The sequence below is a fragment of the Salvelinus namaycush genome, chromosome 18 (genome assembly GCF_016432855.1).
Source record: "Salvelinus namaycush isolate Seneca chromosome 18, SaNama_1.0, whole genome shotgun sequence".
Classification (NCBI taxonomy): Eukaryota; Metazoa; Chordata; class Actinopteri; order Salmoniformes; family Salmonidae; genus Salvelinus; species Salvelinus namaycush.
In genome coordinates, this window is record NC_052324.1 from 42,317,409 (window position 1) to 42,389,497 (window position 72,089).

Genomic DNA, 72,089 nt, shown 5'->3' on the forward strand with positions numbered 1-72,089 from the left:
GCGCAGAATAACTGAGGAATTTACAAACGCACAACAGCCGTTGAATATGACCGGTGTCAGTAAACGTCGGCAAAAAAAACGTTATTAAATTGTTGTTAGCAGTATGGTTACAGTCACCAACGCTCTAAATCAAATAATTTTATTGGTCACATACACGTTTTTAGCAGATGTTATTAGCAAAATGCTTGTGTTTCTAGCTCCGACAGTGCAGTAATATCTAACAAGTAATATCTAACAGTTTCACAACCATATACCCAAAATACACGTCAATCTAAGTAAGGAATGGATTATGAATATATATATATACATATACACTTTAGTTCAAAAGTTTGGGGTCACTTAGAAATGTCCATGTTTTTGAAAGACAAGCACATTTTTTTGTCCATTAAAATAACATAACATTTATCAGAAATACAGTGTAGACATTGTTAATGTTGTAAATGACTATTGTAGCTGGAAACGGCAGATTTTTTTATGGAATATCTACATAGGCGTACAGAGGCCCATTATCAGCAACCATCACTTCTGTGTTCCAATGGTACGCTGCGTTAGCTAATCCAAGTTTATCATTTTTAAAGGCTAATTGATCATTAGAAAACCCTTTTGAAATTATGTTAGCACAGCTGAAAACTGTTGTCCTGATTAAAGAAGCAATAACATTTGCCTTCTTTAGACTAGTTGAGTATCTGGAGCATCAGCATTTGTGGGGCGGCAGGTTAGCCTAGTGGTTAGAGTGTTGGACTAGTAACCGGAAGGTTGCAAGTTCAAATCCCCGAGCTGACAGGGTACAAATCTGTCGTTCTGCCCCTGAACAAGGCACTGTTCCTAGGCTGTCATTGAAAATAAGAATTTGTTCTTAACTGACTTGCCTAGTTAAAAAAAATATATATACTGTATGTAACTAGTATTGAAATATGATGTAACTACACTGAAATATGTAAGAAAGTGAAACGCTGTGAAAATCTCAATGCTATCCAATTTGTAAGTTGCTCTGGATAAGAGCGTCATGTAAATGTGGGTTCAATTACAGGTTCAAAATGGCCAGAAACAAAGAACTTCTTCAGAAACTCGTCAGTCTATTCTTGTTCTGAGAAATGAAGGCTATTCCATGTGAGAAATTGCCCAGAAACTGAAGATCTTGTACAACGCTGTGTACTGCTCCCTTCACAGAACAGGACTATTTGAAGAATCTCATAATTTAAAATATATTTGGATTTGTTTAACACTTTTTTGGGTTACGACATGATTCCATTTGTGTCATTTCATAGTTTTGATGTCTTCACTATTATTATACAATGTAGAAAATAGTGTAAATAAATAAAACCTTGAAAGAGTAGGTGTTCTAACATAGTATATGACATAGTATACATTTTTGGCGAGCCGTTTTGTCTCCTGGGCGCTACTTTCAGAACTACTCACTAAAAAGTAAGCACATCTTCCGGGAAAGTCTCTTTACATAGCTCTCAATAATAAAAAATGGCCTCCAACATTTTATGAATATTGGTATGAATGACAACTTTCCCACAAACGTGTGTGTGCAAGATTACATAGAGAAAGATTCTGTCATCTTAACGACGGATGCCGACTAGAACAGTGGTTTGGCTTTCATTCTGTTGTTTGTGCGCCTGTAAAAATACAAAACAAATGACAAATTACAAAACAGAGTAGCCTACCACGCTGTTAAACGTTAAATCACATTAAAAACACATTGTTCTCACCTTCCAATCAAGAATTAATTTAAAAAACAATTATCACACATGATAGTATAGATTATTGAATTCTAATGGAGAAAGACTTACACATACAGTGAGCAAACAATCACAACTCACCGAACTATGTGGCCTTTGCTGGTGGAGACAGCTTTCAGGATCTTCTTACTCAAACAGTTGGAAATTGCATTATGACTTAGACTAAAACAAAGAGTGAGAGAGAGAGAATGAAAGAGAGAAAGAAAGAGAGAATATGAAAGAGAGAGAATGAAAGAGAGAGAGAGAATGAAAGAGAGAGAAAGAGAGAAAGAGAGGGGGGGATAATTTCATTAAGTACAGGGAATATATTGTATAATAATTTCTTTAGTCTAGCACTAGTAAGCAACAGAACATGTCTTCATTAGGGAAGGAAAACTAAAACTACTAAGCCCTAGCAGCATGTGCATAGCGAATTAGCAACAGGGCCTTTTTGGAAGCGTCACATTATGCTTGACTGGAGCAAATAACATTTTCTTTAACAAGCAGTGAGTGAAACGTTGTGTTTTTATAAAATGTTAAACCACATTCGCATTGTAATCTTTATATACCCAACATCACAATCTATTCACGTTCCCAAATATATGCTTATTTTTTAACTAGTAATATGTATTTCTTGTATTTGATTTTCATCATGATCTTTAAAACACTCACTCCAGGACTTGGACTTTGTGCAGGTGTGTGATCAGAGGCTGTAGGTGGTGGTCTGTGAGTTGGCAGCGGCTGAGGTCCAGTTCTGACAGACCCTTTGAATGCTCGAGAACCAGGGCCAGAGATCTACAGGCCTTCTGATCCAGCTTGGTCTCACTGAGGTCCATCTCCCCACCCAGGGCTCTGACCAGGGATCCTGCATGATGCACTGCATTATTCTTGTTACAAGTTTGTACAAGTTGAACCAATATGGCTTTACTGGGGCTGAGTCAGAGAGAAACGAGAGAGACAAGGTCACCCAGTTTAGATGGAGAGATGCAACGTTTTTGAAAAGGCAAAATGTCATTCATAACCAAGCCTGTAAAGCTAAAGTCTGGGATTCTAAAAACAACAAATTAGCCTGGACTGATCTATTGAACAGATGTGTCTCTAACCTGAGATTAACTCTGCGTGGGATTTTCAGCAGCAGCTTCCTGAGTGCTCTGTCTGAAATCTCACAATCGCGTAGGATCAGCTCTGTGACGCAACGGCTCTGCTTCAGGACTCTGGCGAGGACCTTGCAGTCAGCAGAGCACAGACACAGAGGCTTGCCCGGGTCCTTTGTTGACAGGCCCACAGAGGAGGAGAAATCCAGCCTGTGCTGCAGAGCCCCAAGCAGGGCTGTTGCCCCTGGCTGGAACTTTGAGGCAGAGTAGCAGTGGAGGAAGAGCAGCAGCAGATTCCTCTCAACACTGCATCATGGGAAACAAGTCACTGCTCTTTTAAAATGACGGTTCTTAACACGAAAACCAATGTATTTAGTTTCTTAAGATTAAACTATGATTTTAAAAGTGGCAAGCAGAAAAACCCATACCTCTTTAAAATAAGCCTGCCCAGAAAGGGACGAAGATCTTTGATGTTTCTCTCTGAAAGCCTGTTCTCTCTGAGATTCACAGTGATGTTGTGGGTTGAATGCTGCAGCAGAGAAAGAAGCACTTCCCAGTCCAGCCTGCAAGAGGTCAGGTCTCCACCAACCTTCTTTAAGAATGAATGAGTCAGGTCCTTGTCCTGAGCTTCATGCACAACTACAGCCAGCTGCTGCAGAGTGTCTGGACAAAGTCTGTCAGGTGAGAACATACATTTTATGTATTTTTTAAAATTTTACTAGGCAAGTCAGTTAAGAACAAATTCTTATTTACAATGATTGCCTAGGAACAGTGGGGTTAAACTGCCTTGTCCAGGGGCAGAACGATAGACTTTTACCTTGTCAGCTCGGGGATTCGATCTAGAAACCTTTCGGTTACAGGCCCAACGCTCTAAACCACTAGGCTACCTGCCGCCCCACATACATAAGAGCATGCATACATTTAAATCGTAAAACATAAATCTTTCACCAGACTATAGCAATAACTGTCTTGTGCAGACTCACTTGAGTTTCAGAGGGCCCTGGTGACCCAGCAGCAGGATGAGAGAGTGACCGTGGATAGTGCACTCCGTCAGGTCCAGACACTGCACAGTCCAGAGTCTCAGCAGGGACGCCACACTACTCAGGACCTTAGAAAGCACATCCTCCGATAGCTGTGAGTTCTCAAAAACCAGCGAAAGCTCCTCAATCCCCATTGGAGCACTGACTCTACCAGTCGCAAGCAGTCTGGTCAGTTTCACGGTCATGATCTCATTTAGTCTGAAAATTGTAATACAAAAAAAACTGTGATTATCAATGAAAACTTCAGAGGGAAAATCAATTAAATGTATAGATTTATGTTTGTTGAAGTATTGATACGTTTGCATACATGAGGTTGTGTAGCATCAACGGATGTCTGAAGAGAATCGAAGCTCCTCTGAGAGAAATCTTGCTGGGTGTGAGACCGAGTTTCACTCCTGAGGTACAGAGGGCCAAGATTCTCCCCACAGAAGTGCAGGTTTGCCTGGGTAACTCTCCTCCCAATGACAGGGTAAAGCCATGAGCTTGGAAGAGAGCGGCAAAATGCTGGGCCTGCTCTCTATTTTTATGTAGGAAGTCTACAAGATTGTTGTCGTTAAAACTGAAAAACAAAATAAAATAAACAATATTAAAACATGTTGAAAGCTGGAAGCAAAATGTCTATCTTCCATAGCTTTAGTTAAAGTTTTGTTGTACACAATAGACATTTTGTACTTTGGGTGAATCCAAATGATCACTCTTGCAGCAAAAGAATGATTATGTGTATTGCTACAGACATTCCTAGGCACTACTTTTCATTAAACATTCCTAAGCACTACTTTTCATTAAACATTCCTAGGCACTACTTTTCATTAAACATTCCTAAGCACTACTTTTCATTAAACATTCCTGGGCACTACTTTTCATTAAACATTCCTGGGCACTACTTTTCATTAAACATTCCTGGGCACTACTTTTCATTAAACATTCCTGGGCACTACTTTTCATTAAACATTCCTAGGCACTACTTTTCATTAAACATTCCTGGGCACTACTTTTCATTAAACATTCCTGGGCACTACTTTTCATTAAACATTCCTGGGCACTACTTTTCATTAAACATTCCTGGGCACTACTTTTCATTAAACATTCCTGGGCACTACTTTTCATTAAACATTCCTGGGCACTACTTTTCATTAAACATTCCTGGGCACTACTTTTCATTAAACATTCCTGGGCACTACTTTTCATTAAACATTCCTGGGCACTACTTTTCATTAAACATTCCTAAGCACTACTTTTCATTAAACATTCCTGGGCACTACTTTTCATTAAACATTCATGGGCACTACTTTTCATTAAACATTCCTGGGCACTACTTTTCATTAAACATTCCTAAGCACTACTTTTCATTAAACATTCCTGGGCACTACTTTTCATTAAACATTCCTGGGCACTACTTTTCATTAAACATTCATGGGCACTACTTTTCATTAAACATTCCTGGGCACTATTTTTCATTAAACATTCCTAGGCACTACTTTTCATTAAACATTCCTGGGCACTACTTTTCATTAAACATTCCTGGGCACTACTTTTCATTAAACATTCCTGGGCACTACTTTTCATTAAACATTCCTGGGCACTACTTTTCATTAAACATTCATGGGCACTACTTTTCATTAAACATTCCTGGGCACTACTTTTCATTAAACATTCCTGGGCACTACTTTTCATTAAACATTCCTGGGCACTACTTTTCATTAAACATTCCTGGGCACTACTTTTCATTAAACATTCCTAAGCACTACTTTTCATTAAACATTCCTGGGCACTACTTTTCATTAAACATTCCTGGGCACTACTTTTCATTAAACATTCCTGGGCACTACTTTTCATTAAACATTCCTAGGCACTACTTTTCATTAAACATTCCTAGGCACTACTTTTCATTAAATATTCCTGGGCACTACTTTTCATTAAACATTCCTGGGCACTACTTTTCATTAAACATTCCTGGGCACTACTTTTCATTAAACATTCCTGGGCACTACTTTTCATTAAACAATCCTGGGCACTACTTTTCATTAAACATTCCTGGGCACTACTTTTCATTAAACATTTCTAGGCACTACTTTTCATTAAACATTCCTAGGCACTACTTTTCATTAAACATTCCTGGGCACTACTTTTCATTAAACATTCCTGGGCACTACTTTTCATTAAACATTCCTAGGCACTACTTTTCATTAAACATTCCTGGGCACTACTTTTCATTAAACATTTCTAGGCACTACTTTTCATTAAACATTCCTAGGCACTACTTTTCATTAAACATTCCTGGGCACTACTTTTCATTAAACATTCCTGGGCACTACTTTTCATTAAACATTCCTGGGCACTACTTTTCATTAAACATTCCTGGGCACTACTTTTCATTAAACATTCCTGGGCACTACTTTTCATTAAACATTCCTGGGCACTACTTTTCATTAAACATTCCTAGGCACTACTTTTCATTAAACATTCCTGGGCACTACTTTTCATTAAACATTCCTGGGCACTACTTTTCATTAAACATTCCTGGGCACTACTTTTCATTAAACATTCCTGGGCACTACTTTTCATTAAACATTCCTGGGCACTACTTTTCATTAAACATTCCTGGGCACTACTTTTCATTAAACATTCCTGGGCACTACTTTTCATTAAACATTCCTGGGCACTACTTTTCATTAAACATTCCTGGGCACTACTTTTCATTAAACATTCCTGGGCACTACTTTCATTAAACATTCCTAAGCACTACTTTTCATTAAACATTCCTGGGCACTACTTTTCATTAAACATTCATGGGCACTACTTTTCATTAAACATTCCTGGGCACTACTTTTCATTAAACATTCCTAAGCACTACTTTTCATTAAACATTCCTGGGCACTACTTTTCATTAAACATTCCTGGGCACTACTTTTCATTAAACATTCATGGGCACTACTTTTCATTAAACATTCCTGGGCACTATTTTTCATTAAACATTCCTAGGCACTACTTTTCATTAAACATTCCTGGGCACTACTTTTCATTAAACATTCCTGGGCACTACTTTTCATTAAACATTCCTGGGCACTACTTTTCATTAAACATTCCTGGGCACTACTTTTCATTAAACATTCATGGGCACTACTTTTCATTAAACATTCCTGGGCACTACTTTTCATTAAACATTCCTGGGCACTACTTTTCATTAAACATTCCTGGGCAATACTTTTCATTAAACATTCCTGGGCACTACTTTTCATTAAACATTCCTAAGCACTACTTTTCATTAAACATTCCTGGGCACTACTTTTCATTAAACATTCCTGGGCACTACTTTTCATTAAACATTCCTGGGCACTACTTTTCATTAAACATTCCTAGGCACTACTTTTCATTAAACATTCCTAGGCACTACTTTTCATTAAACATTCCTGGGCACTACTTTTCATTAAACATTCCTGGGCACTACTTTTCATTAAACATTCCTGGGCACTACTTTTCATTAAACATTCCTGGGCACTACTTTTCATTAAACAATCCTGGGCACTACTTTTCATTAAACATTCCTGGGCACTACTTTTCATTAAACATTTCTAGGCACTACTTTTCATTAAACATTCCTAGGCACTACTTTTCATTAAACATTCCTGGGCACTACTTTTCATTAAACATTCCTGGGCACTACTTTTCATTAAACATTCCTAGGCACTACTTTTCATTAAACATTCCTGGGCACTACTTTTCATTAAACATTTCTAGGCACTACTTTTCATTAAACATTCCTAGGCACTACTTTTCATTAAACATTCCTGGGCACTACTTTTCATTAAACATTCCTGGGCACTACATTTCATTAAACATTCCTAGGCACTACTTTTCATTAAACATTCCTGGGCACTACTTTTCATTAAACATTCCTGGACACTACTTTTCATTAAACATTCCTGGGCACTACTTTTCATTAAACATTCCTGGGCACTACTTTTCATTAAACATTCCTAAGCACTACTTTTCATTAAACATTCCTAGGCACTACTTTTCATTAAACATTCCTGGGCACTACTTTTCATTAAACATTTCTGGGCACTACTTTTCATTAAACATTCCTGGGCACTACTTTTCATTAAACATTTCTAGGCACTACTTTTCATTAAACATTTCTAGGCACTACTTTTCATTAAACATTTCTAGGCACTACTTTTCATTAAACATTCCTAGGCACTACTTTTCATTAAACATTCCTGGGCACTACTTTTCATTAAACATTCATGGGCACTACTTTTCATTAAACATTCCTAGGCACTACTTTTCATTAAACATTCCTAGGCACTACTTTTCATTAAACATTCCTGGGCACTACTTTTCATGTTTTTTTGTAGATACCAGTGTTTGTTTGACGTACTGTAGACAACTCACCTCAGCTGTGAGACGTAAGGCAGACACTGAAGGAAACTCTTCACTTCACTCTCTTCATCTGACCAGCATTTCACCTGCATTGGCCTTTTCACTGGTTGGAGTTTCAGAACTTCGAGGAAGACGGAGGCCTTTCTTCTAGCAAGACTCACATACCAGACTGCTGGAGCTGACTGGTAAACTGGCCGAAGTAATGGAATGAGACTCCTGCCCTTTAAAGTCCCAGAGGCCATTGCACACGAGTAAAGATCCAGAAGGAAGACACATTGATCTGAAGGATGGACATCTTCATTGAATGGGAAGGAGCTGTAGTTCCATACCAGAGAGAGGAACTTCGACCAACTCCATCCTGTCCCTGCATCACGGTCTGCTGCTGCGACACTCAGATTGAGCACAAACTGGATAACGCCTGCATTGTTGTTGTTGTTCACAAACCTCATTTTAAACAAAGAAACCATTTTGTATATCATTACCCACTGTTAAAACCCCCCAGATTCAATCAATGTTGTTCCCACGTCATTTTAACCAACAAAAATCTATGTGATGTGATTAAATCAACATGGAAAACTGATTGGATTTGCAGAAAGTCATCTACGTAAGGGGGAACATTTAAAAAAAAATCCAAATCCAATGACATTGTGACATTTGTTGTTGATTTCACATTGAATTCACAGTTAGTTGACAACTCAACCAAATGTAAATCAAAACGAGATGTTGTACTGTGATTTATTGGCTAATTTTTATTAGGCCATTTAAAAAGAGACACTGATAAACATTTTATCACTAAATAAATCCATAACTCATTAACACATTCTTACATCGTGGGGAACAAATATACATTTTATGATTCTGAGAAATTTCGTCAGGTAAGGCATTTGAGATGTATACTACTTGTTAGTCAAAAACTATTTCTAATCAGGAGAAACCTGGCGCTCTCCCAGAAGCTTGGCTGGTGCGTAAAACACGCAAATTCATTCAAACAAAGGGGAGTAATGGGTTTGCACTCAAAAAGATGTTGCATAATGCTTAAATCAAATCAAATCAAATTGTATTTGTCACATGCGCTGAATACAACAGGTGTAAACCTTACCATGAAATGCTTTTTTAGAAGCCCTGAACCAACAATGCAGTTTTAAGAAAATAGAGTTAAGAAAATATTTACTAAATAAACTAAAGTTAAATAAAGTAACACAATAAATATCAATAACGAGGCTATACAGGGTATTACGGTACAGAGTCAATGTGGAGGCTATATACAGGGTATTACGGTACAGAGTCAATGTGGAGGCTATATACAGGGTATTACGGTACAGAGTCAATGTGGAGGCTATATACAGGGTATTACGGTACAGAGTCAATGTGGAGGCTATATACAGGGGTTACCGGTACAGATTCAATGTGGAGGCTATATACAGGGGGTACCGGTACAGATTCAATGTGGAGGCTATATACAGGGGGTACCGGTACAGAGTCAATGTGGAGGCTATATACAGGGGGTACCGGTACAGATTCAATGTGGAGGCTATATACAGGGGGTACCGGTACAGATTCAATGTGGAGGCTATATACAGGGGGTACCGGTACAGATTCAATGTGGAGGCTATATACAGGGGGTACCGGTACAGAGTCAATGTGGAGGCTATATACAGGGGGTACCGGTACAGAGTCAATGTGGAGACTATATACAGGGGGTACCGGTACAGAGTCAATGTGGAGGCTATATACAGGGGGTACCGGTACAGAGTCAATGTGGAGGCTATATACAGGGGGTACCGGTACAGAGTCAATGTGGAGGCTATATACAGGGGGTACCGGTACAGAGTCAATGTGGAGGCTATATACAGGGGGTACTGGTACAGAGTCAATGTGGAGGCTATATACAGGGGGTACTGGTACAGAGTCAATGTGGAGACTATATACAGGGTATTACGGTACAGAGTCAATGTGGAGGCTATATACAGGGGGTACCGGTACAGAGTCAATGTGGAGGCTATATACAGGGGGTACCGGTACTGAGTCAATGTGGAGGCTATATACAGGGGGTACCGGTACAGAGTCAATGTGGAGGCTATATACAGGGGGTACCGGTACAGAGTCAATGTGGAGGCTATATACAGGGGGTACCGGTACAGTGTCAATGTGGAGGCTATATACAGGGGGTACCGGTACAGAGTCAATGTGGAGGCTATATACAGGGGGTACCGGTACAGAGTCAATGTGGAGGCTATATACAGGGGGTACCGGTACAGAGTCAATGTGGAGGCTATATACAGGGGGTACCGGTACAGAGTCAATGTGGAGGCTATATACAGGGGGTACCGGTATAGATTCAATGTGGAGGCTATATACAGGGGGTACCGGTACAGATTCAATGTGGAGGCTATATACAGGGGGTACCGGTACAGAGTCAATGTGGAGGCTATATACAGGGGGTACCGGTACAGAGTCAATGTGGAGACTATATACAGGGGGTACCGGTACAGAGTCAATGTGGAGGCTATATACAGGGGGTACCGGTACAGAGTCAATGTGGAGGCTATATACAGGGGGTACCGGTACAGAGTCAATGTGGAGGCTATATACAGGGGGTACCGGTACAGAGTCAATGTGGAGGCTATATACAGGGGGTACCGGTACAGAGTCAATGTGGAGGCTATATACAGGGGGTACTGGTACAGAGTCAATGTGGAGACTATATACAGGGGGTACCGGTACAGAGTTAATGTGGAGGCTATATACAGGGGGTACCGGTACAGAGTCAATGTGGAGGCTATATACAGGGGGTACTGGTACAGAGTCAATGTGGAGGCTATATACAGGGTGTACCGGTACAGAGTCAATGTGGAGGCTATATACAGGGGGTACCGGTACAGAGTCAATGTGGAGGCTATATACAGGGGGTACCGGTACAGAGTCAATGTGGAGGCTATATACAGGGGGTACTGGTACAGAGTCAATGTGGAGACTATATACAGGGGGTACCGGTACAGAGTTAATGTGGAGGCTATATACAGGGGGTACCGGTACAGAGTCAATGTGGAGGCTATATACAGGGGGTACTGGTACAGAGTCAATGTGGAGACTATATACAGGGGGTACCGGTACAGAGTTAATGTGGAGGCTATATACAGGGGGTACCGGTACAGAGTCAATGTGGAGGCTATATACAGGGGGTACTGGTACAGAGTCAATGTGGAGGCTATATACAGGGTGTACCGGTACAGAGTCAATGTGGAGGCTATATACAGGGGGTACCGGTACAGAGTCAATGTGGAGGCTATATACAGGGGGTACCGGTACAGAGTCAATGTGGAGGCTATATACAGGGGGTACTGGTAGAGAGTCAATGTGGAGACTATATACAGGGGGTACCGATACAGAGTTAATGTGGAGGCTATATACAGGGGGTACCGGTACAGAGTCAATGTGGAGGCTATATACAGGGGGTACTGGTACAGAGTCAATGTGGAGGCTATATACAGGGTGTACCGGTACAGAGTCAATGTGGAGGCTATATACAGGGGGTACCGGTACAGAGTCAATGTGGAGGCTATATACAGGGGGTACCGGTACAGAGTCAATGTGGAGGCTATATACAGGGGGTACTGGTACAGAGTCAATGTGGAGGCTATATACAGGGTGTACCGGTACAGAGTCAATGTGGAGGCTATATACAGGGGGTACCGGTACAGAGTCAATGTGGAGGCTATATACAGGGGGTACCGGTACAGAGTCAATGTGGAGGCTATATACAGGGGGTACTGGTACAGAGTCAGTGTGGAGACTATATACAGGGGGTACCGGTACAGAGTCAATGTGGAGGCTATGTACAGGGGGTACCGGTACAGTGTCAATGTGGAGGCTATATACAGGGGGTACTGGTACAGAGTCAATGTGGAGGCTATATACAGGGGATACCGGTACAGAGTCAATGTGGAGGCTATATACAGGGGATACCGGTACAGAGTCAATGAGGAGTCTATATACAGGGGGTACCGGTACAGATTCAATGTGGAGGCTATATACAGGGGATACCGGTACAGAGTCAATGTGGAGGCTATATACAGGGGGTACCGGTACAGTGTCAATGTGCGGGGGCACTGGTTAGTCCAGGTAATTGTACATATAGGTAGGTCCTGAATGGCAGGAAGCTTGGCACCAGTAATGTACTGGGCCGTATGCATTACCCTCTGTAGTGGCTTATGGTCGGATGCCGAGCAGTTGCCATACCAGGCGGTGTTGCAACCGGTCAGGATGTTCTCGATGGTGCAGCTGTAGAACTTTTTGAGGATCTGGGGACCCATGCCAAATCTTTTCAGTCTCCTGAGGGGGAATAGGTTTTGTCGTGCCCTCTTCACAACTGTCTTGGTTTGCTTGGACCATGATAGTTTGTTGGTGATGTGGACACCAAGGAACTTGAAACTCTCGACCCGCTCCACTACGGCCCTGTCAATGAGAATGGGAAGCCCGTCCAGGATCCAGCTGCAGAGGGAGGTGTTTAGTCCCAGGGTCCTTAGCTTAGCGATGTGCTGAACGCTGAGCTGTAGTCAATGAACAACATTCTCACATGGTCACCTCCACGGGGTGGATTAACCTTTTTCGATCCCAACGCGACGCAATTCATGAATACAATTATTTTGTTCTATAAAGTGTCTCGCAATTTGGTGAGGTGATATCTTGACTTCCAATAGTGGATTTATGACTATGACCATAAATTACTCCAAAGCCATGTGGATATAAATGGAATTCTGTATCTCCACACGATTTAAACAAAGAATTCGATTTCACCTCCTTCCTATAAGCCACATTTAGACTGTTATACAAGAACACTGTGCATATCAGATTTTTAATATCGTTTATGAGTTTGCCCCACATATTTAAGAATGGATTTGCCTGATGTTCTTTGTGGTGGGCTATCTCATGAATTGATGTGATGTATTTAGGTGAGCAGACACCTGGGACGGTTGATTTGTGAATTGGCCTTCGTGCCTGCTTCCATACCCTATAATTCTGTATTTCTTTGTAACTAATTTGTACACAGGTAGACCGGAAAAGCCACATCCCTGAGTGGCAGATGAGTGACAACCCTGATTAGAATCACCTGCTGCTTATCTGCTGTTCTTCACAAATGCTGTTTTAAATTAAAATACAAACTGTACCTACACACTGAAGAAGGCTGTATAAAGCCAAAACGTCTGTGTACACTATCCCCGAAGCATTGAAAACGTATTTAAAACACAAAATAATCAAGAAAGTTTTATGCAATGTCTTTTTTTGAGTGCAAACCCGTTACACCCCTTTTTGTGTGTCAAAAAATTACTTCCCAGAGCTTCTCAAATGAATGTCGTATGTGAGTAATTCTGAGTCAGAAATGGTTAAGCCAATGACTAGCTCTTAGAGGGAGATTTTATATGCAGGAACACGAAAGGAAGAGTCGCTCACTCGCAAAGCAATGATGTTCTTCTAGCTGCAGGGGAAAAAACACTCACCTCAGCTGTGAGATGTAGGGCAGACACTGAAGGAAACTCCTCACTTCACTCTCGTCATCTGACCAGCCCTTCAGCTCTACTGGTTTCTTCTCCGGTTGGACTTTCAGAACATCTCGGAGGAAGGAGGCTTTCCTTTGTGAGAGGTCTATGGACCAGACTGAAAAAAGAGAAATCAATATTGTATGGACTTAAATCGCTTCAATATGATGCATGGAGAATGTTTGCCAGATGGTTAATGCTACTGATTATAGTCATGCATTTTCGAGAATAGTCACGTCTTATGAATCAATGACAAATATTCACTTATAAAATCCACAGTGATTACTCACCATTTACAGGGACGTCTGTTTCTGTGCTGGGTTTACTTGTGTCCCCCTCTCCATAGACTGCAGAGACTCTGACTCGGTAGCAAGTACCGGAGGTCTGAGATATAGTGCACGTACGTTCAGGCCCTGTTGTTGACACACTGGACCAGCCTTCAAGCCCCACCTCTCTAAACTCCACGGCATAACGTAGCACGGGACCGCCACCTTCCTCTTCCGCTATCCGCCATGTGACTCTGACATTTTCTCCGTCCACCAGTTTCACACAGGGTTGTCCGGGTGTGGACCTCGGGTTTGTCTTTACCATGGTGACCATGCTGAAGTCACTCATACTAGAGCTGTCCACAGCACTGTATCTAACCTGGTATTTAGTGTCAGGTTTCAAACCAGGCAACTTACAAGTGTTGCGGTGGTCAGGACCCGGTCCCACAGATCCAGGATCAGATGGTAAATATCTAACAGTCCATTGAACATCACTTTCTGCGGTATACTCTATTCTGTACTTCACAGGACTCGTGACCTTTGACTGAGGAAATTTGAGTATGAAGCTGTTCTGTTGTATCTCTGTTACTTCGGCTGGATTTGGCTTTGATCCAAGCTTGAAATTGCGGCCGATAAGACGACCATTTTGATACAGACCAATGCGGGATCCAGGAAAGGTGACATCTGGTATAGCTGCAACAATAAAATTGAATTTCTCTCCATCTCTTCTGTCTTCATTGGATGTGGTGAACAAGTGGAGGTCAGACTGTATTTTTCCTGTTAAATCTGGAGGCTTGAAGGCATGCTGTGTCTGCTGCTGTCCGGTGATCCCTGATTGGTTTGTGGTGGTCTCTAGTGCAGAATGTATATATTGCTTCATGGTGGAAAGGTATAGATCTTCACCCACCAGTGAGGTGAGCGTGAAGCACAGCGTCCTGTTTGGGGTCGGCACCTCCTTCCCTGTGGTGATGTTGTTTGCTTTGTTCTGGACCTCCTTCCCTGTGGCGATGTTGTTTGCTTTGTCCTGGACCTCCTGTCCTGTGGTGATGTTTCTTGCTTTGTCCTGGACCTCCTGTCCTGTGGTGATGTTTCTTGCTTTGTTCTGGACCTCCTTCCCTGTGGTGATGTTTCTTGCTTTGTCCTGGACCTCCTTCCCTGTGGTGATGTTTCTTGCTTTGTTCTGGACCTCCTGTCCTGTGGTGATGTTTCTTGCTTTGTCCTGGACCTCCTTCCCTGTGGCGATGTTTCTTGCTTTGTCCTGGACCTCCTTCCCTGTGGTGATGTTTCTTGCTTTGTTCTGGACCTCCTGTCCTGTGGTGATGTTTCTTGCTTTGTCCTGGACCTCCTTCCCTGTGGCGATGTTGTTTGCTTTGTTTTGGACCTCCTGTCCTGTGGTGATGTTTCTTGCTTTGTCCTGGACCTCCTTCCCTGTGGTGATGTTTCTTGCTTTGTCCTGGACCTCCTGTCCTGTGGTGATGTTGTTTGCTTTGTTCTGGACCTCCTTCCCTGTGGCGATGTTGTTTGCTTTGTCCTGGACCTCCTGTCCTGTGGTGATGTTTCTTGCTTTGTCCTGGACCTCCTTCCCTGTGGTGATGTTTCTTGCTTTGTCCTGGACCTCCTGTCCTGTGGTGATGTTTCTTGCTTTGTCCTGGACCTCCTGTCCTGTGGTGATGTTTCTTGCTTTGTCCTGGACCTCCTGTCCTGTGGTGATGTTTCTTGCTTTGTTCTGGACCTCCTTCCCTGTGTGGATGTGTTTAGCTTTTTTCTGGACCTTCTTCCCTCTGGCGATGTTTCTTGGTTGGTTATAGACCTCCTCCCATATGTCGATGGTTTTTACTTTCTCCTGGACCTCCTTTACAATGGGGATGGTTTTTGCTTTCTCCTGGACCTCCTTTACAATGGGGATGTTTTTTGCTTTGCAGATAAGCAGAGCCTTTATCTCCTCCTCTTTGTTGTTAAGCCACTGATGTGTGTGCTGAGAACAGAATGGTGATTGGTCATGGTTCTGGAGAATGTCTCTCAGCCTCTTTCCATCCATCTCTTCATTCTCTCTCACGGTCTTTACTGCCATAGCCAGCCCTCTCTTAAACTCGGACTGGTACTTCTGCAGCAGCTCAGAAAATTCTGCAAGTTTTCCCTTCACACTGGGGAACCATTTCATCACATCATCGTTGATGTGTAATAATGTCATCATGTCCTGGCATCTCATGGTGACCTGCCTCAGATGCTCCACCACGTCCTCGGCCTCGGAGAGAAAGCCTTGAGTGATCTGAACTGAAGTGTCCAGATTCTTCAGAGGATAGAGCCAGGCGTACAGAGGCACTGCTTTCTCTCCCTGTTGTCCAAGGTGCTTCGGGAGAGATTCAAGAGCTTGTACTGCTTGGCCATAAGTCATGGAGCCATTGATATGGTCTACATCACTGTGGAGTGTACACTGATACAACAAACTGTTTATTTTCTCATTGTCACTCAAGCTGGATAACATATGATCTGCACTGAAGGAGGGCGCCATCTTCTTGATAACACTGCGCATATCGGCTTCTCCTCCACCAGCCCTTTTCTCTCCACTGACGCACGTGTCATCAAAGATAAAGAATGCTTGAGCTCCATAGAGAACAGCCATCACCACGTGTGTTGCCTTTGAATCCCTTTTGACGGTTTCTTCAAATACCCTGTGACTGAGCATGTCCAGCCTGGTAGTGGTTGTGTACTGTAGAGTGACCCGGTCCTTGTTTTTGGACTGGGCAGGATGATTCAAGTATCCAGCAGCACCACCGACCTCCACCAGCCCAGACAAGACACTGGCCCTTAGAGAAGTGGTCACATCCAGAGCCCTGAATCTGTCCTGTAGGGAGTCTCCTTCAATACACTTCACCTGTGTGTGAGGCCGAGGCAGAGACTGACGCATGTCGGCTATAGTGCTCTCATCCCATAGACCGACATCTTAGGAGATAAAAGGATGTTAATTTCACAGTAGAATTGACAGAATTTCAGTTTTCTTTATTATCTGGGTCAATGTTCTTAAATAATTCAATTTATTTCCCTTCTCTTCAAAATAAAACCCCACAACCCAACAATTAAATCAAGGCCAGAGAAAAGTCACAGAGAAAATCAGCAAATCCAGATGTCTGTAAAGGCTTGCCAACCTTTTCTTTATTACTAAACATATTATTTCAGATATATGCACTCAAAAACACAATAACTGTACCTGCGCAAAGACAATCATTGCAGCAGTCATACATCATCCCAAGGTCTAGGGGACGACCAAGGGCAGCCAGCACAAAACTGTCGGTTGCCCAATCTGAGAATCACATGAGAGAGAAACACACACTACAGTATAGCGCTATTGCAGGAAATAGAAATCACTGTACTATCATTCAACAGCAGAACTGTGGACTACAGGTAAAGGAGGACCGAGCACGCCCACATTCTCATCGACGGGGCTGTAGTGGAGCAGGTTGAGAGCTTCAAGTTCCTTGGTGTCCACATCACCAACAAACTAACATGGTCCAAGCACACCAAGACAGTCGTGAAGAGGGGACAACAAAACCTATTCCCCCTCAGGAGACTGAAAATATTTGGCATGGGTCCTCATATCCTCAAAATGTTCTACAGCTGCACCATCGAGAGCATCCTGACTGGTTGCATCACCACCTGGTATGGCAACTGCTCAGCCTCCGACCGCAAAGCACTACAGAGGGTAGTGCTTACGGCCCAGTACATCACTGGGGCCAAGCTTCCTGCCATCCAAGACCTCTATACCAGGCTGTGTCAGAGGAAAGCCCTACAAATTGAATGACTCCAGTCACCCTAGTCATAGACTGTTCTCTCTGCTACTGCACAGCAAGCGGTACCGGAGCGCCAAGTCTAGGTCCAAGAAGCTTCTAAACAGCTTCTACCCCCAAGCCATAAGACTCCTGAACATTTAGTCAAATGGCTACCCAGACTATTTGCATTGCCCCCCGCTTTTACGTGGTTGCTACTCTCTGTTATGATCTATGCATAGTCACTTTAAGAACTCTACCTACATTTACATATTACCTCAATTACCTCGACTAACTGGTGCCCCCACACATCGACTCTGTACTGGTACCTCCCTGTATATAGTCTCGCTATTGTTATTTTACTGCTGCTCTTTAATTACTTGTTCCTTTTATTTCTTATTCTTATTCGTATTTTTTAAACTGCATTGTTAGTTAGGGGCTTGTAAGTAAGCATTTCAATGTAAAGTCTACACCTGTTGTATTCGGCGCATGTGACTAATAAAAGTTTGATTTGAAATGTATCTTACCTTTCGATGACCTCTTTGCATAACAGGTTAACTCAGTGATTGGATTCTTTACATTCTGGGGAACAAATCAAATCATAATCACGACTGTACTGTATAAGAAGGGATACTGATTATCTAGTTAATCCAGCCTAGTACAGAGAGGAAATACTATTAGTTATTAGTTTCCTCTTGTTAATACAGAAAAACGTAAAGTGTTGATAAAATACTGTACCTGCGTCAGTTTGTTTTTTTGTGTTTTTTCCTCAGCAAACTCTGTATTCATCTGTTCCAATTTAGCTTCCAGCCTTAAAGCAGTCTGTCGTTCTTCGTTGCAGAGTTTCTGATCCAGGTTTCCAGTCACCTCCATCAGTGTGTGTCTCTGCAGTGCCGCTACGGTGTAGTGCTGCCTAATGTGGCTCTCACAGTAAGAGGCAGCGCAGGTCAGACAGAACTTCACAGCTTTGAGCTGTTTCTCAGTGCAGAGATCACAGGCCACATCTCCGGGTCCAGCGTAGCGGTGAGGGGGAAGTGCAGGGACCTTGAATCCTGTCTGCTGGAGTTTCCGGATCACCTTATCCAAGGTTGAATTTGTGAAGAGAACGGGACATGTTATGTATCTCCGTTGGCACCCGGGACAGTCGTATACTTTTTTCTTCGCTGGCTTGTTCCAATAGGTCTCAATACATTGCCTGCAGAAACTGTGTCCACAGGGGAAGGAGACTGGCTCGTTGAGAACACCTGTGCACACTGAGCATCTGAAGTGGTCCTCTGCCAGCAGACTGGCTGTCAGTGCACTGCACAAAGGGTAGAGATTATGTTAGCTGGTAGCAATAGCATATATAACACGTACTTCCCCAACTTTAAAACTTTGTGCAGCAACATTCAAGACTGGGAAAAGTACCTGAATACCCCTTAACTTTGTCTTTTTTTTCCTTCTCCCCAATGTCGTGGTATCCAATTGGTAGTCATTACAGTCTTGTCTCATCGCTGCAACTCCCGTACGGACTCGGGAGAGGCGAAGGTCGAGAGCCATGCGTCCCCCGAAACACAACCCAACCAAGCCGCACTGCTTCTTGACACAACGCGCATCCAACCCGGAAGCCAGCCGCACCAATGTGTCGGAGGAAACACCGTACACCTAGCGACCTGGTCAGTGCGCACTGCGCCTGGCCCGCCACAGGAGTCGCTAGTGCGCGATGAGACAAGGATATCCCTGCCGGCCAAACTCTCTCTAACCCGGAAGACGCTGAGCCAATTGCACGTCGCCCCATGGACCTCCCGGTCACGGCCGGCTGCAGCAGAGCCTGGGCTCGAACCCAGAATCTCTGGTGGCACAGCCTTAGACCACTGCGCCACCCGGGAGGCCTAGCTTTATGACTTAAAGGGTACCTTGATATATGAGTAAGAGGTTTCCTAGCAAGTCACAGATCTTGTCCCTAGTCACGTGACACGAAGTCCACTTCAAGCTACCTTCACCAATTTAACAGTACTCAACTTCTTTTCTACTCAGCCTGAGACTACATATGGATCAGCCAAAAGGCAGGGATCCAATTTCTCAATTTTTTTTCACTCCCACTGTGCCCGAATCATCCTTTGCATGACCATTGGGGCAGTTTCGCAGTGAGAACGTGCAGGGAGGTATTTTGCCTAAATCTATTTAGGCATATTAAAACCCTTTTGTTTTTCCGATCACGAGTATCATCCGATGCGATCCGACTATCAACTGTCAATTTACGGATACGACTGCGTATATGAGTATGGCCATGTCGGCACATCCCTAATAGCGAGTCATGCTACAAGACAGGTCCTGAGAGAATGCTCGCAAATACATTTTGAATTTTTGAATATTGGTAGTTGGGACATCGTGTGCGCATCTTCTCAATGGTAATTTTGGCAAAAACACTTGCAGACTCGAGTGATCACTATCAAACATATGAGCAAGTGGCCACTCGATAAAGGGCTGAGGGGCCTAGAGTTCAGTTTGATATTCAACCATAGACACAGCCTGCCAATGTTGAGGACTTACCAGTGATATGGCCTTCCACTGAAGGTACATGGGTGATCCGTTATACTCTCACTCTTCACGGAGAGGTGTGAGGTGGAGGCAGACATTTTCCTCTGCTTAGCCCTTGTATTCGAAAAGAGGAAATAGGGATGTCTTATCTACTGTAGGTGAAATATATATACACTGTTCTATATGTCCTGCTGTTTCCTAATGGCTTGCCATCATAATTAAAACAAATGTATCATGGCCATGTGTTAAGATATTTTATCAAGGTTTAAGATAAATTATTAAATAATTCTACTCAGAAACTTAACCATTAGGATTAGAAGTTATGTAGCATGGACAAGGGGTAATTAAAAATTATAACCATTGGGGAAGAAAGGAATGTATGTGTGTGCCGAAAGAAAGCAAAGAGACTCCTTAACCTATGTTTGAACCGACCCAGCTATAACTCTGTGGATCATTAACCTATGTTTGAACCGACCCAGCTATAACTCTGTGGATCATTAACCTATGTTTGAACCGACCCAGCTATAACTCTGTGGATCATTAACCTATGTTTGAACTGACCCAGCTATAACTCTGTGGATCATTAACCTATGTTTGAACCGACCCAGCTATAACTCTGTGGATCATTAACCTATGTTTGAACCGACCCAGCTATAACTCTGTGGATCATTAACCTATGTTTGAACCGACCCAGCTATAACTCTGTGGATCATTAACCTATGTTTGAACCGACCCAGCTATAACTCTGTGGATCATTAACCTATGTTTGAACCGACCCAGCTATAACTCTGTGGATCATTAACCTATGTTTGAACCGACCCAGCTATAACTCTGTGGATCATTAACCTATGTTTGAACCGACCCAGCTATAACTCTGTGGAGATAAGATAAGACAGGGAGAGCCCCTCCAGGTTTCCCGTATCTGGGGGGGACTGGAACTGTCAGCTGAGTGGTAAGGAACTGTGGCAGACAACTTGTGACCACTGTGAAACTGATAACAGGGATGGAAGTCTCCCCACCCAGGGAGGGGAGAGACCTTGGGCTGGTAGTAGATTGTATAACAGGTGGCGGACAATGTATGTGAAGAAGACTTGTGAACTATGTTGCCATTGAATCTGAGAGGAGGGACGTTTATGACGAAATGTGAGGTATATAAACCAATGTACCGGAAATGATAAACAGAGCTCTCTCGAGAATAAAGCTATTGATTAATTTGGAGACTGGTCTTTGTCTATTTTATGCAAATGAGAACCTTACAAATTCTTAGAAACAGACAGAGTGTTTGCTTTGTTATAATTGAATTGGTTAACGAACACACAGGAATCAAATTCCTCTATCACCATGTAAAGCAGAACTTTTTGAAATCAGATTCCTGTTGTTTGGTGAATTTACACTACAGTCATATAACATGAATGCAAAATCAAAAAAAGATGGGGCAAAGCCTCTTGGAATGTGATTGGACGATCCATTTTCACTGTGAGTTCTGAGGAAGCAGGCGATGCTACTCCTAGCAGCCTTTGTATGGACAGAAAACAAGCAACAGTTCTTTAACAAATCGAGAGCTTGAAATGATAAGGTTCTATCTGCATTTTTGTCCAAATTTAGTTGATATAGCTTTGTTCTGTACAATGTTCTCTACCTAATGTGGTGCTCACACTATTCAAACCAATGAGGGGTTGGACCTTTAAAGTCAATTTATTTCAGAGTCATCTTTTTGTAGATATAACCTTATAATTCTCGGTCATGAAATCACTTTGAACTAAACTGTATTCACATCTTCTATTACCACTTCCCTGTGCAAAATGTTAAACTCACCTAAACGCTCCATCCAAAACTCCATCTCTGAAATTAATGGGCCGACCCATTGAATGGTCACTCTTCATGGACAGATAGCTGGTTGCTGGAGATGCTGCGGACTGCACAGACTGGGGGCTGTAATATAAATTGCATCAATGAAAACATGAATCTGGTGAACACAGTCATTGTAAATATAAAGAAGTGAAGAAGAAACCTCATGTTTCTCAGGAACAGTCAATACTATCTAATGTGGGTAACTTTCACATTAAAGTTCACCTACAATTATTTATAAAAGGTTTAGAATGTAACTAGGCTTAGGACTCAATTTGACCTGGGTTTGTCGACAATGCGTCTTTTAAAAGTAATTTCTGATTGAGCCGACATACAGTGCATTCGGAAAGTATCCAGACCACTTCCCTTTTTCCACATTTTGTCACGTAAAAAAATCCCATAATGACAAAGCGAAAACAGGTTTATAGAAATTTTTGCAAATATATTAAAAATAAAAACTGAAATATCACATTTACATAAGTATTCAGACCCTTTGCTATGAGACTCGAAATTGAGCTCAGGTACATCCTGTTTCCAATGATCATCCTTGATGTTTCTAGAACTTGATTGGAGTCCACCTGTGGTAAATTCAATTGATTGGACATGATTTGGAAAGGCACACACCTGTCTATATAAGGTCCCTCAGTTGACAGTGCATGTCAGAGCAAAAACCAACCCATGAGGTTGAAGGAATTGTCCGTAGAGCTCCGAGACAGGAATGTGTCGAGGCACAGATCTGGGGAAGGTTACCAAAACATTTCTGCAGCATTGAAGGTCCCCAAGAACACAGTGGCCTCCATCATTCTTAAATGGAAGAAGTTTGGAACCACCAAGACTCTTCCTAGAGCTGGCCATCCGGCCAAATTGAGCAATTGGGAAAGAAGGGCCTTGGTCGGGGAGGTGATCAAGAACCCGACGGTCACTCTGACAGAGCTCCAGAGTTCCTATGTGGAGATGGGAGAACCTTCCAGAAGGACAACCATCTCTGCAGCACTCCACCAATCAGACATTTATGGTAGAGTGGCCAGACAGTTATGTAAACAATATTATTATTGACTGCAACTGTGAAACATAGCAAATGATGCTCCTCCTAACAGCCTTTGTATTGAGAGGTAAAGCAATATTCTATTGAACAAATCTTCCCGTTTTGCATTTTCAGTTGAAACTAAACAGTATCCAGACCTTTCTATTACCACTTTCCTTGTGCAAAATGTTAAACTCACCTAAACGCTCCATCCAAAACTCCATCTCTGAAATTAATGGGCTGACCCATTGACTGGTCACTCTTCATGGACAGATAGCTGGGTGCTGGAGATGCTGCTGACTGCTCAGACTGGGGGCTGTAATATAAATTGCATCAATGAAAACATGAATCTGGTGAACAGTCATTGTAAATATAAAGAAGTGAAGAAGAAACGTCATGTTTCTCAGGTACAGTCAATACTATCTAATGTGGGTAACTTTCACATTAAAGTTCACCTACAATTATTTATAAAAGGTTTAGAATGTAACTAGGCTTAGGACTCAATTTGACCTGGGTTTGTCGACAATGCGTCTTTTAAAAGTAATTTCTGATTGAGCCGACATACAGTGCATTCGGAAAGTATCCAGACCACTTCCCTTTTTCCACATTTTGTCACGTAAAAAAATCCCATAATGACAAAGCGAAAACAGGTTTATAGAAATTTTTGCAAATATATTAAAAATAAAAACTGAAATATCACATTTACATAAGTATTCAGACCCTTTGCTATGAGACTCGAAATTGAGCTCAGGTACATCCTGTTTCCAATGATCATCCTTGATGTTTCTAGAACTTGATTGGAGTCCACCTGTGGTAAATTCAATTGATTGGACATGATTTGGAAAGGCACACACCTGTCTATATAAGGTCCCTCAGTTGACAGTGCATGTCAGAGCAAAAACCAACCCATGAGGTTGAAGGAATTGTCCGTAGAGCTCCGAGACAGGAATGTGTCGAGGCACAGATCTGGGGAAGGTTACCAAAACATTTCTGCAGCATTGAAGGTCCCCAAGAACACAGTGGCCTCCATCATTCTTAAATGGAAGAAGTTTGGAACCACCAAGACTCTTCCTAGAGCTGGCCATCCGGCCAAATTGAGCAATTGGGAAAGAAGGGCCTTGGTCGGGGAGGTGATCAAGAACCCGACGGTCACTCTGACAGAGCTCCAGAGTTCCTATGTGGAGATGGGAGAACCTTCCAGAAGGACAACCATCTCTGCAGCACTCCACCAATCAGACATTTATGGTAGAGTGGCCAGACAGTTATGTAAACAATATTATTATTGACTGCAACTGTGAAACATAGCAAATGATGCTCCTCCTAACAGCCTTTGTATTGAGAGGTAAAGCAATATTCTATTGAACAAATCTTCCCGTTTTGCATTTTCAGTTGAAACTAAACAGTATCCAGACCTTTCTATTACCACTTTCCTTGTGCAAAATGTTAAACTCACCTAAACGCTCCATCCAAAACTCCATCTCTGAAATTAATGGGCTGACCCATTGACTGGTCACTCTTCATGGACAGATAGCTGGGTGCTGGAGATGCTGCTGACTGCTCAGACTGGGGGCTGTAATATAAATTGCATCAATGAAAACATGAATCTGGTGAACAGTCATTGTAAATATAAAGAAGTGAAGAAGAAACGTCATGTTTCTCAGGTACAGTCAATACTATCTAATGTGGGTAACTTTCACATTAAAGTTCACCTACAATTATTTATAAAAGGTTTAGAATGTAACTAGGCTTAGGACTCAATTTGACCTGGGTTTGTCGACAATGCGTCTTTTAAAAGTAATTTCTGATTGAGCCGACATACAGTGCATTCGGAAAGTATCCAGACCACTTCCCTTTTTCCACATTTTGTCACGTAAAAAAATCCCATAATGACAAAGCGAAAACAGGTTTATAGAAATTTTTGCAAATATATTAAAAATAAAAACTGAAATATCACATTTACATAAGTATTCAGACCCTTTGCTATGAGACTCGAAATTGAGCTCAGGTACATCCTGTTTCCAATGATCATCCTTGATGTTTCTAGAACTTGATTGGAGTCCACCTGTGGTAAATTCAATTGATTGGACATGATTTGGAAAGGCACACACCTGTCTATATAAGGTCCCTCAGTTGACAGTGCATGTCAGAGCAAAAACCAACCCATGAGGTTGAAGGAATTGTCCGTAGAGCTCCGAGACAGGAATGTGTCGAGGCACAGATCTAGGGAAGGTTACCAAAACATTTCTGCAGCATTGAAGGTCCCCAAGAACACAGTGGCCTCCATCATTCTTAAATGGAAGAAGTTTGGAACCACCAAGACTCTTCCTAGAGCTGGCCATCCGGCCAAATTGAGCAATTGGAAGAGAAGGGCCTTGGTCGGGGAGGTGATCAAGAACCCGATGGTCACTCTGACAGAGCTCCAGAGTTCCTATGTGGAGATGGGAGAACCTTCCAGAAGGACAACCATCTCTGCAGCACTCCACCAATCAGACATTTATGGTAGAGTGGCCAGACAGTTATGTAAACAATATTATTATTGACTGCAACTGTGAAACATAGCAAATGATGCTCCTCCTAACAGCCTTTGTATTGAGAGGTAAAGCAATATTCTATTGAACAAATCTTCCTGTTTTGCATTTTCAGTTGAAACTAAACAGTATCCAGACCTTTCTATTACCACTTTCCTTGTGCAAAATGTTAAACTCACCTAAACGCTCCATCCAAAACTCCATCTCTGAAATTAATGGGCTGACCCATTGAATGTTCACTCTTCATGGACAGATAGCTGGGTGCTGGAGATGCTGCGGACTGCACAGACTGGGGGCTGTAATATAAATTGCATCAATGAAAACATGAATCTGGTGAACACAGTCATTGTAAATATAAAGAAGTGAAGAAGAAACGTCATGTTTCTCAGGTACAGTCAATAATGTGTAGTTTGGGTAACACTCACATTAAAGGAAAAGTGAGACTGGAAAACTATCTTTCGATGTTTGTTTCATTAGTCCATTGTTGATATAGTCCCAAAATGTTTTGCATATCAGCAATCAAGTTAAGATATATAACTTTCAAAATATAGAAATACAGCCGGTATAATCCTGATGCAAAACGCATCATACTGGTTGTATTTCTGTATTTTTATTTTATTTTATTTCACCTTTATTTAACCGGGTAGGCCAGTTGAGAACAAGTTCTCATTTACAACTGCGACCTTACGGATTTAGGGTTGTACCTGGTAGGTTCCTTGATAATTTGTGTGAGATTGAGGGCATCTAGCTTAGATTGTAGGACACCTGGGGTGTTGAGCATGTCCCAGTTTAGGTCACCTAACAGTACAAACTCTGAAGATAGATGGGGGGCGATCAATTCACATATGGTGTCCAGGGCACAACTGGGGGCTGACGGGGGTCTATAACAAGCGGCAACGATGAGAGACTTGTTTCTGGAAAGGTGGATTTTAAAAGTAGAAGTTCAAATTGTTTGGGCACAGACCTGGATAGTATGACAGAACTCTGCAGGCTATCTCTGCAGTAGATTGCAACTCCGCCCCCTTGGCAGTTCTATCTTGTCGGAAAATGTTATAGTTAGGGATGGAAATTTCAGGATTTTTGGTGGTCTTCCTGAGCCAGGATTCAGACACGGCTAGGACATCCGGGTTGGCGGAGTGTGCTAAAGCTGTGAATAAAACAAATTTAGGGAGGAGGCTTCTAATGCTAACATACATAAAACCAAGGCTTTTACGGTTACAGAAGTCAACAAATGAGAGTGCTTGGGGAATGGGAGTGATGCTGGGGACTGCAGGGCCTGGGTTAACCTCTACATCACCAGAGGAACAGAGGAGGAGTAGGATAAGAGTATGGCTGAAGGCTATAAGAATTGGTTGTCTAGTGCGTTCAGAACAAAGAGTAAAAGGAGCAGGTTTCTGGGAGCGGAATAATAGATTCAAGGCATAGTGTACAGAGAAGGGTATGGTAGGATGTGAGTACAGTGTCGGTAAACCTAGGCATTGAGTGACGATGAGAGAGGTTGTGTCTCTAGAGGCACCATTTAAGCTAGGTGAGGTCACCGCATGTTTGGGGGGTGGAACAAAAGGGCTAGCTAAGGCATATTGAGCAGGGCTGGAGGCTCTACAGTGAAATAAGACAATAATCACTCACCAAAACAGCAATAGACAAGGCATATTGGCATTAGGGAGAGGCATGTGTAGCCTAGTGATCATAGGGTCCAGTGAGTAGCTAGGCAAGCTGGAGACACGGCGAATCAGACAGCTAGCGGGCCGGGGCTAGCAGGCTAGCAGATGGGCCTGCGGGGGACGTTGCAGCAGAACAGCCTGTTGAAACACCCTCGGACGGTTACGTCGGCAGACCAGTCGTGATGGATCGGCGTGGCTCTGTGTCGGCAGAAAAGGGTCCAGGCCAATTGCCAAAAGAGGTATCGAAGACCAGGAATTGTCTGATGGATCTCTTCGGATAGCCGGGAGATGGGCCTAGCTCGAGGCTAGCTCCAGGCTAACTGGTGCTTGCTTCGGGACAGAGACGTTAGCCAGGAGTAGCCACTCGCATAGCAGCTAGCTAGCTGCGATGATCCGGTGTAAAGGTTCAGAGCTTGCGGTAGGAATCCGGAGATGTGGTAGAGAAAGAGCAATCCGATATGCTCTGGGTTGATATCGCGCTGTGCAGACTGGCAGGAATTGGCCGGGCTGAGGCTGGCTGATGTCTGAGTTAACGGTGATGACCGCTAGCAGTGGCTAACTGACTACTAGCTAGTAAGCTGGCTAGCTTCTGTTGGGGGTTCCGGTTCTAAAGTATAAAAAATAGCAGATCCGTACCACATTGAGTTAGGCGGGTTGCAGGAGAGTATGTTCAGTCCGTAGATGGAAATTGAGATTAAAAAATATGAAAAATATATTAAATATATACGAAGAAAACGATATATACACGGGACAGGACAAGACAAAACAAATGTCTGTCTGCTACACCATCTTGAAAGTTATATATCTTGAAAACTTGATTGCTGACGTGCAAAACATTTTGGGTGTATATCAACAATGGACTAATGAAACAAATAGAAAAATATAGTTTTTAGGTGAAGTTTCCCTTTAAGGTTTACCTACAATAATTTCTGAAAGGTTTATAATGTACAGTACAGGTCAAAAGTTTGGACACACCTACTCATTCAAGGGTTTTTCTTTATTTTTACTATTTTCTACATTGTGGAATAACAGTGAAGAAATCAAAACTATGAAATAACACATATGGAATCATGTAGCAACCAAAAAATTGTTAAACAAATCAAAATATATTTTATATTTGAGATTCTTCAAAGTAGCCACCCTTTGCCTTGATGACAGCTTTGCACAGCTTGGCATTCTCTCAACCAGCTTCACCTGAAATGCTTTTCCAACAGCCTTGAAGGAGTTCCCACATATGCTGAGCAGCTTTTCCTTCACTCTGCAGTCCAACTCATCCCAAACCATCTCAAATGGGTTGAGGTCAGGTGATTGTGGAAGCCAGGTCATCTGGTGCAGCATATTTTTAAAATATACATGATAAAATAATATAATAAAACATATTTTGATTTGTTTAACACTGTTTTGGTTACTACATGATTCTATATGGGTTATTTACATAGTGTTGATGTCTTCACTATTATTCTACAATGTAGAAAATAGTAAAAAATAAAGAAAAAACCTTGAATGAGTAGGTGTTGTGAAACTTTTGACTGGTACCGTATATAGGTCTAGTTTATAAACTGTTAATTACTTATTATTGCAATATTACTATTTACTGCAACTGTGAAACATAAGATGTATTTTTCATTATGTTAAACGTACATTCATGTTTTATTTAATATTCCTGTTAAAATATTACTAGATATGAATGAAGCTGTGACATGCCAGTAAGCCATCATCAATTCAGTTTGCCTTAATTTACAACGGGTATGCTGATAAAATTACAATTGAAAAAGCATGTAGGGGCTTACCTGCTTTCTTCACCACCCTCATCTTCCTCTGTTTCCTGTGAGGAACTCATGATTGAGGGCTGTGATACGGGACGCTCAGCGTAGTCTTTGTGGTCTAGACATTTTAGTCTAGTCTATCTATTCTAGAGAGAGGATACAAGATACAGGTGTACTATGTTAATTTGATCACTCTGTTGTCGAAGATACATTTCCTGGGCAGCAACAAATGCAAATTGAAGTGTATTCGAGTTTTAAAAAGGCTTCTAAAGTTTGTAATTTCCACTTTAAAAATGTCAGACTTGATTTATCCTAACAAAAAATGTATCAGCTCCTACAAAAATGACCATAATAATTCACATTTCCTGTTGCTGCGGGATTATTTTCCTGTTGTGAGAAGCTGGTCAAATTATGACATCTATCTGTAGCTAGACATCACATAATCCACAATAGCAACTGGTTTAAAAAAGTATGTTGTACTTGTAAATAAGGTACCGTTATTATTATTGTTTGTGTCCAGGCTACTATTTTCCGATTGACAGCTGAGTGTATGGCAGGACACTGTAGTATGTGTAACGGATGTGAAATGGCTAGCTAGTTAGCGGTGGTGCGCGCTAATAGCCTTTCAAACGGAGACCTTGAAGTAGTGGCTTTTGTGGAGCGATGGGTAACGATGCTTCGTGGGTGACTGTTGTTGATGTGTGCAGAAGGTCCCTGGTTCGCGCTCGGGTCGGGGCGAGGGGACGGACTAAAGTTAAACTGTTACATATGCAAAACAGGATCTGTGAAAAAAAGCTCTTATTTATGCAACAACATACATCTAGCCTACTCGTTGGCAAAATCAAATTTGAGGTGGGGTTTGACCAGAAAACATGTTCAGGACTATAATTTCCTCCTCATATTGTAGCCTACAATATGTGTCTCCACACACCTAGGCCTAGGATATTAATGGATTCAAGACAGGTCGTTTTTATTGATGTCAGATTCTCAGTTTTGTCAGTGTCAAAGTAGCCTGCCATTTCGATCACTTGTGCGGTATTAAACAAGATTCTGCCATAGTCTCCAGTCATGTAAAAATGATGTAGAATTGCATGAAATGTGTTTATAAAAGGCCAGATTTTCCCCAGATCCTAGGCTACTATAAATGTTCCCCATATATGCATCTTCAGTGTCTCTCCTCTACTGCTCTATGCCACTACGCAAATGCGATGATATGCATGCAATGTTTATTATAAAAGTTTTTTTTTCTTTTTCATGCGTTCAGAGACCTCAATACTCCCCAGGTCACTCCTCTATTACCAGAACTCACTTCGTGTTCTGGTACCTCGGAAATTCCCCCACCCCCCACCCCCCTCTCACCCTAACTTTTTGTTCTGGCACCTCACGATTTACAACTACATCACTGGCTACGGTACAATTAAGTGTTTTGGAGAAATCATTGATTTATTTAAGTAAGCCACGACTTACTGTGATGTTTTTTTTCCGAACTTGAACACAACTAGAGGCGCAGAATTCGATGTCTCACACGCAAACACGATGCAACGGCACCTATTCAGAGGAAATCCATATAAATATAACGTTATAGTCCTAGAGTGAACGCACTGTTTCCTCCGCTCATTTAACTTACCTCTGAATTTAGGTTAACGCAGGATAAATCTAGTTTTAATGTACTTAATCAAAGTTATGTATTGAATCCGATGTCCCTTTTGTGCGCTGAAATGGCAGATGTGAAACTTTACTTTCACCTTTGATTTCCTTATTGTTACGCATGTCAACTCATTGAAAAAGGATCCACCCACACAGGTAGGCTGACAGTAGACTCTCTCATCTGGAATACCACGATGTCTTGTCACTATCTGCGTGTGCTGAAAGTGTCCAGCAGAGGGAGTTAGACTTCTGTCAAGGAATTGCCGCAGAGCTGGCAGGTCCCTGGGTCTGTAAACTACTGTAAGGACAGGAAAAACGGAGTGCTGCCAATCTGTGACAGAATGGATGGAGCACATGTTGAAATCGCAGTGAGTCAAATCTTCAAGGACTAGATCAGGACAAGAGCTAGAACCCATGGCAAGGGATTTTATCATGTTAAATGATAGATGCTGAATAAAGAGGAAAAACCGATACAAACGTTGCTCGGGTGCAAATGCTTTAAAAAACTGAACTGTGAGAGTAAAGTTAGGACAGTATCCAGGAGGTGTCTGATTCTTGCCACCTACAGTTACAGGAAGCTGTCACAGGAAGCTGTCACATTGTCAATACCAGGGATCCAAAGCTACTATAGCAGCTTAGATTAACCTCAAGGTTAATATATTCATATATATTAATATTCCCATATATAACCATATTCACTAACATGTCTATGAAATCACTGTGACTTCACTTATTCCTTATATCTCCTAGTGAAGCCAAAAGCCTTATATGAACTCTGTGTAAGTGGAAAGGAGACATTCTGCTAACAGATGCTGAACCTGGGGCTATTGTTGGCTCCTCAGGGCACTGTTCCGTCCCTAACTGGGAGCAAGGTTGGGTTTGCTCGCCCATCTGTTGCGATGTGGGAAGTCCCAGGTGGTTTTCTCAGAAGCCGCCGTGTAAACGCTTCTCGGAGTCCTCGGCTGGAGCGAGTGCACCCGTCAGGGTTTTCCTCTTCGCGGTCGGAGCACCAAGCTAGAGCGTGGCCAGTGTCAACCATTTTATTAACTGACGTGGAGAACGAAAGTTTAACGGGTTTCTCTGGTACTTGATGGTACCTAGCCGTACTTTAGTTCTGAAAAGTGCTTGTGATGGGGAAATGTGGGGTCGTTACAGTGAAGAGACACAGCCATTTTATATATCTTGTATTGTAATTTGCATTGTACTATGTATGAGACCTAGATATTGTGTGTATGTACAGATATGTAAGCTATGTGTGACGTTTTAAACTGATTTATTTCAGTCCTTGACTAATAATGTTCTGTACTATGTATGATGTCATGTTTCCTGTGGACCCCAGGAAGAGTAGCTGATGCTTTTGCAGCGGCTAATGGGGATCCTTAATCAATACGAAAACCAAGCAGTACTCTCTAACTATTGTCCAGAAGAACAACATCTGTATATAGATAAGCTCAAACTGTACTTACTGCTCTGAAGAGGTCAGTGTATAACCATCAAATACAAACAGTCACATCCTGGATGGAACGATAGACAACACGTGACCACAGTTACAGTCAAAGTGCACCTTGCCTATAGCGTGGGATTTTAGACCGTGTATGTCATTGTCCCGTTAACTGTACAAATGTGCAGGACATTTCCAGGATGATTGACCACCATTTCATGACTTATGATTGCTCGATTTTTCCAACCATCACCACCATCATCACCATCACCATCATCACAATCATCATCACCACTACCATCAACATCATCATCATTACCACCACCATCATCATCATCATCACCATCATCATCACCAACATGGCTGTGTTAGATATCAGCAGTACAAACAGGGCGGCAGGTAAGCCTAGTGGTTAGAGCTTTGGGTCAGTAACCGAAAGGTTGCTAGATCGAATCCCTGAGCTGACAAGGTGAAAATCTATCGTTCTGCCCACTGAACAAGGCAGTTAACCCACTGTTCCCCACTAGGCTGTAGGCTGTAAAATAAGAATTTGTTCTTAACTGACTGTCCTAGTTAAATAAAGGTTCAAATGGAACTGAATGCTTCTCCTCATGAAGTCCATGGTAAGAAATAATTACATTTTCAATCACCGTACTTCTGACTAAGATTCTAAGATAATTCAATTGATAAAATTTGTGGAGGAGTTTTTTTTAGTTACAGGCAACACAAAGTATTTAAAAAAAAAAACCTAGTACAGGTTGTTGTGAAAAACAATGGCCAGGGGACAATAGAGCACGGTGTTGCACACAAATCCTGGTAATTGTTCTGTCAATACTGATGACCGGGATCCAACCGTTTAGTTCCTCCAACATTAGCATATCAAAGACTTTGTGTGTGTGTGTGTGTGTGTGGGCATGCTTTCCAGTAAGTTGCTTTTGATGTGTCCGGATATGACGTGTACATGTATTTACATCTGTATGTTTAGTTTCATATAAATACATTTCTGTTAGCGTGAGGGGGTTGAGCGTGAGGGGGTTGAGCGTGAGGGAGTTGAGCGTGAGGGGGTTGAGCGTGAGGGGGTTGAGCGTGAGGGGGTTGAGCGTGAGGGGGTTGAGCGTGAGGGGGTTGAGCGTGAAGGGGTTGAGCGTGAGGGGATTGAGCGTGAGGGGTTGAGCGTGAGGGGGTTGAGCGTGAGGGGATTGAGCGTGAGGGGGTTGAGCGTGAGGGGGTTGAGCGTGAGGGGGTTGAGCGTGAGGGGATTGAGCGTGAGGGGGTTGAGCGTGAGGGGGTTGAGCGTGAGGGGGTTGAGCGTGAGGGGGTTGAGCGTGAGGGGATTGAGCGTGAGGGGGTTGAGCGTGAGGGGGTTGAGCGTGAGGGGGTTGAGCGTGTGTGTTGGTCTGCATGTCTGTCTGTTTGTCTGCCTGTCTGTCTGTGTGTGTTTGTCTGCCTGTCTGTCTGTGTGTGTCTGTCTGTGTTCCCATGTGTGTGCGTGATTGTGTGTGTGCGTCCGACGTGTGTGCAACGTGCGCGTGTGTGTCTGCATGTGTGTGTTTTTCCCTCCTTGCCTCTGCCACAGCGCTGCACAGCACCCATCTCAGCCGCAGTTACAGTAGTTACAGGGGCCATGGAAACAGGCAGCTACCACAGCGTTCACTTTTAGGTATCCGGGAGTCCAGAACGGCAGGGCGATGTCACGTACCAGAAGGCTGAAAGCAGCAGAGATGGAGGTGGCGGCAAGAGCGTGAACCGGGTTTTAGGGGCCTTCTGATTGATGTTTTGGAAAACAGAGCAGCCATTCTCTGTGGGTCGGGCTGGGGGATTTTAAAAGAGGCCTTTTGGAGATGGGTGATGCTACTGTGCAAGCTCTTTTGAAAAAGTGGTATGATAACTTACAGGAAACGTAAACTAGGCGCCTTGTTGACGTGTGTGTATGTGTATATGTAGTCCAGAGTGTTTAGGAGTGTCTGTCACAGTAACAGAGTTGTCTTTATTTAGTCTCAGCTCTTCAGGGCCCTTAAGGAGAGAGTCCAGGTCCACTTTGGGTACGTCACTCCTCTCTCCAGCCAAGCAAGAATCTCCCTCAGCTTCTGGAGAATGTAACTACCTCCTACTACCAACTACCTCCCTAAACGTTACAGAATGTAACTACCTCCTACTACCAACTACCTCCCTAAACGTTACAGAATGTAACTACCTCCTACTAACAACTACCTCCCTAAACGTTACAGAATGTAACTACCTCCTACTACCAACTACCTCCCTAAACGTTACAGAATGTAACTACCTCCTACTACCAACTACCTCCCTAAATGTAACTACCTCCCTAAACGTTACAGAATGTAACTACCTCCTACTACCAACTACCTCCCTAAACGTTACAGAATGTAAGTACCTCCTACTAACAACTACCTCCCTAAACGTTACAGAATGTAACTATCTCCTACTAACAACTACCTCCCTAAACGTTACAGAATGTAACTACCTCCTACTAACAACTACCTCCCTAAACGTTACAGAATGTAACTACCTCCTACTAACAACTACCTCCCTAAACGTTACAGAATGTAACTACCTCCTACTAACAACTACCTCCCTAAATGTAACTACCTCCCTAAACGTTACAGAATGTAACTACCTCCTACTACCAACTACCTCCCTAAACGTTACAGAATGTAACTACCTCCTACTAACAACTACCTCCCTAAATGTAACTACCTCCCTAAACGTTACAGAATGTAACTACCTCCTACTACCAACTACCTCCCTAAACGTTACAGAATGTAACTACCTCCTACTACCAACTACCTCCCTAAACGTTACAGAATGTAACTACCTCCTACTACCAACTACCTCCCTAAACGTTACAGAATGTAACTGCATCCTACTACCAACTACCTCCCTAAATGTAACTACCTCCCTAAACGTTACAGAATGTAACTACCTCCTACTACCAACTACCTCCCTAAACGTTACAGAATGTAAGTACCTCCTACTAACAACTACCTCCCTAAACGTTACAGAATGTAACTATCTCCTACTAACAACTACCTCCCTAAACGTTACAGAATGTAACTACCTCCTACTAACAACTACCTCCCTAAACGTTACAGAATGTAACTACCTCCTACTAACAACTACCTCCCTAAACGTTACAGAATGTAACTACCTCCTACTAACAACTACCTCCCTAAATGTAACTACCTCCCTAAACGTTACAGAATGTAACTACCTCCTACTACCAACTACCTCCCTAAACGTTACAGAATGTAACTACCTCCTACTAACAACTACCTCCCTAAATGTAACTACCTCCCTAAACGTTACAGAATGTAACTACCTCCTACTACCAACTACCTCCCTAAACGTTACAGAATGTAACTACCTCCTACTACCAACTACCTCCCTAAACGTTACAGAATGTAACTACCTCCTACTACCAACTACCTCCCTAAACGTTACAGAATGTAACTGCATCCTACTAACAACTACCTCCCTAAACGTTACAGAATGTAACTACCTCCTACTACCAACTACCTCCCTAAACGTTACAGAATGTAACTACCTCCTACTACCAACTACCTCCCTAAATGTTACAGAATGTAACTACCTCCTACTAACAACTACCTCCCTAAACGTTACAGAATGTAACTACCTCCTACTAACAACTACCTCCCTAAACGTTACAGAATGTAACTGCCTCCTACTAACAACTACCTCCCTAAACGTTACAGAATGTAGCTACCTCCTACTAACAACTACCTCCCTAAACGTTACAGAATGTAGCTACCTCCTACTACCAACTACCTCCCTAAACATTACAGAATGTAACTACCTCCTACTAACAACTACCTCCCTAAACATTACAGAATGTAACTATCTCCCTAAACATTACAGAATGTAACTACCTCCTACTACCAACAGTAGTCTAAAAGCAGTAGGCCTCCGTCTGTGTTCAGGTTTCAGCTAGTCTAAACTAGGCAGAGATCCAGGTTTCAGCTAGTCTAAACTAGGCAGAGATCCATAAAAACAGGCTACAAAAACATCACAAAAACGAACAAACTTGCCCATTGATAAGAACATTTTCAACACAGTGACTCTGTGAATATTTCTCAGAATCATGCAATACACACGTGTTGCTACACTTTTCTTCTAAGGCTCCTGGGAAGAGATTACTAAGATCTTCTGTAAGTTAGACTGTTACACATCCCAGCCACGGTGAGGGAAAACATATGCATACAGGTTGGTTCTGGATGAGACTGCTCTCTGCTATGACACAACGTCTCCTTGAGGTTTGGAATCGTAGCTCCATATACACTGACAAGCATTTTGCTACACTTGCATTAACATCTACTAACCATGTGTATGTGACCAATAACATTAGATTTTGATTTGATTTGATACACATACTTCACACAAACGTTTCTCAGAAGTTTGAAATCTTATTTCCACACAGTCACACGTTATAGAAACAGACTATCATTGTCCGTTCTTTTAATCTTCCTGACGTGACCTCGCTTTCAAGATGACAAACTTTCTTCGTCTTTAACCATATCAGTCTTGAGACCTGAGCAAAAAAATAGGCTTTTCATTTATCTGACTTTCATTAATCTGACTTTCATTAATCTGATTTTCATTAATCTGACTTTCATTAATCTGACTTTCATTAATCTGACTTTCATTAATCTGACTTTCATTAATCTGACTTTCATTAATCTGACTTTCTTTAATCTGCACGTCCAGCCTTTATATTTAGTCTCACAATTAAGTAACTGTTTTACCATTTTTCTTTTCAGCACAACCAGGGTGTCATCACTGCCGATGTCGAGGCCTCTCCTTGTTCGGGCGGTGCTCGGCGGTCGACGTCACCGGTCTTCTAGCCATCATTGATCCATTTTCCATTGGTTTTGTCTTGTCTTCCTACACACCTGGTTTCAATCCCATTCATTACCTGTTGTGTATTTAACCCTCTGTTTCCCCTCATGTCTTTGTCAGAGATTGTTTATTATTCAGCTTTGTGTTGTGTGTATTGGTGCTCGATGGGTCCTCGTACCCACTTTGTTTTATTGTTATATTTAGTTTTGGAGTTATGTTTCGTTTATTGTTATTAAACAACTCCATTACATTCAGTTTGATTCTCCTGACTTCCCTGCCACCTATACACACGACTCTGACACAGGGCTACAAGTAGAACACAAGACTATTTGACATAAAACATCCAGAAGTTTATTTGACAAATGTCAATAAAAAAAAGGTCAGCCAAAGCAAAAACCGGATAAAAATGTATTTATATGAATACTGGTAAGTACATAAATAGTTTACTCACTGGGGAATTATCATCCTACTTGTCAGTGACGATTATGTGGAGTTTGTGACAGCAACTATGTGAGTTTATTATACCCTTACCTTCTAACGAATCTTATGTAGCTCGTGTCTAGCCCACGGTTAATCACACAAACTCCTGGTTGGTATCTACGGATGCAGAAGAAATAGACTAATCCAATGATACAACCCAGCAGTCTGTTTAATAAAGGAGGTTAGAATTCCAAAACGTGCCGGACGTTACGATAGGACTCGTTGTGTTAACTCTCTCAGCATGAGGTTAGAATGGATGGTCCGTGTAGTCACTTCTGTATGTTCTCTTTTCTCAATATTATGACAGGCAAAAGGGCTCATGTTATTAAATTGATCATGTTTCATTATTTTCATTTATAAAGTAATTTTTCTTCCCTAAGGAAGAAGAAACAAAAAGATGGGCTGACATCAGTTTTACTTTACAGTTTCTTTCGTTGTGCTGACATCAGCTTTACTTTACAGTTTCTTTCATTGTGCTGAAATCAACTTTACTTTACAGTTTCTTTCGTTGTGCTGACATCAACATTACTTTACAGTTTCTTTCGTTGTGCTGACATCAACTTTACTTTACAGTTTCTTTCGTTGTGCTGACATCAACATTACTTTACAGTTTCTTTCGTTGTGCTGACATCAACATTACTTTACAGTTTCTTTCGTTGTGCTGAAATCAACTTTACTTTACAGTTTCTTTCGTTGTGCTGACATCAACTTTACTTTACAGTTTCTTTCGTTGTGCTGACATCAACATTACTTTACAGTTTCTTTCGTTGTGCTGACATCAACTTTACTTTACAGTTTCTTTCGTTGTGCTGACATCAGCTTAACTTTGTGTGTGAACAGCACTGTGTATATACAGATGTACTATCATAATTTGACCAGTTTCTCACAGCAGGAAAATAATCCTGCAGCAACCAGAAATGTGAAGTATTATGTGGATTATAATTAATGGAAATGTATGTAGGGGTTGATACCATTTATCATTTGAAATTTTAGTGTGGAAATTACAAACTTTAGAAGCATTTTTAAACCTTGAATACACTACAAGTTTGCATTTCCTGCAGTGCAGGAAAATTCTCTGTGACAACAGAGTGATCAGATGAAGACAGTACACCAGTGGCAGTAGTCCTAGATGACAGGCTCTGACAGCTAGATAACAGAGGAACACAGTTGCAAAGAGTTCAGAAGAACTAGTCCAAGGCCAACCTCGAGACACACTGTTCCTTTGTCTCAGCTTTCACTCACACACACACACACACACACACACACACACACACACACACACACACACACACACACACACACACACACACACACACACACACACACACACACACACACACACACACACACACACACACACACACACACACACACGCACACACACACGCCCACACACACGCCCCAACTCAAGTTATACTGATGACTCAATCACTGCAATGACGCAAAGGGTGTGGGTTCCCTTGGCTCTGAATGATAGAGACAGGCTGAGGAATCATTCCTGCCCATACTACTGTAAATATCCTACAGGAATCATTCCTACCAATTCTACTGTATATATCCCACAAGGAATCATTCCTGCCAATATTACTGTATATATCCCACAAGGAATCACTGCGATGCAGTGCCTTAGACCACTGCGCCACTTGGGAGGCCCAATAAGGCTGAAATGAACCAAATGTGGAAAAAGTGAAGGGGTCTGAATACTTTCCGAATGCACTGTATCCCACAGGAATCATTCCTGCCAATACTATATACAGTATACTACAGGAATCATTCATGACAATACTATATATACTACAGGAATCATTCCTCCCAAAACTATATATCCCACAGGAATCATTCCTGCCTATACTATATATACTACAGGAATCATTCCTGTCAATACTATATATACTACAGGAATCATTCCTGTCAAAACTATATATCACACAGGAATCATTCCTGCCAATACTATATATCCCACAGGAATCATTCCTGCCAATACTATATATCACACAGGAATCATTCCTGCCAATACTATATATCACACAGGAATCATTTCTGCCAATACTATATATCACACAGGAATCATTCCTGCCAATACTATATATCACACAGGAATCATTCCTGCCAATATTATATATCCCACAGGAATCATTCCTGCCAATACTATATATCACACAGGAATCATTCCTGCCAATATTATATATCCCACAGGAATCATTCATGCCAATACTATATATCACACAGGAATCATTCCTGCCAATACTATATATCACACAGGAATCATTCCTGCCAATACTATATATCACACAGGAATCATTTCTGCCAATACTATATATCCCACAGGAATCATTCATGCCAATACTATATATCACACAGGAATCATTCCTGCCAATACTATATATCACACAGGAATCATTCCTGCCAATACTATATATCACACAGGAATCATTCCTGCCAATACTATATATCACACAGGAATCATTTCTGCCAATACTATATATCCCACAGGAATCATTCCTGCCAAAACTATATATACTACAGGAATCATTCCTGCCAATACTATATATACTACAGAAGTCTTTCCTGAACTTCACTAGTCCCACAGGACATGACCATGTCAAACTTTAACCCTAACCTTAGTCCCAATGGAAAACAAGGCTATATCAAACTTTAACCCTAACCTTAGTCCCAATGGAAAACAAGGCTATGTCAAACGAAATAAATAATAAATGAAATCGTGCCGTCTGGTTTGCTTAATATAAGGAATTTGAAATTATTTATACTTTTTCTTTTGATACTTAAGTATATTTAAAACCAAATACTTTTAGACTTTTACTCAAGTAGTATTTTACTAGGTGACTTTCACGTGAGTCATTTTCTATTAAGGTATCTTAACTTTTACTCAAGTATGACATTTGGGTACTTTTTCCACCACTGCGCGCACGCACGCACGCACGCACGCACGCACGCACGCACGCACGCACGCACGCACGCACGCACGCACGCACACACGCACGCACACACACACACACACACACACACACACACACACACACACACACACACACACACACACACACACACACACACACACACACACACACACACACACACACACACCACAGCGGATCACAGAAAACTGCAGAACCTGAGACATGGAAACGGTAAAGCAATTACAGGGCTTCATTCCAAACTGTATCAGGTTCAAACTGCACCCTGACTCTCTGTTGCTCTGTGTTCCAAATGGAACCCTATTGAGTTCCACATGGAACCCTATTGAGTTCCAAATGGAACCCTATTGAGTTCCACATGGAACCCTATTGAGTTCCACATGGAACCCTATTGAGTTCCACATGGAACCATATTGAGTTCCAAATGGAACCCTATTGAGATCCACATGGAACCCTATTGAGTTCCAAATGGAACCCTATTGAGATCCACATGGAACCCTATTGAAATCCAAATGGAATCCTATTGAGTTCCAAATGGAACACTACTGGGATCCAAATGGAACCCTATTGTCTACATACTACACTACTATGAGCCTTGGTCAAATGTAGTGGACTATATAGGGACTATGGTGCCATTTGGGAATCATGGTTGGTCTTCACAGAGGTAAAGATAGAGAGCTGTCAGTGCCAAGGGTTTCATTTTAAACTGTGGCCAGAGAAAATTCTGTCGTCATTAGTGAAACTGAATGGCAGTAAATATTCCAGTTCACTAAGTGCTTCTTGGAGAGGTTACGTGGATCGGGAAAGATGCCCAGTATTCCGACCGGTGGGGTGGTTGCAGACCAGTGAGGTTATCAACCATACAACAACCTCACCCTATGGTGTATCCATGGAAATGCCGCCGCTGAAGACGGTGTGACGGACGTTTCCCATAGCAACACAGTATTCACCTGTTGGTGCAAAAAATGGAATGGGTGGAGCAAAAACAATCTATTTTTCCAAATTCTACTTTCTTTAACATGAAGCCATCAACATGGCATTACACTGTAGCCTATCCATGTCATACATAGATTATGAAAATGTAGATTGACACATTCTATTTACACCTTGAAAAAAACAGCATGGCACCTGTGCAACTAGAGGTGACACAACTCTAGATCATCTTAATTCCAGGTGATAGATTACACTGCAGTCTATCCCTGTGAGACTAGACTCTAGATCACCTAAATTCCACACACAGAAACACGTACAAGACCCTCCCTCCCCCTTCATTTTGCAAATCAGACCATAACTCTACCCTCCTGATTCCTGCTTACAAACTAAAGCAAGGAAGTACCGGTTTCTCGCTCAATACAGAAGTGGTCCGATGAAGCGGATGCTAAGCTACAGGACTGTTTCTCTAGCACACACTGGAATATGTTCCGGGATTCATCTGATAACATGGAGGAGTTTAGCACACCAGTCACAGGCTTCATTAATAAATGCATCGACGACGTCATCCCCACATGCATACTGACCCCACACACTCTCAATCTATGCTGCTGCTCCACCTATGCTCCTGCTCCACCTATGCTACTGCTCCACCTATGCTGCTGCTACTGCTCCACCTAGGCTACTGCTCCACCTATGCTACTGCTCCACCTATCCTGCTGTTACTGCTCCACCTAGGCTACTGCTCCACCTATGCTACTGCTCCACCTATGCTGCTGTTACTGCTCCACCTATGCTACTGCTCCACCTATGCTGCTGCTACTACACCACCTATGCTGCTGCTACTGCTCCACCTATGCTACTGTTCCACCTATGCTGCTGTTACTGCTCCACCTATGCTGCTGTTACTGCTCCACCTATGCTGCTGCTACTGCTCCACCTAGGCTACTGCTCCACCTATGCTGCTGTTACTGCTCCACCTATGCTGCTGCTCCACCTATGCTGCTGCTCTACCTATGCTGCTGTTACAGCTCCACCTATGCTGCTGTTACTGCTCCACCTATGCTGCTGCTCCACATATGTTACTGCTCCACCTATGCTACTGCTCCACCTATGCTGCTGCTCCACATATGTTACTGGTCCACCTATGCTACTGCTCCACCTATGCTGCTGCTCCACATATGTTGCTGCTCCACCTATGCTGCTGCTACTGCTCCACCTATGCTACTGCTCCACCTATGCTACTGCTCCACCTATGCTGCTGTTACTGCTCCACCTATGCTGCTGCTACTGCTCCACCTAGGCTACTGCTCCACCTATGCTGCTGCTACTGCTCCACCTATGCTGCTGCTACATGTCAGTCTATTATCTATGCTGTTGCCTAGTCACTTTACCCCTACCTATATGTACACAGCTAACTCAATTACCTCAAGTACCCCTGCACATCAACTGAGGACTGGTACTCCCTGTATGTAGCCATGTTATTACCTGGTACTCCCTCTATATCCATGTTATTACCTGGTACTCCCTGTATATAGCCATGTTATTACCTGGTACCCCTGTATATAGCCATGTTATTACCTGGTACTCCCTGTATATAGCCATGTTATTACCTGGTACTCCCTGTATATAGCCATGTTATTACCTGGTACTCCCTGTATATAGCCATGTTATTACCTGGTACTCCCTGTATATAGCCATGTCATTACCTGGTACTTCCTGTATATAGCCATGTTATTACCTGGTACTCCCTGTATATAGCCATGTTATTACCTGGTACTCCCTGTATATAGCCATGTTATTACCTGGTACTCCCTATATATAGCCATGTTATTACCTGGTACTACCTGTATATAGCCATGTTATTACCTGGTACTACCTGTATATAGCCAAGTTATTACCTGGTACTCCCTGTATATAGCCATGTTATTACCTGGTACTCCCTGTATATAGCCATGTTATTACCTGGTACTCCCTGTATATAGCCATGTTATTACCTGGTACTCCCTGTATATAGCCATGTTATTACCTGGTACCCCTGTATATAGCCATGCTAGTAACTACTTACTGTATATAGCCATGTTATTACCTGGTACTCCCCGTATATAGCCATGTTATTAGCTGGTACTCCCTGTATATAGCCATGTTAGTATCTACTTACTGTATAAAGCCATGTTATTAGCTGGTACTCCCTGTATATAGCCATGTTATTACCTGGTACTCCCTGTATATAACCATGTTATTATCTAATTTCTGTATAAAGCCATGTTATTACCTGGTATTCCCTGTATGTAGCCATGTTATTACCTGGCACTCCCTGTATATAGCCATGTTATTACCTGGCACTCCCTGTATATAGCCATGTTATTACCTGGTACTCCCTGTATATAACCATGTTATTACCTGGTACTCCCTATATATAGCCATGTTATTACCTGGTACTTCCTGTATATAGCCATGTTATTACCTGGTACTCCCTGTATATAACCATGTTATTATCTAATTTCTGTATAAAGCCATGTTATTACCTGGTACTCCCTGTATATAACCATGTTATTATCTAATTTCTGTATAAAGCCATGTTATTAGCTGGTACTCATCAAATCAAATCAAATCAAGTTTATTTTATATAGCCCTTCGTACATCAGCTAATATCTCGAAGTGCTGTACAGAAACCCAGCCTAAAACCCCAAACAGCAAGCAATGCAGGTGTAGAAGCACGGTGGCTAGGAAAAACTCCCTAGAAAGGCCAAAACCTAGGAAGAAACCTAGAGAGGAACCAGGCTATGAGGGGTGGCCAGTCCTCTTCTGGCTGTGCCGGGTGGAGATTATAACAGAACTATGCCAAGATGTTCAAAATGTTCATAAGTGACAAGCATGGTCAAATAATAATCATGAATAATTTTCAGTTGGCTTTTCATAGCCGATCATTAAGAGTTGAAAACAGCAGGTCTGGGACAGGTGGCGGTTCCATAACCGCAGGCAGAACAGTTGAAACTGGAATAGCAGCAAGGCCAGGTGGACTGGGGACAGCAAGGAGTCATCATGCCCGGTAGTCCTGACGTATGGTCCTAGGGCTCAGGTCCTCCGAGAGAGAGAAAGAAAGAGAGAAGGAGAGAATTAGAGAGAGCCAAGATTTTCAAAATGTTCATAAATGACAAGCATGGTCAAATAATAATCAGGAATAAATGTCAGTTGGCTTTTCATAGCCGATCATTAAGAGTTGAAAACAGCAGGTCTGGGACAGGTAGGGGTTCCGTAACCGCAGGCAGAACAGTTGAACCTGGAATAGCAGCAAGGCCAGGCGGACTGGGGACAGCAAGGAGTCATCATGCCCGGTAGTCCTGACGTATGGTCCTAGGGCTCAGGTCCTCCGAGAGAGAGAAAGAAAGAGAGAAGGAGAGAATTAGAGAGAGCCAAGATTTTCAAAATGTTCATAAATGACAAGCATGGTCAAATAATAATCAGGAATAAAAGTCAGTTGGCTTTTCATAGCCGATCATTAAGAGTTGAAAGCAGCAGGTCTGGGACAGGTAGAGGTTCCATAACCGCAGGCAGAGCAGTTGAAACTGGAACAGCAGCAAGGCCAGGTGGACTGGGGACAGCAAGGAGTCATCATGCCCGGTTTGCCGTGACGTATGGTCCTAGGGCTCAGGTTCTCAGAGAGAGAGAAAGAAAGAGAGAACGAGAGAATTAGAGAGAGCATACTTAAATTCACACAGGACACTGGATAAGACAGGAGAAGTACTCCAGGTATAACCAACTGACCCTAGCCCCCCGACACATAAACTACTGCAGCATAAATACTGGAGGCTGAGACAGGAGGGGTCAGGAGACACTGTGGCCCCATCCGATGATACCCCCGGACAGGGCCAAACAGGAAGGATATAACCCCACCCACTTTGCCAAAGCACAGCCCCCGCACCACTAGAGGGATATCTTCAACCACCAACTTACAATCCTGAGACAAGGCCGAGTATAGCCCACAAAGATCTCCACCACAGCACAAACCAAGGGGGGGCGCCAACCCAGACAGGAAGATCACGTCAGTAACTCAACCCACTCAAGTGACGCACCCCTCCTAGGGACGGCATGAAAGAGCACCAGTAAGCCAGTGACTCAGCCCTTGTAATAGGGTTAGAGGCAGAGAATCCCAGTGGAGAGAGGGGAACCGGCCAGGCAGAGACAGCAAGGGCGGTTCGTTGCTCCAGAACCTTTCCGTTCACCTTCACACTCCTGGGCCAGACTACACTCAATCATATGACCTACTGAAGAGATAAGTCTTCAGTAAAGACTTAAAGGTTGAGACCGAGTCTGCGTCTCTCACATGGGTAGGCAGACCGTTCCATAAAAATGGAGATCTATAGGAGAAAGCCCTGCCTCCCGCTGTTTGCTTAGAAATTCTAGGGACAATTAGGAGGCCTGCGTCTTGTGACCGTAGCGTACGTATAGGTATGTACGGCAGGACCAACTCGGAAAGATAGGTAGGAGCAAGCCCATGTAACGCTTTATAGGTTAACAGTAAAACCTTGAAATCAGCCCTTGCCTTAACAGGAAGCCAGTGTAGGGAAGCTAGCACTGGAGTAATATGATCAAATTTCTTGGTTCTAGTCAGGATTCTAGCAGCCGTATTTAGCACTAACTGAAGTTTATTTAGTGCTTTATCCGGGTAGCCGGAAAGTAGAGCATTGCAGTAGTCTAACCTAGAAGTAACAAATGCATGGATTAATTTTTCTGCATCATTTTTGGACAGAAAATTTCTGATTTTTGCAATGTTACGTAGATGGAAAAAAGCTGTCCTTGAAACAGTCTTGATATGTTCGTCAAAAGAGAGATCAGGGTCAAGAGTAACGCCGAGGTCCTTCACAGTTTTATTTGAGACGACTTTACAACCATCAAGATTAATTGTCAGATTTAACAGAAGAACTCTTTGTTTCTTGGGACCTAGAACAAGCATCTCTGTTTTGTCCGAGTTTAAAAGTAGAAAGTTTTCAGCCATCCACTTCCTTATGTCTGAAACACAGGCTTCTAGCGAGGGCAATTTTGGGGCTTCACCATGTTTCATTGAAATGTACAGCTGTGTGTCATCCGCATAGCAGTGAAAGTTAACATTATGTTTTCAAATAACATCCCCAAGAGGTAAAATATATAGTGAAAACAATAGTGGTCCTACAACGGAACCTTGAGGAACACCGAAATGTACAGTTGATTTGTCAGAGGACAAACCATTCACAGAGACAAACTGATATCTTTCCGACAGGTAAGATCTAAACCAGGCCAGAACTTGTCCGTGTAGACCAATTTGGGTTTCCAGTCTCTCCAAAAGAATGTGGTGATCGATGGTGTCAAAGGCAGCACTAAGGTCTAGTAGCACGAGGACAGATGCAGAGCCTCGGTCTGACGCCATTAAAAGGTCATTTACCACCTTCACAAGTGCAGTCTCAGTGCTATGATGGGGTCTAAAACCAGACTGAAGCATTTCGTATACATTGTTTGTCTTCAGGAAGGCAGTGAGTTGCTGTGCAACAGCTTTTTCTAAAATTTTTGAGAGGAATGGAAGATTCGATATAGGCCGATAGTTTTTTATATTTTACGGGTCAAGGTTTGGCTTTTTCAAGAGAGGCTTTATTACTGCCACTTTTAGTGAGTTTGGTACACATCCGGTGGATAGAGAGCTGTTTATTATGTTCAACATAGGAGGGCCAAGCACAGGAAGCAGCTCTTTCAGTAGTTTAGTAGGAATAGGATCCAGTATGCAGCTTGAAGGTTTAGAGGCCATGATTATTTTCATCATTGTGTCAAGAGATATAGTACTAAAACACTTAAGTGTCTCTCCCGATCCCAGGCCCTGGCAGAGCTGTGCAGATCCAGGACAGCTAAGCCCTGGAGGAATACGCAGATTCCTCAAAGAGGACTCAAAGAGGAGTCCGTAATTTGCTTTCTAATGGTCATGATCTTTTCCTCAAAGAAGTTCATGAATTTATTACTGCTGAAGTGAAAGCCATCCTCTCATGGGGAATGCTGCTTTTTAGTTAGCTTTGCAACAGTATCAAAAATAAATTTTGGATTGTTCTTATTTTCCTCAATTAAGTTGGAAAAGTAGGATGATCGAGCAGCAGTGAGGGCTCTTCGGTACTGCACGGTACTGTCTTTCCAAGCTAGTCGGAAGACTTCCAGTTTGGTGTGGCGCCATTTCCGTTCCAATTTTCTGGAAGCTTGCTTCAAAGCTCGGGTATTTTCTGTATACCAGGGAGCTAGTTTCTTATGACAAATGTTTTTCGTTTTTAGGGGTGCAACTGCATCTAGGGTATTGCGCAAGGTTAAATTGAGTTCCTCAGTTAGGTGGTTAACTGATTTTTGTCCTCTGACGTCCTTGGGTAGGCAGAAGGAGTCTGGAAGGGCATCAAGGAATTTTTGTGTTGTCTGAGAATTTATAGCACGACTTTTGATGCTCCTTGGTTGGGGTCTGAGCAGATTATTTGTTGCGATTGCAAACGTAATAAAATGGTGGTCCGATAGTCCAGGATTATGTGGAAAAACATTAAGATCTACAACATTTATTCCATGGGACAAAACTAGGTCCAGAGTATGACTGTGGCAGTGAGTAGGTCCAGAGACATGTTGGACAAAACCCACTGAGTCGATGATGGCTCCGAAAGACTTTTGGAGTGGGTCTGTGGACTTCTCCATATGAATATTAAAATCACCAAAAATTAGAATATGATCTGCTATGACTACAAGGTCTGATAGGAATTCAGGGAACTCAGAGAGGAACGCTGTATATAGCCCAGGAGGCCTGTAAACAGTAGCTATAAAAAGTGATTGAGTAGGCTGCATAGATTTCATGACTAGAAGCTCAAAAGATGAAAACGTATTTTTTTTTTTTGTAAATTGAAATTTGCTATCGTAAATGTTAGCAACACCTCCGCCTTTGCGGGATGCACGGGGGATATGGTCACTAGTGTAACCAGGAGGTGAGGCCTCATTTAACACAGTAAATTCATCAGGCTTAAGCCATGTTTCAGTCAGGCCAATCACATCAAGATTATGATCAGTGATTAGTTCATTGACTATGACTGCCTTTGAAGTGAGGGATCTAACATTAAGTAACCCTATTTTGAGATGTGAGGTATCACGATCTCTTTCAATAATGGCAGGAATGGAGGAGGTCTTTATCCTAATGAGATTGCTAAGGCGAACACCGCCATGTTTAGTTTTGCCCAACCTAGGTCGAGGCACAGACACAGTCTCAATGGGGATGGCTGAGCTGACTACACTGACTGTGCTATTGGCAGACTCCACTAAGCTGGCAGGTTGGCTAACAGCCTGCTGCCTGGCCTGCACCCTATTTCATTGTGGAGCTAGAGGAGTTAGAGCCCTATCTATGTTAGTAGATAAGATGAGAGCACCCCTCCAGCTAGGATGGAGTCCGTCACTCCTCAGCAGGTCAGGCTTGGTCCTGTTTGTGGGTGAGTCCCAGAAAGAGGGCCAATTATCTACAAATTCTATCTTTTGGGAGGGGCAGAAAACAGTTTTCAACCAGCGATTGAGTTGTGAGACTCTGCTGTAGAGCTCATCACTCCCCCTAACTGGGAGGGGGCCAGAGACAATTACTTGATGCCGACACATCTTTCTAGCTGATTTACACGCTGAAGCTATGTTGCACTTGGTGACCTCTGACTGTTTCCTCCTAACATTGTTGGTGCCGACGTAGATAACAATATCTCTATACTCTCTACACTCGCCAGATTTAGCTTTAGCCAGCACCATCTTCAGATTAGCCTTAATGTCGGTAGCCCTGCCCCCTGGTAAACAGTGTATGATCGCTGGGTGATTCGTTTTAAGTCTAATACTGCGGGTAATGGAGTCGCCAATGACTAGGGTTTTCAATTTGTCAGAGCTAATGGTTGGAGCCTTCGGCGTCTCAGACCCCGTAACGGGAGGAGTAGAGACAAGAGAAGACTCAGCCTCAGACTCCGACTCGCTACTTAATGGGGAAAACCGGTTGAAAGTTTCTGTCGGCTGAATGAGCGACACCAGTTGAGCATTCCAACAGCATTTCCCTCCAGAAGCCATGAGAAAGTTGTCCGGCTGCGGGGACTGTGCGGGGGGATTTATACTAACGTTACTATCTGTACTTACTGGTGGCACAGACGCTGTTTCATCCTTTCCTACACTGAAATAACCCTTGCCTAACGATTGCGTCTGAAGCTGGGCTTGCAGCACAGCTATCCTCGCCATAAGGCGATCGTTCTCCTGTTTATTATGAGTACAGCGACTGCAATTAGAAGACATCATGTTAATGTTACTACTTAGCTTCGGCTGTTGAAGGTGCTGACGAACCATGTCCAGATAAAGCGTCCGGAGTGAAAAAGTTGAATGAGGGAAAAAAGTTGCGATGGAAAAACTAAAAATATAAACGGTAATTAAAAAGAAAAAAAAAACGTAAAGTTGTCAGCTAGCAAAGTAAAGTTGGCAGCAAAACGCACAGCAACAAAACGCACAGCAACACGTCTCCCTGTATATAGCCATGTTATTACCTGGTACTCCCTGTATATAGCCATGTTATTACCTGGTACTCCCTGTATATAGCCATGTTATTACCTGGTACTCCCTATATATAGCCATGTTATTACCTGGTACTCCCTATATATAGCCATGTTATTACCTGGTACTACCTGTATATAGCCATGTTATTACCTGGTACTACCTGTATATAGCCAAGTTATTACCTGGTACTCCCTGTATATAGCCATGTTATTACCTGGTACTCCCTGTATATAGCCATGTTATTACCTGGTACTCCCTGTATATAGCCATGTTATTACCTGGTACTCCCTGTATATAGCCATGTTATTACCTGGTACTCCCTATATATAGCCATGTTATTACCTGGTACTACCTGTATATAGCCATGTTATTACCTGGTACTACCTGTATATAGCCAAGTTATTACCTGGTACTCCCTGTATATAGCCATGTTATTACCTGGTACTCCCTGTATATAGCCATGTTATTACCTGGTACTCCCTGTATATAGCCATGTTATTACCTGGTACTCCCTGTATATAGCCATGTTATTACCTGGTACTCCCTATATATAGCCATGTTATTACCTGGTACTACCTGTATATAACCATGTTATTACCTGGTACTACCTGTATATAACCATGTTATTATCTAATTTCTGTATAAAGCCATGCTAGTAACTACTTACTGTATATAGCCATGTTATTATCTAATTTCTGTATAAAGCCATGTTATTATTGTTTTTATTTACCTTTCTGCTCTTTTGCACACCAGTATTTCTACTTGCACATCCTCATCTGCTCATCTATCACTCCAGTGTTAATTTGCTAAATTGTAATTACTTCACTACTGTGGCCTATTTATTGCCTTACCTCCTCACACCATTTGCACACACAGTATATAGACTTTCTTTTTTTTCTATTGCGTTATTAACTGTACGTTTGTTTATTCCATGTGTAACTCTGTGTTGTTGTTTGTGTCGCACTGCTTTGCTTTATCTTGGCCAGGTCGCAGTTGTAAATGAGAACTTGTTATCAACTAGCTTACCTGGTTAAATAAATAAAGGTGAAATAAAAAAATAAAAAAACAAATTAGCTGGTACTCCCTGTATATAGTCATGCTATTTTTTACTTCCTGTATATGGCCATGTTGTTATCTACTTCCTGTAGATAGTCATTTTATTATCTACTTCCTGTATATAGCCATGTTGTTATTTTGACTCGTCGTTGTTATTTGTTATTCACTGTGTATTTCTCCCCGTATAAAGCCATGTTATTAGCTGGTACTCCCTGTATATAGCCATGTTAGTATCTACTTACTTATTTTATTTATTTATGTCACATGTCATTTGATTTGATTTGATTATTGACACAGTAGCAATATGGTAACTACGGCGACGCATCAGCTGGAATGTGAGAACTTCAGTAGCAGAAGCTTCTGTGCTCATTCTACAGAGTTCACTAACCTCTCCCCCCTCTCCCCCTCCCCCGTCCCTTTCACTCTCTCCCCAGAGAGGAAAACTTAATCTCCCCCCCTCCCCCACATAGTGGATGAAACCCTAAACCACCAAAAGGCCATGTTCACACCCCCACACACAACCTTTGTCACTGGAGACCCCTGACACACAGCACGGAGTGGGGTGGTCTGATGTTTGCAGGGAGTGGGTGTGGGTGGGCATACGCATGGGCAGAGTTACTGTGTGAAGTGTGTGTGTGTGTGTGTGAGAGAGAGAGATAGAGAGAGAGAGAGAGAGAGAGAGAGATCAGCATAAAAAGAGGGGTTGGGGGGGGCACACATTGCAAATAGTCCGGGTAGCCATTTGATTACCTGTTCAGGAGTCTTGTGGCTTGGGCGTAACAACTGTTGAGAAGCCTTTTTGTCCTAGACTTGGCACTCTGGTACCGCTTGCCATGCGGTAGTAGAGAGAGCAGTCTATGACTGGGGTGGCTGGGGTCTTTGACAATTTGTAGGGCCTTCCACTGACACCGCCTGGTGTAGAGGTCCTGGATGGCAGGTAGCTTAACCCCAGTGATGTACTGGGCCGTACGCACTACCCTCTGTAGTGCCTTGCGGTCAGAGGCAGAGCAATTGCCGTACCAGGCAGTGATGCAACCAGTCAGGATGCTCTCGATGTTGCAGCTGTAGAACCTTTTGAGGATCTCAGGACCCATGCCAAATCTTTTTAGTTTCCTAAGGGGAATAGGCTTTGTCGTGCCCTCTTCACGACTGTCTTGGTGTGTTTGGACCATTCTAGTTTGTTGTTGATGTGGACACCAAGGAACTTGAAGCTCTCAACCTGCCCCACTACAGCCTCGTCGATGAAAATGGGGGCGTTGAGGGATAGGTTGTTATTCTGGCACCACACGGCCAGGTCTCTGACCTCCTCCCTATAGGCTGTCTCGTCGTTGTCGGTGATCAGGCCTACCACTGTTGTGTCGTCTGCAAACTTAATGATGGTGTTGGAGTCGTGCCTGGCCATGCAGTCGTGGGTGAACAGGGAGTACAGGAGGGGACTGAGCACGCACCCCTGGGGAGCTCCAGTGTTGAGGATCAGTGTGGCAGATGTGTTGCTACCTACCCTCACCACCTGGGGGCGGCCCGTCAGGAAGTCCAGGATCCAGTTGCAGAGGGAGGTGTTTAGTCCCAGGGTCCTTAGCTTAGTGATGAGCTTTGAGGGTACTATGGTGTTGGAACGCTGAGCTGTAGTCAATGAATAGCATTCTCACATAAGTGTTCCTTTTGTCCAGGTGGGAAAGGGCAGTGTGGAGTCAAACACATGGTTTTTACATGTACATTTTTCATGTTTTTTCTCCCACTTTTTTCTTTTCTTCACATGTTTATTTTTTTCAGCGGCTACATCTGGTCTCCCATCCAGGGACCAACTAGGACCAACCATGGTTAGCTTCAGAGGCAAACCAGCTGTGGGACGCAGGTTGCTATGTTGATGGTATGAATGTGCCAAAACTGGCAACTGAAGAGAAGCCAGTGAAAGCAAAGGCCAGAGTAACATAACCAAAGATATGGAAAATTACAGGAAAGAGGGAGGTCAAATCATTAGACTAGACTATGGATGGAAGAACTGTCCACCACGACGTCAACATATAGTTTTAACAATGTTTTCATTTTCTACAGCGGTTTTTTTTTTAACGTCATTTACAAATATTGGAGTAAAACAAGCTTATATGATGGGTTCTGATAGTTGAACTAAGGTCAAGAGGCATTAGTAAGTCCACAAATGCAGTATAAGGACACAAGGCGAGACTCAAACGCAGACACAGGAGGCAGATGGTAGAGCTCTGATATTTATTATAACAAAGGAAGTAGGCAAAAGGCAGGTCGGGGACAGGCGAGAGTTCATAAACCAGGTCAGAGTCCAAAACAGTACCAGGCGATAAGCAGTCTTGAGGTCAACCCAGGCAGGGGTCAGAAACCAGATCCGAGTCCAAAATAGTACAACGGGATAGGCAGGCTGGTAGTCAGAACAGGCAGAGTGGTCAGGCAGGCGGGTTCGGAGTCAGGAGAGGCAAGGGTCGAAACCAGGAGGACTAGAAACAAACAGAGACTGGGGGGGGAAACAAATAGGAGCAAGGAAAACCACTGGTTGACTTGGCAAACAAGACGAACTGGCACAGAGAGACAGGAAACACAGGGATATATAGACTGGGGAAAACAAGCGACACCTGGAGGGGTGGTGGAGACAAGCACAAGGACAGGTGAACCAGATCAGGGTGTGACATGCAGTGACTTTAATACAGCAGAACTATGTCGCCCATTTGAATGTATCCATTAAAACCCCCGAAAAATTATTCTGTACACTGTTCCCGCAAAATGTGCTGCAAAATTGTTCCCTTGTTCTGCGTTTATGCTTTTTACACGTTGTCACGCCACTGGTGGAAACATTTCATCTTTTCACATGTGAGGAGAACATTATTTCAAACCCACATGTGAATCTGAAATGATTGATTTTCACATGTGGTGTTTTCTTCCATGTGAACTTGCAAATTATATATTTTTTTATATGTGAAACTGCAAATTTCACATGTGAATCTGTAATTCAAATGTGAGGCGAAAACATGTTTTTTCCTCACATTGGAAAAGAGGATGTTAACTCTAAATTGAATACATGAGAAAACACCTATTTCACATGTAAAAATATGATTTCCCACATGTGAAACTGCAAATTTAACATGTGTTTTTTGTAAGGGGACATACTGTACAAACAGACATACATACATGGCCAAAAAGTATGTGGAGACTCCTTCAAATTAGTGGATTTGGCTATTTCAGCCACACCTGTATAAAATCGAGCACACAGCCATGCAATCTCCGTAGACAAACATTGGTAGTAGAATGGGAGGATAACATGGCAGTGTCAGCACAACAACTGTTCGTCGGGAGCTTCGTGAAATGGGTTTCCATGGCCGAGCAGCCGCACACAAGCCTAAGATCACCATACGCAATACCAAGCATCAGCTGGAGTGGTGTAAAGTTTGCCGCCATTGGACTCTGGGGCAGTGGAAACGCCTTCTCTGGAGTGATGAATCTAGATTTGGCGGATGCCAGGAGAACTCTACCTGCCCAAATGCATAGTGTCAACTGTAAAGTTTGGTGGAAGAGGAATAATGGTCTGGGGTTGTTTTTCATGGTTCGGGCCCCTTAGTTCCAGTGAAGGGAAATTTTAACGCTACAGCATACAATGAAATTCTAGATGATTCGGTGCTTCCAAATTTGTGGCAACAGTTTGGGGAAGGCTCTTTCCTGTTTCAGCGTGACAATGCCCCCATGCACAAAGCAAGGTCCATATTGACATGGTTTGTTCGAGATCAGTGTGGAAGAACTTGACTGGCCTGCACAGAGCCCTGACTTCAACCCCATTGAACACCTTTGGGATTAATTGAAATGCCGACTGCGAGTCAAGCCTAATCGCCCAACATCAGTGCTCGACATCACTAATGCTCTTGTGGCTGAATGGAATCAAGTCCCCCGTAACAATTTTCCAACATCTAGTGGAAAGCCTTTCCAGAAAAGTGGAGGCTGTTATAGCAGCATAGGGGCGACCAACTCCATATTAATGCCCAGGATTTTTGAATGCAATGTTCAACGAACAGGTGTCCACATACTTTTGGTCATGTAGTGTATAAAAAGTGACATTTTCTAGCCTCCCATTTTCCAGCCTCTCTCAGAGCCCACATCTCTTCCAGCTCCAACACTGTGGAATATCCCAGTCATCCAACCTCCAGCTCCAACCCTGTGGAATATCCCAGTCATCCAACCTCCAGCTCCAACACTGTGGAATATCCCAGTCATACAACATCCAGCTCCAACCCTGTGGAATATCCCAGTCATCCAACCTCCAGCTCCAACACTGTGGAATATCCCAGTCATACAACTTCCAGCTCCAACACTGTGGAATATCCCAGTCATACAACATCCAGCTCCAACCCTGTGGAATATCCCAGTCATCCAACCTCCAGCTCCAACACTGTGGAATATCCCAGTCATACAACTTCCAGCTCCAACACTGTGGAATATCCCAGTCATACAACATCCAGCTCCAACCCTGTGGAATATCCCAGTCATCCAACCTCCAGCTCCAACACTGTGGAATATCCCAGTCATACAACTTCCAGCTCCAACACTGTGGAATATCCCAGTCATCCAACCTCCAGCTCCAACACTGTGGAATATCCCAGTCATCCAACATCCAGCTCCGACACTGTGGAATATCCCAGTCATACAGTGGGTTAACTGCCTTGTTCAGGGGCAGAACGACCGACTTGTCAGCTCGGGGATTAGATCTTGCAACCTTTCGGTTACTAGTCCAACGCTCTAACCACCTGTTGGCTGTTCTTGACAGCCTGTTATATGGTTCTGAATGGGAGGTGGACACATGTTATTCTCTTCACAGTCTAATACTGTTGACTGTTATTAATTATATAGTTCTGCCTGTGTCTGTAGTAGCCCTCTCTGTTTCTGTAGAAGTATCCCACTGGGCACAGACATCAATTCAACGTCTATTTCACATTGGTTCAAGGTAATTTCATTGAAATTACGTGTAAACAATGTTGATTCAACTAGTGGGGGCCAGTGGGTCTCTATTCTGTCTGAGTCTGTAGTTAGTGGTAACCCCAATTTGATCCTCTGGCATCGATAACGTTTATTCATAATGGAGCTTGTATGATCAAATACAGACATTGTATGTGATGAAACTCTGTAGTCAGCAGTTTTGCACTTGAAGGCTCAGTGCTTTCAAAAACTTGACTTTCCTGTGTTTTACACCGAGTGTACGAAACATTAGGAACAACTTCCTAATATTGACAAAACATTAGGAACACCTTCCTAATATTGAGATGCACCCCCTTCAGAACAGCCTCAATTCGTCGGGTCATGGACTCTACATGGTGGTCGAAAGCGTTCCACAGGGATGTTGTGTCAAGTTGGCTGGATGTCCTTTAAAAAAATGTATTTAAGTAGGCAAGTCAGTTAAGAACAAGTTCTTATTTAGAATGACGGCCTACCCCGGCTAAACGATGCTGGGCCAATTGTGCACCGCCCTATGGGACTCCCAATCACAGCCGGTTGTGATACAGCCTGGAATCAAACCAGGGTCTGTAGTGACACCTCTAGCACTGAGATGCAGTGCCTTAGACCGCTGCGCCACTCGGGGAGCCCACCTTCGGGTGGTGGACCATTCTTGATACACAAATATAAACTCAACATGCAACAATTTCAAAGATTTTACTGAGTTACAGTTCATATAAGGAAATCAGTCAATTGAAATAAATTCATTAGGCCCTAATCTATGGATTTCACATGACTGGGAATACAAATATGCATATGTTAGTCACAGATACCTTAAAGAAAAAGTCTGTATCTATAAAATCAGTCAGTGTCTGGTGTGACCACCATTTGCCTCATGCAGCGCCACATCTCCTTCACATAAAGTTGATCAGGCCACTCCTCTTCAATGGCTGTGCGAAGTAGCTGGATATTGGCGGGAATTAGAACATTCTGTCATACACGTCGATCCAGAGCATCCTAAACATGCTCAACGTGAGTATGGAAAAACTGGGACATTTTAATTTTCCAGGAATTGTGTACAGATCCTTTGCATCATGGGGCCGTGCATTATCATGCTGAAACATGAGGTGATGGCGGCGGATGAATGGCACGACAATGGGCCTCAGGATCTCGTCATTGCCATCGCTAAAATGCAATTGTGTTCGTTGTCCATAGCTTATGGCTGCACATACCATAACCCCACCGCCACCATGGGGCACTCTGTTCACAACGTTGACAACGTTGACATCAGCAAACCGCTTGCCCACACAACGCCATCCACGTACTGTACGTGGTCTGCGGTTGTAAGGCCAGTTGGACGCACTGCCAAATTTTCTAAAATGACATTGGAGGTGGCTTATGGTAGAGAAATTAACATTAAATTATCTGGCAACAGCTCTGGTGGACATTCCTGCAGTCAGCATGCCAATGTAACAGTTTAACTTTATGGCCATCCCCTCGCCCCGACACGGGCGCGAACCAGGGACCCTATGCACACATCAACAATAGTCACCCACGAAGCGTCGTTACCCATCGCTCCACAAAAGCCGCGGCCCTTGCATAGCAAGGGGAACCACTACTTCTAGGTTTCAGAGCAAGTGACGTAACCGACTGAAAGGCTGCTAGCTCGCACCACCGCTAACTAGCTAGCCATTTCACATCCGTTACACCAATTGCACGCTCCCTCAAAACTTCCGACATCTGTGGCTTTGTGTTGTGTTACATAACATTTTACAGTGGCTTTTTATTGTCCCCAGCACAAGGTGCACCTGTACAATGATCATGCTGTTTAATCAGCTTCTTGATATGCCACACCTGTCAGGTGGATCGATTGGCAAAGGCTCTTGGCAAAGGAGAAATGCTCACTAATAATCAAATGTATTTATAAAGCCCTTTTTACATCAGCCGATGTCACAAAGTGCTATACAGAAACCCAGCCTAAAACCCCAAACAGCAAGCAATGCAGATGTAGAAGCACGGTGGCTATGAAAAACTCCCTAGAAAGGCAGGAACCTAGGAAGAAACAGGGATGTAAACTAATTTGTGAACAACATTTGAGAGAAATAAGCTTTTTGTTGCTTATGGAACATTTCAGGGATCTTTTATTTCAGCTCATGAAACATGAGACCAACAGTTTACATGTTGTGTTTATATTTATGTTCAGTGTAGTTAATAGACCAATAAGAAAGAGAGTTCCAAACCTCTCAGCCAATAACAGTTCGTTTTTAGATTTCCCCTCCCAGACAATCCTAGCAAAATTGTTGCTTGAGAAATGGCTCTTTGCCAAGAAACTATTTTTAGTTATTTTGACCATTTTAAATGAAAACAATCACAGTAAGATACTTAAATGTGACCCAGAAATGGTTTGATATTGAGATAAAAACGTCTGAATTGACCCTTTAAAAGCATTTAAAGTCTGCTATTAAAACTACCTCTTCAGCATTACCTCTGTCTGGTCAGCCAGATCACACCAGATCAACTTCAGCATTCAACATTTGTCCAGGTCCCCAGGATGTCAGGAGATGCCTTCATATCGTCCACTAGGAGCAACGTGAGCACCTATTACCATCTAGTAGAGAGATGTATTCAATACTGTCCACTAGGGACAACGTGAGCACCTATTACCATCTAGTAGGGAGATGTATTCAATACTGTCCACTAGGGACAACGTGAGCACCTATTACCATCTAGTAGAGAGATGTATTCAATACTGTCCACTAGGGACAACGTGAGCACCTATTACCATCTAGTAGAGAGATGTATTCAATACTGTCCACTAGGGACAACGTGAGCACCTATTACCATCTAGTAGGGAGATGTATTCAATACTGTCCACTAGGGGCAACGTGAGCACCTGTTACCATCTAGTAGGGAGATGTATTCAATACTGTCCACTAGGGACAACGTGAGCACCTATTACCATCTAGTAGGGAGATGTATTCAATACTGTCCACTAGGGGCAACGTGAGCACCTATTACCATCTAGTAGAGAGATGTATTCAATACTGTCCACTAGGGGCAACGTGAGCACCTATTACCATCTAGTAGAGAGATGTATTCAATACTGTCCACTAGGGACAACGTGAGCACCTATTACCATCTAGTAGGGAGATGTATTCAATACTGTCCACTAGGGGCAACGTGAGCACCTGTTACCATCTAGTAGGCTTGTGTGTCTTGCTAGGCCAGGGTGTTGACGATGGGGATAGAGGAAGAGCTTAAACCGCACGCTCGGGCTCTAAGGTCCGGGGCACAATCCCAGTGCTAGCCACTTGTTTTCATTGTTTCTGTTTAAACCTTAACCAGTTGGAATTAATGCCTAAACATAACCTAACCTTTGTCCACTGGTTAACCTTAACCAACGGACAAACATCGAATACTGAAGTCAGGCCGTGATACCTTGTTGGCCTGGTATGAAGGCTACCTATCTATGCAACCTTCATGAGATGACGGGAAAACGTTCCTAGCTAGCTGCTGCTCATCTGTGTAAAGTGAATAATATAAACAGTGGGGAAATACGTGGCATAGATCGTCCTTCACACAATGACCTGTCTTTGTCTTTATGGACCATTAAACTGAAGGAATCCCAGACACACAAACATCTGAATGTTTTATTATGTTTGCCTTTTTAACCTCCGTTTCTTGTCTTGGGTGTATTTCGGAGGGCAGTGTACAGTACGTGTGTGTGTGTGTGTGTGTGTGTGTGTGTGTGTGTGTGTGTGTGTGTGTGTGTGTGTGTGTGTGTGTGTGTGTGTGTGTGTGTGTGTGTGTGTGTGTGTGTGTGTGTGTGTGTGTCTGAAGCAGAATTCAATCTCACAGAGCTCTGTTGTAATCAGACAGAGGTGTTCTGCACGTGCCCAGTGAGGCTCATGTGGTCCCCAGCTGTCCAGGCAGGTGTCAGACTCCAGCCGTCCAAGTCCTAGACTGTTCTCTGCTACTGCACGGCAAGCGGTAACGATGCATCAAGTCTGGAAGCAAAAAAGGACCCTGAACAGCTTCTACCCCCCAATCCATAAGACTGCTAAATAGTTAGTCAAATAGTTAACCAATAGTTAGCCGGACTATCTGCATTGACCCTTTTTGCACTGTGTTGACTCATCACATACGCCGCTGCTACTGTTAATTATCTATCCTGTCACTTCATCACCTACAGTATATGTACAATATCTACCTCAATTACCTCGTACCCCTGCACATCGACTCGGTACTGGTACCCTGTGTATATAGCCAACTTATCGTTACTCATTGTGTGTTTATTCATTGTGTTATTTAGCTTTTTTTTCTCTCTGCATTGTTGGGAAGGGCCCCGTAAGTAAGCATTTCACTGTTAGTCTACACCTGTTGTTTACCAAGCATTTCACTGTTAGTCTACACCTGTTGTTTAGGAAGCATTTCACTGTTAGTCTACACCTGTTGTTTAGGAAGCATTTCACTGTTAGTCTACACCTGTTGTTTACCAAGCATTTCACTGTTAGTCTACACCTGTTGTTTACCAAGCATTTCACTGTTAGTCTACACATGTTGTTTTAAGAAGCATTTCACTGTTAGTCTACACCTGTTGTTTACCAAGCATTTCACTGTTAGTCTACACCTGTTGTTTAGGAAAGCATTTCACTGTTAGTCTACACCTGTTTGTTTACCAAGCAGTTCACTGTTAGTCTACACCTGTTGTTTAGGAAAGCATTTCACTGTTAGTCTACACCTGTTGTTTAGGAAAGCATTTCACTGTTAGTCTACACCTGTTGTTTACCAAGCATTTCACTGTTAGTCTACACATGTTGTTTTAAGAAGCATTTCACTGTTAGTCTACACATGTTGTTTTACGAAGCATCTGACTAACACAATTTGATTTGATTGATTTGATCTGAACGGGTCTCTTGGATCCGAACCAGAATGGGTCTGTTTTTCCACTGGCCTTTTCGGAACGGGTCTAACTGTCATCTGGCCCATTCGGAACGGGTCTGACTCATCTGGCCCATTCGGGAACGGGTCTGACTCATCTGGCCCATTCGGGAACGGGTCTGACTGTCATCTGGCCAATTCGGAACGGGTCTAACTGTCATCTGGCCCATTCGGAACGGGTCTAACTGTCATCTGGCCCATTCGGAACGGGTCTAACTGTCATCTGGCCCAGTCGGAACAGGTCTAACTGTCATCTGGCCCATTCGGAACGGGCCTAACTGTCATCTGGCCCATTCGGAACGGATTTCTTATTCACACGGGGGACCAATACGAAGAAGTATGAAAATGTATGCTCTCGATGACTACAATTTAAAATGTAAAAAAATGGGTTTCTGTTTTTTTAATGTTTATTTATGCATAACGGGCTGGGTGGGAAAGTCACGGATCCATTTCTAAACGGGTATAACTTTAAAACTGTGAAGACCTCTACTGTAGGTAGCTGACACGTTGTGTATGAACTGTACCCAGACCTATATTTGTGTGAAGACGGGGATCCTACTCAGAGGAGGAGTGGAGGGAGAGGGGGGTCCTACTCAGAGGAGGAGGGGAGGGAGAGGGGGGTCCTACTCAGAGGAGGAGGGGAGGGAGAGGGGGGTCCTACTCAGAGGAGGAGGGGAGGGAGAGGGGGGTTCTACTCAGAGGAGGAGGGGAGGGAGAGGGGGTTCTACTCAGAGGAGGAGGGGAGGGAGAGGGGGGTTCTACTCAGAGGAGGAGGGGAGGGAGAGGGGGGTTCTACTCAGAGGAGGAGGGGAGGGAGAGGGGGGGTTCTACTCAGAGGAGGAGGGGAGGGAGAGGGGGGTTCTACTCAGAAGAGGAGGGAGAGGGGGGTTCTACTCAGAGAATTTCAGATAAATAAATACAAATATATATTTTTTTTAGATAAAACTTTACTAAATATATTCACATATATGTCACCAAATACCTGATTAAAACACACTGTTTTGCAATGAAGGTCTACAGTAGCCTCAACAGCACTCTTTAGGGTAGCACCATGGTGTAGCCGGAGGACAGCCATTTCCATCCTCCTCTGGCTACATTGACTTCAATACAAAACCTAGGAGATTTGTGCTCCTCTTCCACTTCCATAGACCTATATGATAGTAATGACGACTTCCAGAGGACGTCCTCCAACCAATCAAAGCTTTTGTCATATGAAATAATGTCCATACAATCAAAGGATCAGAGAATGAACCTAGTACTACACGTGACAAAGGAGCTTGGTGAATTTGTGACATTGTTAAATAGAATTATTTAATTCAAATGATCTTATTCAAACTACATGAGTACGGAGGAGGAAGATTATATTTTGTTTTCTTGGTTTTAAAACTTTATTTTGTGTCGAGTTTTACCATGTTTTTCAATTTGCCCTAACTAGCTAGCCCCAGTCTTAAGGTCCTCAGCACTCTGGAGCAGGTTTTCATCAAGGATCTCTCTGTACTTTGCTCCGCTCATCTTTCCCTTGATCCTGACTAGTCTCCCACTCCCTGCCACTGAAAAACATCCCCATAGAATGATGCTGTCACCACCATGCTTCACCGTAGGGATGGTGCCAGGTTTCCTCCAGACGTGACGCTTGGCATTCAGGCCAAATAGTTCGATCTTGGTCTCATCAGAGCAGAGAATATTGTTTCTCATGGTCTGAGAGACCTTTCGGTACCTTTTGGCAAACTAAGGGGGCTGTCATGTGCCTTTTACTGAGGAGTGGCTTCCGTCTGGCCACTCTACCATGAAGGCCTGATTGGTGGAGTGCTGCAGAGATGGTTGTCCTTCTGGAAGTTTCTCCCATCTCCACAGAGGAACTTTGGAGCTCTGTCAGAGTGACCGTCGGGTTCTTGGTCACCTCCCTGACCAAGGCCCTTCTCCCCCGATTACTCAGTTTGGCCCGGGCGGCCAGCTCTAGGAAGAATCTTGGTGGTTCCAAACTTCTTCCATTTAAGAATGATGGAGGCCACTGTGTTCTTGGGGACCTGACCTTCAATGCTGCAGAAATGTTTTGGTACACTTCCCCAGGTCTGTACCTCGACACAATTCTGTCTCTGAGCTCTACAGACAATTCCTTCGACCTCATGGCCTGGTTTTTGCTCTGACATGCAATGTCAACTGTGGGACATAATATAGACAGGTGTGTGCCTTTCCAAATCATGTCCAATCAATTGAATTTACCACAGGTGGACTCTAATCAAGTTGTAGAAACATCTCAAGGATGATCAATGGAAACAGGATGCACCTGAGCTCAATTTCAAGTCTCATAGCAAAGGGTCTGAATACTTATGTAAATAAGGTATTTCGTTTTTTGTTTTTTTATACAAAAAAACTGTTTTTGCTTTGTCATTATGTGGTATTGTATTTATTATGGATCGCCATTTGCCAAAGCAGCAGCTACTCTTCCTGGGGTCCAGCAAAATGTATGTTTTATTTAATCCATTTTAGAATAAGGCTGTAACATAACACAATGTGTAAAAAGGGAAGGGGTCTGAATACTTTCCGAATGCACTGTACATAGGGCAGCAGTCTGTAAGGTGCAGGGTAGAGTACCGGGTGGAAGTCGGCTAGTAACTGTTACTAAGGTTCAGGGCAGGGTACTGGGTGGAGGCCGGCTAGTAACTGTTACTAAGGTTCAGGGCAGGGTACTGAGTGGAAGTCGGCTAGTAACTGTTACTAAGGTTCAGGGCAGGGTACTGGGTGGAGGCCGGCTAGTAACTGTTACTAAGGTTCAGGGCAGGGTACTGAGTGGAAGTCGGCTAGTAACTGTTACTAAGGTTCAGGGCAGGGTACTGAGTGGAAGTCGGCTAGTAACTGTTACTAAGGTTCAGGGCAGGGTACTGAGTGGAAGTCGGCTAGTAACTGTTACTAAGGTTCAGGGCAGGGTAGTGAGTGGAAGTCGGCTAGTAACTGTGACTAAGGTTCAGGGCAGGGTACTGAGTGGAAGTCGGCTAGTAACTGTGACTAAGGTTCAGGTCAGGGTACTGAGTGGAGGCCGGCTAGTAACTGTGACTAAGGTTCAGGGCAGGGTACTGAGTGGAGGCCGGCTAGTAACTGTGACTAAGGTTCAGGGCAGGGTACTGAGTGGAGGCCGGCTAGTAACTGTTACTAAGGTTCAGGGCAGGGTACCGGGTGGAAGTCGGCTAGTAACTGTGACTAAGGTTCAGGGCAGGGTACTGAGTGGAGGCCGGCTAGTAACTGTCACTAAGGTTCAGGGCAGGGTACTGGGTGGAAGTCGGCTAGTAACTGTTACTAAGGTTCAGGGCAGGGTACGGAGTGGAAGTCGGCTAGTAACTGTTACTAAGGTTCAGGTCAGGGTACTGAGTGGAGGCCGGCTAGTAACTGTTACTAAGGTTCAGGGCAGGGTACTGAGTGGAAGTCGGCTAGTAACTGTCACTAAGGTTCAGGGCAGGGTACTGGGTGGAGGCCGGCTAGTAACTGTTACTAAGGTTCAGGGCAGGGTACTGAGTGGAGGCCGGCTAGTAACTGTGACTAAGGTTCAGGGCAGGGTACGGAGTGGAGGCCGGCTAGTAACTGTGACTAAGGTTCAGGGCAGGGTACGGAGTGGAGGCCGGCTAGTAACTGTGACTAAGGTTCAGGGCAGGGTACGGAGTGGAGGCCGGCTAGTAACTGTGACTAAGGTTCAGGGCAGGGTACTGAGTGGAGGCCGGCTAGTAACTGTTACTAAGGTTCAGGGCAGGGTACGGAGTGGAGGCCGGCTAGTAACTGTTACTAAGGTTCAGGGCAGGGTACTGAGTGGAAGTCGGCTAGTAACTGTTACTAAGGTTCAGGGCAGGGTACGGAGTGGAAGTCGGCTAGTAACTGTGACTAAGGTTCAGGGCAGGGTACGGAGTGGAAGTCGGCTAGTAACTGTGACTAAGGTTCAGGGCAGGGTACGGAGTGGAAGTCGGCTAGTAACTGTGACTAAGGTTCAGGGCAGGGTACTGAGTGGAGGCCGGCTAGTGGTGACTATTAAACAGTCTGATGGCCTGGAGATAGAAGCTGTTTCTCTCGGTCCCAGCTTTGATGCACATGTAACTGTCTCCGCCTTCTAGATGGTAGCAGGGTGAACAGGGCGTGGCTCGGGTGGCTGAGGTCCTTGATTATCTTCTTGGCCTTCCTGTGACACCGGGTGCTGTAGATGTTCTGGAGGGCAGGCACTGTGCCCCCGGTGACACGTTGAGCTGACCGCACCACCCTCTAGAGAGCCTTGCGGTTGCGGACGGTGTAATTGCCGTACCAGGCGGTGATACAGCCTGACAGGATGCTCTCGATGGTGCATCTGTAGAAGTTCGTTGCTGTTTTATGGGCCAGCTTCATCTTTTAACCCTCTCCAATGCGACCATGTCGTTTCCACCGTAATTTCTTGCATATTTAAAGATAAAAAGATCCCATCTTGTCTGGCATATTTTGTTTTGTTGACATTTGGAAAGTTTACCTAGACATTTGATGTTTCCATCAGGCCTGTCGTGAATTTTTTTTTATCCGACATGTACTTCACTCTCAAAAAAAGGTTGGATGGAAACATGGTTACTGACAGACAGACAGAGACAGACAGAAACAAGAAGGTCTACAAACAAATATTTGTGTGAGTGGGAAATAGAGAATAAACAGGACTCTGGCAGTACGTCACAGGCTGGGCAATGCTTACAATTTGGGTAAATACCTGGAATTAGGGATTAAAACATTCTGATCAAGCTGTGTTTACCAAACAACAGAATATACAACAATATAAACACATTCACACACACAAAACACACGAAAGCACACACACGCATGTGCGCCCTCAGACCAAACCTCACTCATCTTGCGTGACCTTCAAACCATATGTTATTTCTGGGCCCGTATATAGACCGCAGCTTAAGATGCTTCAGAGGGACACCACAGTCTGGCACCTGTAGAGCTTTCACTTTGGAACGGAATTCCCATGTGTTTACTGTAAGTAGAGATTAAGTTTCACAAAAGTATACCTTATCTACTTTGAAGAATAAGCAAAATGATTTCCTCAGACAGCTCTGCAGCAGACTTAGGCAGGCTAGCCTAGCTAAATAGCATGACTACAGACAGTACAGTATGGGGAGCACAGAGATATCCTTAGATGGTCTGGCTGGCTGGCTGGCTGATACTGCCTGAGCAGAGATGATGACTGAAATATTGTATTATTTCATAGTAATTTCTTGTTTCTCTATTGACATCTACCCAATGTGGACCTGACAGTGACAATGCAATATTTTTAATGTTTTGGCAATTGAATGTTCACTATTTTTTGGCTTTGGAATGTCCATTAAAAAGCTCTAAAATCATTCTAATGTCATTATTTCATAACGCATTTAATGTTAAAAAAAATAAAAATACAATTCAAATCGAAACCAAAAAACGTGATTTATTTCTTTACATAATCAAACAGAAACGACCACAAAAAAGACTAATCGCTCACCACTACACATGGTAAACACAGTACTTTTCCATTTCCGATATATGCTGTTGAAAACGCTGCCTCCTTAACCCCCTCTCTGGCCCTGGGAGAGACACAAACTTTGTAGCCTTTAATTGCTGAGGTAGGCTACCATCCCTTGCCTCAGCCGGACCCTATTGTTAGTGTTAGGAACCAGGTTGCCAGGGAACAGAGTCAGCTGACCAGGGCCAGCAAGGGTAACAGGGCCAGCAGGGTAACAGACCCCCATTCCTGCTTGTGCTTTATTTGTTCCTAGGAGGGCAGATTGAGAAGGTCTCTATAAAATCCTGTCCTCCACTACATCTCATAACTGAACCTTCCCTGAAGAGACTAGCCTTCCCTTCACCTCCTACCTGTGTTAGTGCGTCACTACCCTTACCCTACTACTAGTCTCCTCTTCCGGGTTTGCTGTGTGTGTGTCTCATTGGGGTTTGGTAAAAAAGTGTGGATTGTATCCCTGTCCCCTGCTGGTCATCTACGTCCTCTAATCAAGACACTAGGACAGTTGCAACTACAGTATATCTTAACCGGCACCTCTATTGGAGTCCACCAACAATAGGTGGCGCTCTTTTCAATGTATTGACTATTTCTAAGCATTACGGTAATCAATCAGTTGCAATGGAATTGACTCTGGAGGTAAGAGGGTCAATAAGTTCAGAATCAGAGATTCTGGGCCCTTAGAGTAGGAGTACTGATCAGTTTGGCCTTTTACATCATAATGAATAAGATTATGGCAGGAAGGGGGGGGGACCTGATCCTAGATCAGCATTCTCAGATGTTTTATATATACAGTATGAGCCCAGAAAAAGGCCTCCCCCTGATGGCCAGCTTCCCACACAAAGCATAAGAGCTGAACGAGGGACAAAGTCTGTCATGCCCTGACCATAGAGAGCTTTTTATTCTCTATGTTGGTTGGGTCGGGGTGTGACTAGGGTGGGTCATCTAGGGTGTTTGTGTGTCTATGTTGGCCTGTTATGGTTCCCAATCAGAGGCAGCTGTTTATCGTTGTCTCTGATTGGGGATCATATTTAGGCAGCCATTTCCCCTTTGTGCTTTGTGGGATCTTGTCTATGGATAGTTGCATGTCAGCACTATTATTAGCTTCACGTTTCGTTTTGGTAGTTTGTTGTTTTTGTTCGGTGTTCATTTATTAAAGGAAAATGTACGCTGACCACGCTGCACCTTGGTCCATTCATAATGACGATCGTGACAAAGTCCTTTTGTTTGCCAAGTAAGTCACCACACAATCACTGGCTATTGAGCCCAGAGGTGCGGGATCAGGGGTGTTTGGGGATTTTAGGGTCAGGATAAGGTTAGGGTTGGCATAGAGGGATGTGGGCCCTCCTATCCCTGGGCTGGGCCTGATTCACTGGGCTAGTTGGTACTGGTTGGAGGGCGAACGGAATGTCTCAACTCAGACCACAGCAGTTTCATGGACTCAATATAGCTGAACATAGACATGTAATTTCTAGAAGGGAACGGCTGTCAATAAGTCTGTCAACTCCATTCCTGTCACTCTATATCGATGTGTCTGAAAGCCCATCAGACCACAGAAATGTGACTGTAGTTCATGGGCATACTGACTCAATATGGCCAAAGATTAAAGGGGAAACCCAGATACGACAAAAGCCCCTCAGACCACAGACATGTGACTGTAGTTCATGGGCATACTGACTCAATATGGCCAAAGATTAAAGGGGAAACCCAGATACGACAAAAGCCCCTCAGACCACAGACATGTGACTGTAGTTCATGGGCATACTGACTCAATATGGCCAAAGATTAAAGGGGAAACCCAGATACGACAAAAGCCCCTCAGACCACAGACATGTGACTGTAGTTCATGGGCATACTGACTCAATATGGCCAAAGATTAAAGGGGAAACCCAGATACGACACATGGGGTAAATTTTTGTTTTATAATAAACGGTGAGCAGCTGCTCTTGCTCTTGCTCATTGTCATGAAGACACAAACGTCCCATCACATTAGAGGTTCAGAACGAGGAAGTGTAGGCTATGTAGAAATAATGAAGATTTCTATAAGCCTAATCGAGGTGTAGATTACGTCTCAGACTCCTTGCTTGTTCTGCCCACTGTGCATCATTTGCTCCCATTGTAAATGATGCAGATGTTCTATCTTGAGTTTGTTATAACAATCTTTGATGTGTCCATTCTAGTTTTTCTATGGGTCTAAATGGCCCTTCAACCACAACTCATGGGTACTGTTAGCAATTTATGTTACTCTTCAATTACACAAACCCCAAAGCAAATCAGGGGGAGGAAAATAGGTTTATTCGAAGAGGACAAATCATACAGGGAGGTAGATGGTCATTCCCCTGTCCTCAGTGATTCTCTCCTGTGGTTCTCTCCAGTGATTCTCTCTACACAGAACAAAGGGACAGCATGTCGTTTTATAACCCAGCTCTAGCCTGTGGTTGACCAATTAGAATTCCTTGCAATAAAACAAGCCAATGGCCAAACAACAAGTATCCTATTACAGAAGACATATTCCTCCCACGTCTCTGAACCGTTGATCCATAAATCCCTATTTCAGAAAAAACACAATTTCCATTGATCGTTATTACTCTATTGACCTCTGGTCCTCTTGACCTCTGGTCTCTGCATTGTGTATTTATCTTCGACATATTCTTACACTCCCCCCTAGACCATTTAAAAAATATATATATACTTAAAATGTATTTTTAGAAAACAATAAACATGAAAAAATAGACATTATAAAAAAAACATCAGCAGTAAGCATAAAATTATTCAAAATAAACACCTCGCATTTCTATAAAACACAAAAAAGGCATAGGTTAAATCCTGAGATTACAGACTAGTACTAAAACACTTGAAGAAGGCATCCTAGAGTTAAGTCAACAAGTTACTCTTAGTTCTTTTGTTATTTCTTTGTTTTAGTATGGTCAGGGCGTGAGTTGGGTGGGTTATCTATGTTCGTTTTTCTATGTTGTTTTTTTTCGTTTGGCCTGGCATGATTCTCAATCAGAGGCAGGTGTCGTTAGTTGTCTCTGATTGAGAATCATACTTAGGTAGCCTTTTTCCACCTGGGTTTTGTGGGTGGTTGTCTTCCGTGTCTGTGTGTTCCACACGGAGCTGTTTCGGTTTTCGTTCATTCACTTTATTGTTTTGTATTTCAGTGTTCAGTTTGTTCGATTAAATATTCATCATGAACACCTACCACGCTGCGCTTTGGTCCTCCTCGCTTTCTCCCAACGAAGATCGTTACACTCACACAAAAAAATGGTCTACAAGACAATAATATTCAAATCGTCCTATTGGCATCATTCATCAAGTCCTTTAAAAGTGACCGACTCTTCCACACTGGTATCAGTCCCATAGATAACTATTAGACATGACCAGCTCTTCTACACTGGTATCAGTCCCATAGATAACTATTAGACATGACCAGCTCTTCTACACTGGTATCAGTCCCACAGATAACTATTAGACATGACCAGCTCTTCACACTGGTATCAGTCCCATAGATAACTATTAGACATGACCAGCTCTTCTACACTGGTATCAGTCCCATAGATAACTATTAGACATGACCAGCTCTTCCACACTGGTATCAGTCCCATAGATAACTATTAGACATGACCAGCTCTTCCACACTGGTATCAGTCCCATAGATAACTATTAGACATGACCAGCTCTTCTACACTGGTATCAGTCCCATAGATAACTATTAGACATGACCAGCTCTTCCACACTGGTATCAGTCCCATAGATAACTATTAGACATGACCAGCTCTTCTACACTGGTATCAGTCCCATAGATAACTATTAGACATGACCAGCTCTTCTACACTGGTATCAGTCCCATAGATAACTATTAGACATGACCAGCTCTTCCACACTGGTATCAGTCACATAGATAACTATTAGACATGACCAGCTCTTCACACTGGTATCAGTCCCATAGATAACTATTAGACATGACCAGCTCTTCTACACTGGTATCAGGCCCATAGATAACTATTAGACATGACCAGCTCTTCTACACTGGTATCAGGCCCATAGATAACTATTAGACATGACCAGCTCTTCACACTGGTATCAGTCCCATAGATAACTATTAGACATGACCAGCTCTTCAACACTGGTATCAGTCCCATAGATAACTATTAGACATGACCAGCTCTTCAACACTGGTATCAGTCCCATAGATAACTATTAGACATGACCAGCTCTTCAACACTGGTATCAGTCCCATAGATAACTATTAGACATGATCAGCTCTTCCACACTGGTATCAGTCCCATAGATAACTATTAGACATGACCAGCTCTTCACACTGGTATCATTCACATAGATAACTATTAGACATGACCAGCTCTTCTACACTGGTATCAGTCCCATAGATAACTATTAGACATGACCAGCTCTTCTACACTGGTATCAGTCCCACAGATAACTATTAGACATGACCAGCTCTTCCACACTGGTATCAGTCCCATAGATAACTATTAGACATGACCAGCTCTTCTACACTGGTATCAGTCCCACAGATAACTATTAGACATGACCAGCTCTTCCACACTGGTATCAGTCCCATAGATAACTATTAGACATGACCAGCTCTTCTACACTGGTATCAGTCCCATAGATAACTATTAGACATGATCAGCTCTTCCACACTGGTATCAGTCCCACAGATAACTATTAGACATGACCAGCTCTTCTACACTGGTATCAGTCCCATAGATAACTATTAGACATGACCAGCTCTTCACACTGGTATCAGTCCCATAGATAACTATTAGACATGACCAGCTCTTCTACACTGGTATCAGTCCCATAGATAACTATTAGACATGACCAGCTCTTCTACACTGGTATCAGTCCCATAGATAACTATTAGACATGACCAGCTCTTCACACTGGTATCAGTCCCATAGATAACTATTAGACATGACCAGCTCTTCACACTGGTATCAGTCCCATAGATAACTATTAGACATGACCAGCTCTTCTACACTGGTATCAGTCCCATAGATAACTATTAGACATGACCAGCTCTTCACACTGGTATCAGTCACATAGATAACTATTAGACATGACCAGCTCTTCACACTGGTATCAGTCCCATAGATAACTATTAGACATGACCAGCTCTTCACACTGGTATCAGTCCCATAGATAACTATTAGACATGACCAGCTCTTCACACTGGTATCAGTCACATAGATAACTATTAGACATGACCAGCTCTTCCACACTGGTATCAGTCCCATAGATAACTATTAGACATGACCAGCTCTTCTACACTGGTATCAGTCCCATAGATAACTATTAGACATGACCAGCTCTTCCACACTGGTATCAGTCCCATAGATAACTATTAGACATGACCAGCTCTTCTACACTGGTATCAGTCCCATAGATAACTATTAGACATGACCAGCTCTTCCACACTGGTATCAGTCCCATAGATAACTATTAGACATGACCAACTCTTCACACTGGTATCAGTCCCATAGATAACTATTAGACATGACCAGCTCTTCTACACTGGTATCAGTCCCATAGATAACTATTAGACATGACCAGCTCTTCCACACTGGTATCAGTCCCACAGATAACTATTAGACATGACCAGCTCTTCTACAC

The 72,089-nt window shown here is 43.1% G+C and overlaps 1 protein-coding gene across 1 annotated transcript; it reads right to left on the reverse strand.

Annotated features, from left to right (window-relative positions):
* Window positions 1-1,244: 1,244 nt before the first annotated feature.
* On the reverse strand, window positions 1,245-16,092 carry LOC120063459. Its single transcript, XM_039013838.1, has 10 exons — window positions 14,072-16,092; window positions 13,743-13,899; window positions 8,257-8,688; window positions 4,169-4,420; window positions 3,805-4,059; window positions 3,250-3,495; window positions 2,831-3,127; window positions 2,400-2,660; window positions 1,830-1,910; window positions 1,245-1,625 (listed from the first exon to the last, which is right to left on the reverse strand). The coding sequence occupies exons 1-10, from the start codon at window positions 16,083-16,085 to the stop codon at window positions 1,586-1,588; spliced, it is 4,035 nt and encodes a 1,344-aa protein (XP_038869766.1). The 5' UTR covers window positions 16,086-16,092; the 3' UTR covers window positions 1,245-1,585.
* Window positions 16,093-72,089: the final 55,997 nt, after the last annotated feature.

What these genes read in the sequence shown, in the direction of transcription:
- LOC120063459 (XM_039013838.1), bottom strand. Translation starts at nt 16,085, where the DNA reads ATGGATGGAAAGAGGCTGAGAGACATTCTCCAGAACCATGACCAATCA. An exon ending in AACAGACGTCCCTGTAAATG is followed by an intron (nt 13,900 to 14,071) that starts GTGAGTAATCAC and finishes CTCTTTTTTCAG; the next exon opens with TCTGGTCCATAGACCTCTCA. An exon ending in CACAAAGTCCAAGTCCTGGA is followed by an intron (nt 1,911 to 2,399) that starts GTGAGTGTTTTA and finishes TCTTTGTTTTAG; the next exon opens with TCTAAGTCATAATGCAATTT.